General features: G+C 67.7%; 7 protein-coding genes across 7 annotated transcripts in view; 5 read left to right on the top strand and 2 right to left on the bottom strand.

The window, feature by feature from the left end:
* Positions 1–50, top strand: part of SLURP2 (secreted LY6/PLAUR domain containing 2) — a 2,027-nt gene extending 1,977 nt beyond the window's left edge. Inside the window, exon 3 of the mRNA XM_062185297.1 lies at positions 1–50. This exon is cut by the window's left edge and continues 285 nt beyond it. The gene's annotated coding sequence lies outside the window, so the exon portion shown is untranslated.
* Positions 51–6,949: 6,899 nt separating this feature from the next.
* Positions 6,950–8,818, top strand: LYPD2 (LY6/PLAUR domain containing 2). Its single transcript, XM_062185300.1, has 3 exons — positions 6,950–7,007; positions 8,185–8,304; positions 8,613–8,818. Exons 1-3 carry the CDS (start codon positions 6,950–6,952, stop codon positions 8,816–8,818), a joined length of 384 nt encoding a protein of 127 aa, XP_062041284.1.
* A 5,349-nt stretch (positions 8,819–14,167) lies between these two features.
* On the top strand, positions 14,168–16,801 carry SLURP1 (secreted LY6/PLAUR domain containing 1). The gene is made up of 4 exons (XM_062185295.1): positions 14,168–14,225; positions 14,356–14,475; positions 14,811–14,935; positions 16,781–16,801. Exons 1-4 carry the CDS (start codon positions 14,168–14,170, stop codon positions 16,799–16,801), a joined length of 324 nt encoding a protein of 107 aa, XP_062041279.1.
* Positions 16,802–17,069: 268 nt separating this feature from the next.
* THEM6 (thioesterase superfamily member 6) lies at positions 17,070–19,358 on the bottom strand. Its single transcript, XM_062185294.1, has 2 exons — positions 18,787–19,358; positions 17,070–17,705 (listed from the first exon to the last, which is right to left on the bottom strand). Exons 1-2 carry the CDS (start codon positions 19,294–19,296, stop codon positions 17,592–17,594), a joined length of 624 nt encoding a protein of 207 aa, XP_062041278.1. The 5' UTR covers positions 19,297–19,358; the 3' UTR covers positions 17,070–17,591.
* Positions 19,359–22,718: 3,360 nt separating this feature from the next.
* PSCA (prostate stem cell antigen) lies at positions 22,719–24,640 on the bottom strand. The gene is made up of 3 exons (XM_062185299.1): positions 24,587–24,640; positions 23,575–23,682; positions 22,719–23,363 (listed from the first exon to the last, which is right to left on the bottom strand). The coding sequence occupies exons 1-3, from the start codon at positions 24,636–24,638 to the stop codon at positions 23,152–23,154; spliced, it is 372 nt and encodes a 123-aa protein (XP_062041283.1). The 5' UTR covers positions 24,639–24,640; the 3' UTR covers positions 22,719–23,151.
* A 6,958-nt stretch (positions 24,641–31,598) lies between these two features.
* JRK (Jrk helix-turn-helix protein) lies at positions 31,599–34,208 on the top strand. Its single transcript, XM_062185293.1, has one exon. The coding sequence runs from the start codon at positions 31,650–31,652 to the stop codon at positions 33,285–33,287; it is 1,638 nt and encodes a 545-aa protein (XP_062041277.1). The 5' UTR covers positions 31,599–31,649; the 3' UTR covers positions 33,288–34,208.
* A 26,469-nt stretch (positions 34,209–60,677) lies between these two features.
* Positions 60,678–62,310, top strand: ARC (activity regulated cytoskeleton associated protein). Its single transcript, XM_062185298.1, has one exon. It carries the CDS (start codon positions 60,678–60,680, stop codon positions 61,866–61,868), a length of 1,191 nt encoding a protein of 396 aa, XP_062041282.1. The 3' UTR covers positions 61,869–62,310.
* The last annotated feature ends 2,515 nt before the right edge of the window (positions 62,311–64,825 follow it).

The raw sequence follows: 64,825 nt of genomic DNA, 5'->3' as shown, positions 1-64,825 counted from the left end.
TGTGGTTTCACCGCCTGCGGTTCTGACAGCCCGTAATAAAGTGTGTCCCGACCGGCCCTGAGCTGTCTGTCCAGGGAGAGGCGCCATGCTGGGAGCAGGAGTCCCCCCAGCCTCACTCCCAGCTGCTGCCCCACCTCCCCTCTGCCTCCAGCAAGGGGCGTGGGAACCCCAAACACACACTGCCCCAGGGCCAGCTGTGAGGGGGAGCCGCGGCAGGGCCCCCACAAGGAGGACCAAAGCCAGAGCAGGGGTCCAGGCGGCCCTGCAGAACGGGACCTAGATGCCGTACAGGCTGGGAGGGGTGCGGGGAGAACCAGGGGCTGCCGGGGTACGGAGGGCTTGGAGGGGCGGGGCAGGGGGTGGCTGGGCTGGAGGTCAGCTTGGCCGACCTCCCTGGCCTGGGGGTCTCATCCCCGCTGGCCCCTCCCGCCGTGTGCGCGCTGGGCTTGCGTTGCCCATCCCCCCAGGGGGCGGGGCTCTGCCGCTGCTACGGAGCTGCGCTGTGGCCTGGGTGGACACCCCCCCCCCCCGCTAAGCTCACAGGCCCCAGGGCGCCAGGCAGTGCGTTTCCCCCACGAGCGCCTTTAGCCGCCCACTCCCAGCCTGACGCCCGTCTGTTACGGCGGCTGCAGGTGCAAGAGACCCCACGCAACGCCACGCGCCTGGCTTGGGCGACACGAGGAGACTCAGCCTCTCCAGGACGGCGCCCAGCCGAGGCCGCAGCCGAAGCACACCGGGCGGGGGCGGGGGAGCGCGGGGAGGGGGTGGGGTGACGCCTGGGCCTCCCTCACCCTCGCCTTGGTTCCCATGGAGGCGGACGCCTGTCCCAGCAGGGAGCAGCCCTGGAAAGGTACAAGGTAGTGCTGCCACGCCCACGGGAGCCCAGGCTCGCACGAGAGGGCCAGGGAGGGAGAGAGGGAGGCGCCAGGCGGGTCTGCAGGCCAGCGGGGGACGCCAGGGTCCCCAGGGCCGGCCGCCCCAGGGGGAAAATTACTGGAGAAGAGTTGGCTCCCACTGCCGCCCTTCCGACTGGGTCACAGTTGGCTTCTCGGTGGGAAGCCCTCAGAGGCCCACGCGGGGCCCCCAGAGAAAACACGCAGCCCTGGCTGCTCCTCTCCAAACGACCCAGATGAACCGGGCCGGCCGCGTGGGGGCTGCGGGCCGCGCGAGGCTGAGCCCCAGGCAGGGGCGGGGCCCGAGCCGCCCCTAGGAGGCGCACACCCGGCTCTGGGCAGGGCTCTGGCGGGCTGGGGACGTGGACGTGCCGCAGGCAGGTGCGAGGCTGTAGGATTTTAGGGCTGGAAGCGGCGAGGAGCGGCCTTCGTTCCGGACAGGATGGGGGGGGGGGTGCCGGGCGGGGGCGGGGCCGTGCCGATTTCCCCGGGTTCAGGGGTTCGTGCCTCAGCGGCCTAACGGGGAAAATCCAGATGCTGCTTCCTGCTCACCCTGCACCAGTATCTCGGCCCCGTCCCTAAAACGCGCGTGGCTCCCTGAGCTCCGACTCAGTAACGGCCGGAGCGCAAGGGGCAGCAGCGCCAAGCCAGGCGCGCGGCTGCGGGGCCCCGCGGGCGGGGGGCGTCCACGGCGCGCTCCTGGGCCCGGAGCGCGAGCCGGAGCTGGAGCCGGCGTGCCGGCCCGTCTGCTCGGCCCGGAGCGCGAGCCGGAGCTGGGGCCGGCGTGCGGGCCCGTCTGCTCGGCCCGGAGCGCGAGCCGGAGCTGGGGCCGGCGTGCGGGCCCGTCTGCTCGGCCCGGAGCGCGAGCCGGAGCTGGGGCCGGCGTGCGGGCCCGTCTGCTCGGCCCGGAGCGCGAGCCGGAGCTGGGGCCGGCGTGCGGGCCCGTCTCCTAGCGCTGTCGCAGGAGCCGGCCCCGTGGCTGCAGCCCGCACTGCGCGCTTCCTTCCCGCGGGGCGCAGGTGTGCAAAGCCCAGGTCCTGGGGCGGAGGTCCTGGGCCTCCGTGCGGGATGTGGGGAGAGGAGGCGCTTTCTCCTGAAGCCACTTAGCGGCCACCGGGCGCCCCGTCAGCGGGAAGCGCCTCCTGGGCTCTGGGGCGGGGGCTGCCGGGGACCGCGGGACGGGGGCAGAGTTTGCAGGAAGGCAGCAGGGGGCCGAGCTCCGGCCCAGGAGGGTGAAAACGCTGAGACCCGGGATGGTGGCGGCCACGTGACCAGACTGAAAGACGCAGGGGGTGGGGGCGAGCCAGGCACCTCCCCCCCCCAGGCCCGCCGAGCAGGGGTCCAGGCGCGGGGAGGCAGAGTTGTCCGGCTAGAAGGACTGCCCGCTGGCTGAGCCGGACAGGAGCTGGGCCACACTCAGCGGCAGAGGGCCGGCGCCGGGCCCCGGGCGAGGGAGGGCAGACGCCAGGGCTGTGTCCAGAGGCCCGGAGCTCTGCCCGCTGCTGGTGCCCTAGGCGTCCCCAGGCCTAGGGAGGTGAGAGCCTGGCTCGAGGTGGGGGCCCCGAGGCTATGGCCTGGATTTTGAGGCCAGGGTTGGGGGACCTGGGGCGTCGTTTGGTGGCTTCTGGGGAGGCCCTTCGGGGAGCCTTGCTGAGTGACGGTTCCGGGGGCTCCCCAAATTCCCCACGGGCGACGCGACCAACAGAATCATAAATCTGGGGCCCCCGGAGAACCTCCGCTCCCCACCTAAACGTTTTCCGTGGACTTCACGTGCGTGGATGTAACGTTTTTGCACCCAAAAAAACCCCTTATATATTAATTCCATTTCTTGTGAGCTTTTAAAAAAATGCTTATTGATTTATTTTATTTAAAAGGGACAGAGAGAGAGAAAGGGGGAGGGGGGGAGAGAGAAAGAGAGAGAGCGCGCTATCTTTCCTATCCTGCTGAACTTCCCAAAAGCCCCAACAGCCAGGGCTGGGCCAGAGAGACTCGGGGAGCCCTGACCTCAGTCCGCGTCTCCTGGGGGGGGGGGGCAGGGGTCCAGACACTCGGGCCATCCTCCAGCGCTTCCCGGAGCCTTCGCAGGAAGCTGGATCAGAAGCAAAGGAGCCAGGTCTGGACCAACATGGACGCGGGATGCAGGGGCTCCGGCCCCTCCGCGCCCCCTGGCGTTTGCCTGCTTTATCCTCCTGTCGTCTGGGCGTTGGTGATGAGGCTAGGAGCGGAGCGCGCTCAGCGAGGGGGTTCCCAGTGTGACCGAGCGCCCCCCACGCCTGGCGCAGGTGCACACAGGTGCAGACAGGGGCCTTCTGCCCGGCGGCCCAGGGACGCAGCGGGAGCCGGCCCAGTGGCCTCCCCAAGGCAGAGTCTCCAGCCTGGGGCACTGGCTCCCGGGCCGAGGGTCACAGGTGGATCTCCTTGGTACCTCGTTTGTTCTCTGTTCCCACCTCCACTCAGGTTGGTTCCACAGAAAGTCTAAGTCGTGTAATGAAAACAAAAGGGGGGGGCCTCTCTGCAGGATGCCGCTGCTGGGGGCCAGAGAAGACTGGTCAGGGCCAGGGCCTGGGTGGCGAGGCGGGGGGGTGTCTCTACCTGTTGAGGCTGAGCACAGCCCACGCAGGCTCAGAGGGCCGGTGCAGGGGTCCAGGCCGCACAGCGCCAGCGCCCACTGACTGCGTAGAGCTGCTGCCGCGCCCTGACCTCCTCCGCCCGCTGGGAGTGCAGGGCTGTTCCGGAAGCCTCTCCTCTCCCATGGGATCCATCAAGAGGGCGGGGAGGGGGGAGGGCATCCAGCCACAGAACCGTCCCCAAGGCTTGGCTCTGGGGACTGGGCAGGGGCTGTACCTCCCCAGGGGGGAACCTGGTGGGAACACAGAAGTGAAAGCTAACCCCATTTCTTCGAAATGTGGACAAAATCCATGCAATTTTTTTTAATAATATAATTTTCTTTTTTTAAAATTTTATTTATTTATTTATTTGACAGTTAGTGAGAGAGAGAGACAGAGGGAAAGGTCTTCCTTCCGTTGGTTCACCCCCCAAATGGCCACCACGGCCGGCAGCTGTGCTGATCCGAAGCCATGATCCAGGAGCTTCCTCCCAGTCTCCCATGTGGATGCAGGGCCCAAACACTTGGGCCATCCTCTACTGCACTCCCAGGCCACAGCAGAGAGCTGGACTGGAAGAGGAGCAACCTGGACTAGAACCTGGCACCCATATGGGATGCCGGTGCCGCAGGCGGAGGATTAACCAAGTGAGCCACGGCGCCGGCCCCAATAATATAATTTTCATAAACGTTTTTGAAGCCATCATGCATTTATGGCTTTAAAATATTTTTGAAGATTTATTTTATTTATGTGAAAAGCAGACTGATGGGGCGGGGGGAGAGACACAGAGATCTTCCATCCGCTCCCCAAATGGCCGAAACAACCAGGGCTGGGCCAGGCCCAAGCCAGGAGCCTGGAGCTCCGCTGGGGTCTCCCGCGTGGGTGGCAGGGGCCCAAGCCAGGAGGACAGCACCACTGGGGACCAGGGCAGGGGACCAGGGCCATCAGTCCAGCACCCCAGGATCCTGGTTCCGTCAGCGCCTGCAGGAGCTGGACACCAATTCCTGCCCAGACTGGAGCCCAGCCCAGCCCACCGCTCGATCCCCGCCCAGCAGACCCTTCAAGGAGGGCGCAGCAGAGCCCAGGGGACCAGAAGGAGCCAGGCTGATGGTGCTGGCTGAAGCCACGGAGCGGGGGAGATTTGTTGAAACGCAGCGGCCGGCTCTGGTGGAGCAAGCACGGACCGAGGAGGCGGCGGTGGGGACTCCCAACCTCCTCCCCCAGCCACGGGTCTGGAGACTGAGTCCTCCCTGGTTGGGCCATGAGGGCCTCACAGCCGGCGGATCCCTGCGTGCAGCCTGGGCCTGAGCTGGGGCACAGTGGAGCCACTCCAGACGGGGACCCCAGAGACAGCGGGCTTGGGCGGCCACAGGCTGTAGACCAGGGGGCGGGGTGGGGGAGGGGGAGTCCGCCCCAGCCCCTACCAGGCAACTGAAGGCCGCACTCAGAAGTCAAGAAATCTGCAGCAGGCTGGGCGCCAGGCCAGCGCCGTGTGTGGCCCCCGCTGTAGCCCACGCCTGCTGCCTGCTGCCTGCCGCCTGCCTGGCCCGTCCCATCCGACCCCAGCTGCCGGCAGAAACTGCCTCTCCCTGCCCTGCCCTCCCTGCTTCTTGACCCGGATCTGTAGGGAGGGGTGTGGACAAGGACCCCTGGGGACAGAGACCCCCGGCCAGGCCCAGGAGCAGTGGGGGTGCGGGGCCAGGACAGCGTCTGATCCCTAGGTCACGTTCAAGGGTTCGTTGTTTTTTTTTGTTTTTTTGTTTTTTTTTTTTAAGATTTACTTATTTATTTGAAAGACAAAGTTGAGAGAGAGACAGAGAGAAAGTCTACCATCTACTGGTTCACTTCCCAAATGTCTGTAACAGCTGGAGCTGGGCCAGTCTGAAGCCAGGAGCCAGAAGCTTCTTCCAGGCCTCCCACATGGGCACAGGGACCTGAGTACTTGGGCCATCCTCTGCTGTTTTCCCAGGCACATTGGCAGGGAGCTGGATCGGAAGTGGACTGGAACTGGGGCCCACGTGGGATGCCAACCCCACATTAATTGCACATCATGGCGTATGTGCCCAGGGGTGGATTCTTGGGGTCAGCAGCACAACTCAGGGGTGACCCTTGGAGGGCCCCCTGCTCACTGCTGAGGCCACGTGTGGCCGCACCCTGACCCTGACCGTGGCCATGGGCCGGGAGGAAGTGAGGCGGGCAGGGTGGGGCCTCCCGGGCCACATTCCTCCACAGGAAGGGGCTCCCGGGCCTGGGGGCCGGGTGTGTGTTGGGATGGAGCGCCCGGCCGGGGGCCCCGGGCTGAGCTGGGCAGGGCTGTGGCAGAGGAACTGGGTTAGATCCGAGGAGGAGCCCAGGGCGTGTGTGGCCGGGCGTCTAATCCAGTTAGCCGGCACCATGGCCGATTGCAGCCTGGCTGCGTGGTTCCTGCAAGCTCCGACAGGTTCGGAGGTGCTGGCCTCCCCGGCTGACCCCGCCCGAGCCAATCAGCTCTCAGAGTCGCAGGTCCTCTACCCACACCGTGCACCTCTGGAGCTGGGGCAGGGAAGGCATGGCCCCGGAGGCTGTGGGACACAGGCTGGCCACCAGGCCTGCCCAGCGCACAGGGACCTGGGGGCTTCTCCCACCGCTGGGGTGCAGGCTCCCCAGAGACAAAGAATTTCAGCCCTTGGGCAGAAGACAGAGTGGTGGCTGGGGTTCCCAGGGGGTGTGGGACTCAGGACGGTGTGGACCAGGGGCACCCCGGGATGCGGGAAGGGGGGCTGCAGCTGGAGTCCCCCTGAGCCACTGGGCTCTGAGTTCTCTCCTGAGCCGCTTCCCTATCTGAGGGCAGTGCTAGGATGACCCCACAGCCGGGACACTGGGATTAGTGTCCCCATGGCAACCCCAGCCCCCTGTGGCCGGCCAGGGCATCTTCTGTTGAGCCAGCTGCGTCTGTCTCCAAGCAACACCGTGACACCCCAGCCAGGTCATCCCGGAAGACCCCGACCCCGGCCCCGGCCCCTGGAGCCTGGGTCTGCCTTGTACACAGGTGTGGGGCTGGAGCCGGGGGACATGGGAGGGGCAGGAGCGGCCAGGAGGGCTGCCCGGGGGACCTGCAGGTGAGCCAGCTGCCCTGGTGTGCGGGATGGGGAGGAAGAGCCCCCCGCCCAGGGGTGTGTGTGTCAGGCAGGGACCTGGGGACCCTGCGGGGGCTGGGGGGGGCCCAGACCACCAAGGGCAGTGGAACAGGCCAGCGGGGGCATAAGGAGTGCCTGTAGGGACAGGGCCTCTGCGTGGAGGCGGGAGGGGCCCAGGGCCTGGGGCGGGGTCTCCACACCTCCGCCCTGTGAAACCCGACCCTGCTAATCTGCCAAGCCGACCGGTTGGACCACCGCACCACCACACCACACGGCATCCGGCATCCGCAGTCCCGCTGGACAGCCCGCAGGCGAGAGGAGACAGCTGGCTGGGACCATGCTCGGGACACGGCTGGCACTCCTGGCCCTGGCGCTGGCCACCCATGGGGAGCTCGGTGAGGGGCGTGTGGGCGGGCAGGGGGCAGCACTCCCGCCCTGTGACCTTGGCCCGCGGTGCCCTCGGTGGGTGGGGGCGTCAGTGGTCCTGGAAGGAGGAGGGGTCCCCTCCAGGTGCTGGAGGAAGGAACGGGGAGACTGAGGGTGGGGTGGGAAGGGGCGTTCCAGGCACTGCGGCGTGTGGGTGAGGAGGGGGTGGCAGGTGGGCAGGGCCATGGGAGGCTGGGGCCTGGGGTGGCACTGCAGTGGGGGGGCCGGCACATCCCTGTAACTGCTGGACTTGGGTTCTGAGAACAGTGGGCACCACGACCTGCAGGCCCCAGCTCAACCAGGAAAGGAGCAAAACCGAGCGGGCCCAAGCTGGTGATTCCGCCCATTTCCCAGAGAGAGAAACTGAGGCCGGCCAGTGTGGGCAGAGACTGGGGAAGGAGAGGCCGAGGCCTGGAGGTGTGCCTGGGCTGCTTGGGCAGTCGGAGTTGTTAGCGGGGGCAGCCGCATCGGAGTTCTGTCTTCCTGTAAGAAAAGACTTGGACGTGGCACAGAGAGGAGCCGTAGGCGGGGCAGCAGGGCGTCCATCAGAATGATGGGTGCTTTCCGCTGGGTCCGTCGCCCAGACTGCCGGAGCAAGGTGGCACCTGCCAGGCAGAGCTCACCATCTGTATTCAGACGGGGAAGAGGGCGGGGGAGGGTCCAGGTCTTCCCGATCACCGCCCCCCCCCCCCCCCCAGAGCAGAGGGTTTGCTGGGTGTGAGGCAGATGAGCCCCCCCCCTCCCCCGAGGTCTGGGCAGCCAACCTGGTGCCGGGCAGGGAGGGAATGCTGGGGCTTGGTTTTCCTCGGGCCCCGGTCACGGGCCTGGGCTGATTTCTATCCTACATGACACGGCCACACACACCCTCTGGGCTTCCAGAGCGGCCACCCGCATCCTTCCCCCACCTCCACGCCCTATCCCTTAGGTCCCAAGGCAACCTGCCCCTGCCCAGGCGGCTGAGGCCTCTGTCTTCCGGGACTCACTGTGAAGATGCCAGGGCGGAGCTCCCCTCACCCCCCAGCCTGTCTCCCCAGGAACACGCTACACCTCTGGGACTCGGCCCTTCCGAGCCCGGCCTGACCCCAGCTCTCTGTGGCTCCTGGGGTTGTGGCCTGTCTGACCCACCCCCCGTCGCTTGTCTCCCAGGGGCGGCCCTGCAATGCTACACCTGTCCTGAGCCTGTGACTGTGTCCAGCTGTGTCACCATCGCCAACTGCAGTGCCAGTGAGACCATGTGCAAGACCACGCTCTACTCCCGGGAGATCGGTCAGTGGGTGTTGGGGGGCCAGGCCTTCCCCCCACCCTCCTCCCTCCTCCCTCTGTCAGGAATGCGTCTGCAGCCAAGTCTGGAGGGCTCTGGGAAACACCAGCTCCCCTGCAGGCTATGGTCTCACTGCCTGCACCGGGCAGCACCCCAGTGCGGGACACCACCTGTGTCCCCGGCACATAGCAGGTGGACGGGACAGGGTGGGGGACTGGGACCAGCAGGGTGGCGGCCCCAGAGTGGGTCCTGGGCTCGGACTTGCACGTGGCCGAGGGCCAGCTCTGAAGCTGCCCCTTCCCGTGCCCTGCAGTGTACCCCTTCCTCGGGGACTCCACGGTGACCAAGTCCTGTGCCAGCAAGTGTGAACCCTCGGATGTGGACGGGATCGGCGAGACCCGGCCAGTGTCCTGCTGCAACAACGAGCTGTGCAACACGGACAGCGCAGTGCCCACGGGCGGCCCCCACCACCTGGCCTTGGCCCTGGCCCTCGCCCCACTGCTGGGCCTCCACCTCTAGCCGCCCTCCTGACCCCACTGCCCGCCCCGCCCAGCCCCTGTGCAGCCCAGCCTCGCGTGCCTTAAAGAAGCAGCGCCCCACCTGCCTGCGCCTCCTTTCTTGGCTCTGCGCTGCCCTCCCAGGACGGGTGGGGCTCTCCTCCCCCACGGGCAGCCCTCTGTCCCTCAGGCACTCGGAGCTGGACAAGGGGGCTGCCCAGGGGAGGGGGCGCGCAAGCTGCCTTCGGGAGCCTCCTGATGGTAGCCAGGCGACCCAGGCTCTGAGATTGCTCTGTGGAGCTCCACATGGCCCCGGGGGCAGCCCTGAGCCAGGCCTAGAGCGGGCGGGGGCCCCAGCACAGGTGCCCAGGACAGGAAAGGGTCAGCCTTTCACGGCGGCCTTGGGCTGCCCACGTCCTCCAGCCAGGTGCACGAGGGCCATCTGCCCACCAGCATCCGTGTAGCCAGCGGCACTGTCACACACACAGAGACAGGGCACGAGCTGGCCCCGGCGTGTCCAATGGATCACTTGGGAGGCCCCCTCCTTGCTCTGGGACTCCACCCCTCTGACCCCATGCCCCAGACAGGGCACGAGCTGGCCCTGGCCTGTCCAAAGGATCCCTTGGGAAGCCCCTGCCTCGCTCTGGGACTCCACCCCTCTGACCCCATGTCAGGGGTTCCAGCAGCTGCTCTGGGCCTCCTGGGCCTGCATTTCCAGCCAAGCCCCCCAGCCCACTGCCCTGAGTCCAGGGAGCCCCCACCCTGAAGGGCATTCCTGCTTGTGGAAGGAAGGAGGCGGCAGCCAGGACCTGAAGTGGGCTCTGCCCAGGGTGGGGGTCCCACGGCACCCCTGAGGAGGCAGACCGCTCTTGTCCCTGGGACCTGGGGGCTGCAGCTGCGAGCCCCAGGGACGGCCGTCTCCCCGAGCAGGGCTGACCGGCCAGGAGTGCCCAGTGCCGTGTGGGGCTGTGCTTCTGAGCTCTGACTTCTGGGGCGGGAGACATGGTCCCAGGTCACACCTGCCGGTGGCTTCCCCCATGTCTCACACACACCCTTGCCACCCGTGTGGCCACAGGCTCCCACCGACGGGGCCGGATTGGATCAGGGCTCGGCCCGGCAGGGGCACAGGTCAACCACGGGCTACACCTGGGGCCCGGTCCGAGCCTGAGCCCCGCCCTGGGCTTCAGCCGCACTGCCTGGAATCTCCCTCCCTGAGTCACCCATGGGACAGGGAGGCAGACAGTGAGGTGCAGCCCGGGAGGAGGCGGTGGCCCCAGGTTTCGGCTGCAAGAGGAGCCGGGAGCAGGCCAGGAAGGGGGGGAACAGAACACGGCGTCCCCTGATGCTGGCCCCCGCCCTGGACTGGCAACAGGGCGGGCTCTGCTCCTCCCTGGGAGTGGCAGCCCCAGCACCCCTCGGCCTGGCCCTGGAATCAGACGGAGGAGGATGAGAGGTAGCGCACGCGCGCGCACACACACACGCGCGCACACACACGCACATACACACACACGCACGCGCACACACACGCACACCGGCTCTCTCACCCCCACGGCGGAGGGAGCAGCCTTGCCTTGGGTGCAGGGCGGGCTCCTGCCCTTCCTACCCAGGGTTGGCTGTCGGTGTAGACACACAGCCTGCTCGAGCCCCCAAGGGGAGCCAGAGCCCACCGCACGGCCCTGAGCTGGCACTGCCCGCTGCTTGCCTTGGGCCCAGCGTTCCCCCACTCTGCGGGAGGGTGACAGGAAGGGAGCTAGGACGGCTTCCTCTGCTTCGTCCCCATGGCTGCTGCCCTGCCTGTCCCACCACCGCCATCTCGTTCCCCCAGGCAGCCATGGCTGCCCCTACCCAGGTCCTTGTCCATCAGCACCTAGACCTGAGAGTCACCCATTAGCTGTCCAGGCAAAGACCCCACAGTCCCCAGAGTCACGCCCTGGAGGGAGCTGGTTAGGTGTCGGCACACCTGTGGGGTGGGGCTGCCTGCAGGCTGCACACAGACCGGGGAGGGCTGGGATGTCGTGCTGCCAAGCCCGGCTCCTGGGGAACAGGGCCTGAGACAGATCTGTCCCTGAGCTAGAGTAGCCCCCCACCTCCCAGGGGTGCCCAAGCCTGTGCTGACTGTGCCCTGTCGGGGGGTTACAAGGACGTCTGTGTCCTGGGAGGGGTCAGCCTCGTCCTGGGTCTCCTCAGCAAAAATGACTTCAACTATCCACCCACACATCCATCCATCACCTCCCCACCCATCCATCCACCCATCACCTGCCCATCGTCACTCCACCCCTGTGTCACCCATCCATCCCTCCATTCATCCTCTCTGTCCATCCACCCATCCCTCCATTCACCCCTCCCTCCCTCCCTCCCTCCATCCATTCATAACCTACCCGTCCATCCATCACCTATCCATCCAAATCTCCATACATCCCTCCATCCATTCACGCACCCACCGTCACTGCACCCATATGTCACCCATCGTCCTCTCTGTCCACCCCACCCACCCCTCCATCAACCATACATCCCTCCCTCCATCCACCCATCCATCACCCACCCACCGTCACTGTACCCATGTGTCACCCATCGTCCTCTCTGTCCACCCCACCCACCCCTCCATCAACCATACATCCCTCCCTCCATCCCTCCATCCATTCACGCACCCACCGTCACTGCACCCATGTGTCACCCATCGTCCTCTCTGTCCACCCCACCCACCCCTCCATCAACCATACATCCCTCCCTCCATCCACCCATCCATCACCCACCCACCGTCACTGCACCCATGTGTCACCCATCGTCCTCTCTGTCCACCCCACCCACCCCTCCATCCCCCCATTCTCCTGACCCTCCACCTTCTAGAAAATGTTGCCCACAGTTGGCAGGGCTCAGGCTGGTGTGGGAGGACTCTCAGAGGAACGGCACGTGTACCGCCCCTCAAGAAGCGGGCAGCCCAGCAGGCCAGGCCGGGGGGACACGCACCGAGCACCAGGGTGGGGTGGGGCTCTGACTTCGGCTTGGAGACAGTGGACAGTGTGTGCAGTGGCAGGCGGGGGGTGTGGCCAGGCCCTCGTCGATGGTGACAGGCTGACCTGACAGCTGTCGGGAGCCAACTGCGGACTGGGCGGTAGCCAGCTGGGTGGGAGGGGCCCTAATTCCATCTTGGGTAATGGGTCACAGCTGTCTCGAGTGACCTGGCCAGGCCTGGAGCGGGTGCCTGGAGGCTCCCGCCTGTGCCTCTGTCGGTTTCTGCCGTCCATCTTGCACGGCCTGCACAGCTGTCCCTCATTTCAGCCTCCCAGCTACCCCGAAGACTGGGAGCGATCATCACCCCGACTCACAGGCTCAGAAAGGGGGTGGGTCTACCCACAGCCACGCCCCCAGTAACCGGCAGGCTGGTGCTCGCCTGGCCTGCGAGAGTCCGGCCCTGGGCTTTGGGGCCAGGGCCCCTGCAAACCGGAACTTCCCGTCTCTGGGCAGTCAGTGGCCCCCAGGTCAGCAGGGCTCGAACCTGGTCTCCCGGTCCCGCACCTGGGGCCACTGGGAAGGGCGTGGATTCGCAAAGACGCAGGAGGTGGGAGTACAGCCATCTCCCTGGAACCCAATTCTGCTAGGTCTGTTGCCACTTTTCCACCTGCTCGCAGGACCAGCTGGTGCCTGCCCTGCCCTGCCCGCAGGGAGGGGTGTGTGTGCTTCCTCCAGCTGAAACCCCCACCCAAGCAGCGTCCCTGCCACCTCGCCCCCCAGGTCCTGCTCGCCTTGTGGCCTGCCATGCCTGCTGCCCTGTCGGCCTCACCTGTGTTCCAAGCCCACCTGCTCTGATTGGCAGAGAGCTGTCGGCCCTGGGGACCGAGCCGATCTGGGTCATGCGGGAGGCTGGGTGGAGCCAGGACACAGCTCCTGAAGCAGCCATCCTGGGCCTCCTTGGCAGGTGTGTCTGCACGGGGGCCAGGGCCAGGCCACCACGACTGCCCGCTGTGCCGCCCACGGTTGCCCTCTGCGGGCCACATCCTCTCTGCTTCCATGGGTACATGCCTCAGCCTGGGGCCTGATCACTAGCAGTCAGGGAACCAAGGTCTCCAGGGACAAGGGGGGCCACCCCAGGGCCACACAGGGAGCCAGCAACAAGGATAAGACCAGATCCCTGGCCTCCCTGGTGCCAGCCCAGAGCTCCTTCCACCACCTGCTCTGCCTCTGACGGCAGAGTCCACCCCCAGCCCTCCACCTGCCACTTACCCTCCTCTCCATGAACTCGCCCATCCATCCATTCCTCTCTCCACTCATCCATGCCCTCAAATACCATCCATCCACCCACCCACCCAACCTCTGACCTACCCATCCATCCGTCCATGTGTCCATCCAAACATCCACCCACCTATCTAGCCATCACTCACCCATCCATTCACCTGTCCACAATCCATCTACCCATCCATCTACCTACCCCTCCATCCACTTACCCATCCAAATACCACTCATCTGTCTCTCCACCCACCCATCTACCTATCCATCCATCCATCCACGCACCCCCGGCCCATCCACACAACACCATTAGGTCCACCTTGGAGGACAGGGAAACCCGAGAGTGGGATGTTGGGAGGGGCCGTGGAGGAGGAGCGCCTGGCTGGGTCTTACAGCGTTGAGATCTGAGCATGGGAGGGGAGTGCAGCCCGTGTGCCCACTGAGAGGCGCAGCACAGGCACCGCCACAGGCAGGGGACAGTGCACAGCGCCGGTCAGAGGCTGGAGGGGCTTCAACAGCAGGCTCTGCTTAGTCTGAAGGCTGCTGGTGGGAAGGGGCTGGAAATGCAGAGACCAGCCCCGTGTCCTCACCAGAGCAGGACCTGCCCGCCACACCCGTGTCACCAGGCACTCACCCTGCTCCACACTGGCCCAGGGTCCCACCTCCAGTCCCTACTGTGGGTATCCAAGGGACAACCGGGGGAGGGAGCCTGGGTGTGCAGGTAACCCCAACTTGGCCCCTGACTGGCTGAATGGGGGTTTGGGGTTTGGTGTGGCTCCTGCCAGGGCCAGGCAGGTGGGCAGAGGGAGTGCTGAGCAGGGCCATGTACCTGGGTCTGAGAGTCCCCAAGACTGGGGCCGCGTGACCTAAGTGAACCCGAAGACAGGGCCAGGACACAGCGGGGGGGGGGGGGGACCTCGGGGGGGTCTGAGCCTAGTCACAGCATCCGGGGATAAGTCCGCTGGTGCTGGAGGTGCCCCACAGGGAGCAGGGCTAGGGCCGTCCCGCTGGGCTCCCTCGGCTCCCGCCCATGGTCCTTTGTCACCCGGCTGACTCACGGCTGGCTCTGCCACCGCCCAGGAGCCAGTGCCCGAGGGCCGGCTATAAATCCTCTCCTGGAACCTCTCGCGGCTCCGGAGCATCCGCCATGGCCTCTCCCTGGGCCGTGCGGCTGCTGCTGGTGGCAGCCTGGAGCACCAGCTGTGGTGAGTGGCCAGGGACCCTGCCTCGGGGTCTGTTTGCCTGCTCCTTGGGGGAGGGCTGCTGGGGAGCTTGTGGCTGGGGGGCTCCTGGCCTCGGCCAGGTGATGAGGTTCAGCCCCCGCTCCTCGCCCAGGTGAGGCCTTCCGGTGCTACTCCTGCGAGCGGCCCATGGCTATGTCTTCCTGCAAGAACATTACCCTGTGCAAACAGGAGGACACGGCCTGCAAGACCACACTGGAGACCGTGGAGTCAGGTGAGGCCGGGCCCGCAGGTGTAGCCACCTCCCCCAGATGCCGTGCCCGCCCTGTGCCAGCCTGGAGGACGTGGGGCCAGGCAGGGCCCCCACCCTAGGGACCTGGCGCTGGGGTTTTGCATTGCGGTGCTCAGCGGGAGCCGGCGTTCACGTCTACCGATCTGTCCCTGTGTTGGGGGGGGGGGGGGGAGGGCATGGGCGGGCACCTTCCAGATCTCGGAGGCGGGGCAGGGGCGGGGCTGGGGGCTGGAAGGACGCAGGTCAGGTGCGGTGGGGCGGGCATGCTGCCCCGGGTGCCGGCTCTGACACCACCACCACCCCCCCGCCCACCACAGAGTACCCCTTCGACCAAAGCCCCATGGTGACCCGATCCTGCTCCAGCTCCTGCCTGGCCACCGACCCCGACAGCATGGGGGCTTCCCGCCCTGTCTTCTGCTGCTTCCGCGACCTGTGCAACTCGGTGGGGGTGGCCAGGCCGGGCCTGGGGGGCCTGGCCACGCTGGGGGCTGCCCTCCTCCTGCCTCTCCTCTCCTGACGGCCGGCACCGCCTGCAGCTCCCCACACCCCGCTTCCCACGCCCCGGGCCACGAGCTCTGCAGGACACCGGGCACAGGGGTTGACACCGCTGCTGGCATCCCGTCGGAGTGCCTGGGTTCGAGCCCTGCCTCCGCTCGAGTCCAGATCCCTGCTCATGTGCAACCTGGAAGGGAGCAGGTGCTGGCTCAAGTCCTTGGGTCCCCGCCACCCACCTGGGAGACCTGGGTCGTGCTCCTGGCCGCTGGCCTCGGCCTGGCCCAACCCCACCTGTTCCAGGTGTTTGGGGAGCGAACCAGCAGATGGGAAACCTCCATCTCTCTCCCTCCTGCCTTTCAAATAGATACAAATTTTAAAAGAAAATAAATGAGCCAAGGGTGGCCACACCTCTGTCCCCCAGGGCTGGCCTCAGGGCTGATCTGGCTTGCTCTGGGCACCTGATCTTTGCTCTGGTCTTTCTGCCCCATTTACCTTCGTGGGGGAAAACGCCTCCTGGGCCGCCCTTCCTGCAAACTAGCCCCACGCCTCAGTCCTGACCTCTGTCCCAGCCCAAGGTGCAAAGGCAGCTGGGAGTCTGGTTCTGCCAGCCCAGCCTGCTGGGCATCTCTGTGGCAAGGGGAGGGCGGGGCCGAGGGTCTGCCAAGGCTCAGCCCCTGTCCAGGTCGTCCGGGGTGTGCACTTGTCTGCTGCCCCCAGGACGGCTGGGGAGGCCAGGTGAGGGCGTGGTCAGTGCCAGCCGACCTGCGTCCCTCCCAGGGGGCAGCTGGCCAGGGCTGTCCCCCAGGGCTCCGTCATGGAGCCTGAGGACAGAGGCAGCAGTGTGCACACAGGTGACCCCCAGGGTCCTTAGGAGCTGGGACACCTGGCGTTCAGGCTCCCGCCTCTTCTTCCTGGTGTGGCCCCCAGCTGGGCCGGCCCGCATGCTCTGCCCCACCATGGGGAGGGTGGGCCTGGCTGTGACGCGCCTGCCAGGCCATGGGTCCCAAGGCCCCACAGGTCACCAGGCACACCCCTGGGCCCTGCTGGCAGCTCCGCTGGGGAGGGAGTGACGGACAGAAGCCAGGAGCCCGGAGAGGGCACTCAGGCTGGTGACGAGGGTCCCTTGGGAGCAGCCCCCAACCAGGGCAGGTGCAGGCCAGCCTTGGCTAGGTTACTCCCCGCTGTGCCCCAACCCCCCCCCCCGTGTACCTGGAGCCCTGAGGCCAGCGCCACGGCCTCCTCCTGGGTGAGCGTGATTCGCTCACCAGCCGAGCAACAGGGGACACGCCCTGCACTCTGGGGAACCACATGGGAGCCACAGGGAGCTGGGAAGACCCTTGCACCACGGATGGGCCTCAGGGTGCCCCCAGTCCCATGTGTCCACTCTGACGCCAGCGTCCTGAGTAAAGCCCCACATACAAGCTCCAGCCAGCAGCTCGGGACTCCCTGCTCACCCATGTCCCCTCCATCCGGCCACTGAGCTCAGACACCAGCCAGCACCCGCACCCTGCTCAGCCATGTCCCCTCCATCCGGCCACTGAGCTCAGACACCGGCCAGCACCCGCACTCCCTGCTGTCCTCGACCCCACCGCGTCCTGTGGTGGGCTCCTGAGGAGCCCCAGGGCCACCCCCCTCACCAGACCACCTCTGTGTCAGGCTGCCCCTCACCAGGTCCTTGGGGTTCCTGGGCTCCCCCAAGCAGGCAGACGCGGACCTGCCACTGACCCACTGCCCCACCCCCACCTGCCAGACACGCTGACCTCTGACCTCTGTGCTACTCTCCACCCTGCAGCTGCAGGAGCCTGGGGGTTGACACCCAGTATGGGACGCGCCGTACCAGGAGCCCCATGGAAGGAACCAGAAACCTGGGCAGAGCTGGGCGTCCGTGGGCGGGGCAGGGCGGGACATTTGTGGGCAGCGCCCCAGGCTGTAGGGCTGGGTTGAGGACAGGCCAGCCAGGGGACCGTGGGCAAGCCCAGCCCCATGTCCCATGGGACAGGGATGAGTCCAAGGGAGCCTGACAGGCTTCGGGCAGCCGCCCCTCGAGGCTCAGAGACGGAGCTCCCCCGGACACGTGCTGTGCAACCCTTTAATCTGGTGCCCTGAGGGACAGCAGCCAAGGCTCGGCCGCAAGGCAGGCACGGTAGCTCGGGGGTGGGGGTGTGAGTGAGCTCCAGGGGCCACGGGGGATCCCTGAGGGGCAGCAAGGAGGCAGCTCCAGGCTTCCAGCTGCTCTGTGGGCCCTGGGCGGGCACGGGCAGGGGTGATGGGACACGGACAGGGGCGGGCACGGGCAGGCGGGCAGCGACCTCCTCCGAGCCACGGGGAGCTGCTGTCCAGGCCTGGGCACCCAGCAGCTTGGCTTTGTCCCCGACACCTGGCTGCCCCTGCGCCAGCCTCCACCCTGGGCCCGCAGAGGCCCAGCCTCCCAGTGCATCCCGCCCAGGGACAGGGCTGCGTCGGGGTGCCCAGGACGGGGCCCAGTACAGAGGGGCATCAGGGACTGGGGAGCCGAGTGGGCCCCGGGGGCAGGGTAGGCCTTGAGGCCACTCCAGCTCCGTGCGAGCCCGGCCCAGCCCTCCCCCAGGGCAGGGGCACCGGGGTCACTGGTCCTTGGTGACGCTGCTGAGCCCACCCTCGGCGCGGAGCAGCTGGCTGCTGGCCTCGTTGTAGGTGATCCAGTGCCGCAGGTCTTCCGGCAGCTCAGGGGGCTCCACCTGCAGGGGACAGGAGGGCGAGGATGGCCTGGCTGCCCGGGGCCGCAGCAGCAGGGGTGGGCAGGGCCTCCACCCAGTGACCATGCAGGAGGAACCTGCCCACACCCATACTGGCTGCGCCCAGTGCCTCCTGGGTCCTCTGAGCTGGGACTTCACAGTCTTGAGAGGGCCACCCTCCGGCCCGCGGGCTCCCTGGCTGCGGGGCGGGGGCAGGGGCGGAGGCGACACGGGCACGGGCGCCCCTCTCCCAGGGGAGGATCCGGACAGCGGCATCCTGAGGGCACGTCTGTCTCCTACCTGCTCCAAGAGGCCCGGACTCGGCCAGCAGCCAGCTCGGGGCCTGACGGCTCTGTACCCAGCCCTCCCAGCTAGGCCGCACTGGCCGCCTCCTCCTGGGACACGCAGCCACCACGCTGTGATGGGAATGGACTCCAGGGCCGGGCCCAAGGGACAGCGCTGGGGAACAGGCGCTCAGAGCGAGAGCCCTGGCCTGCCTGCCCTGTGCCCACCGCCAGGCCAAGCTCCCCCTGCCCCAAACCACATCCACAACCCTGCCTGGGGTCACCCCTCCCCCTGCTGCAGGGCGGGCCACTTGCACCTCACCAACGCGATCCCGGGCCGCTCCACTCACAGGGACCCCACCAACCAGCCCACGGCTGACCTCCAGCACACCGAGGGTGGTGTTGTGGCCACCCCTCCGGGAGGGCTGTGAGACCCAGGCCCTGAGGGGCTTCTGCGACCTCTGACCTGAGGCCAGACTGTGCCCCCTCCCCCAGCCCCGGGGTAACCAGGGCAGGGCCCACGGGCACTGGCTTCTCCCACAGGGGCCCCAGGCACCTGCTCAGGAGCCTCCCTGGCAACCAAGGGCCCTGGCCTCCCCAGGCCCTGGCTGCCAGGCTGCAGTGCGCCCTGGGGGAGGGCCGGGAGCCCCAGGCAGCCGCGGGCCCCACCTCTCCCCAAGGGCCAGGTTCAGGAGGGGGCACGCGGCGCCCCGCCGGGAGGAGCAGACGCAGGGGCCCTGGGGCGCCCCAGGAAGGGGATCAGTGAGGGCAGGCCCTCCCCGGGGCCGGGGGCCGCTCACCCTGCGCTTGCACAGGTGCTGCACGACGCGATCCGGCGAGGTCCCCAGCACGTGCTGCCGGAAGCGCAGCAGCGCGCACACGAAGCCGTCGCGCCGGCTGACGAAGCGCGCCTCCAGGTAGAAGGCGCGGTCGTCCCAGCCCAGCAGGCGGGTGCGCACCTCGAAGGGCTCGAGCAGGCGCAGCGAGCGGCGGTAGCGCGCGCACGAGGCGGCCAGCACCGCGTGCGCCCCCGTCTCCCGCAGCGCCCCCAGCACGCCGCAGCGGGTCAGGTGCACGGCGCGCGCCACGTCGGCCTCGCGCAGGTAGCGCGCGTTGTTCATGTGCAGCAGCAGGTCCAGGTCGGAGGGCAGAACGCGGCCCGCGTAGCGCTGCTCGGCCAGCAGGTCGCGGACGCGCGGCAGCAGCAGGCGCGCGCGCAGCACGGCTAGCGGCACGCGCACCAGGTACCAGCCGTCCAGCAGCGCGAAGAAGGCGAGCGCCCCCAGCGCCCCCGCCAGCAGCCCCAGCATTGCGGCGGCGACGACGCGCGAGGACCCGGCTCCCGCTCGGCCGGCGGCCCGCACGCCTGGGAGCCGGCAGCCGACGCGCGGCGCGTCCGGAGCCAACCACCGCGCGGCCGGCGCAGGGGCAGCGCGCGGGCGCCGCGGGCCGCGGCCCCGCCCAGGGCTCCCGGACACCCCCGCCCCAGGCGCCGCGTGGGCCGGCCCGCCGCGCTCCCCCCTCGCCGCTTTCGCTTTTCCGGAGCGCAGCAGCGGCATCTCGCGGCCGCGGCGGGCGCCGGGGACCCGGGCCTGCAGGCCGGCCCGCAGCCCCGGGCTGTCACCGTGACTGGCCGCACCCCCACGGGCCACGCAGGCCACGGCCCCGGATGACGGCCAGGACGGAGCGGGAGGAGCCGGCGGCCGCTCGGCTGACCCGCTGCGCAGCCCGCGCCCGCGCCCCCGGCCTGGGTCCGCTCGGATGCCCGCAGGCCTGAGCCGGCGAAGCCGTTCGACCCAGAGGAGGGGCCCGGGGGCCCTGCGCCGGGACCGCACCCTCCGTTACCAGACGCCGAGGGCACAGACCGCGCAGGAGCCAGCCTGGCGACCCGCGCGCTCGCCGCAGGAGGGGCCTCTTCTGTGCTCCCGCCCCGTCCCGGGTCCCGGGCGCGCCCCCGGCCCCGGCCCCGGCGGTGAACACCTTGGCCAATCGCTGCTCGGGGATGCGTTTGCTCCAGGGGTCTTTGCCCGGGGCAGGACTGGGGACAGGTGCCCTTCCCCGGGGCCACCCGGGGCTCTGCGGGAGGCAGGCTGTGTGCCCCACTCCCGGGCACGTGATGACCTTCAGGCAGCGGGTCAGGTGCGCAGCCTGGGCACAGGGCGGTCCCTTCCCGGGAGTGAGTGGGTGGCGCCCCGTGGGCCCGTGTGTGGCTGGGCTCCTTCCTGCCTGTGCACTCCTTCCCGGAGCACCTGGGCCCACTGGCTTGGCTGAGGAGAGGGAGGGGGCTGGGGGGCTCTGAGCCTGGGGAGGGCTGGGGGGTGGGGTGGGGCGGGACAAGGGCCCTGGGGGCATAGTGGAGGAAAGAGGCCAACCCGCCGCACCCTCCGCCCACCAGAACAGGGCCCAGCACCACTCTGGCTGGCCCTGGGCAGGGGCCTCTGGGGGTGGCCAGCTGGGGACAGTCCAGGCAGCAGCCCTGGAAGGGCCACAGAGGCGTGGGGGCAGAATGCGCAGGGGCGGCTTGGGCGTGGGGCCGGGGAAGGTTCGGGGTGCCCGGGTCTGCAGGGGAGACCCCGGAGCCTGTGTCCACCTGGCTGGGGCTCCGCAGCCCCTCCCCCGGCGGCGAGACCCTGGACAAATTCGTTCACCGCTCTGCGGATCTGCGCGTGGAACGCTGTGAGGGTCACAGCAGTGGCGCCACCCGAGCAAAGACGGCAAGAGAAACAGCAGCTCAGCAAACCAGGCCCAGGCCCAGACGCAGGTGCCGTCGGTGCTGGGCCTTCTAGATTTAGTGGGACGTGGAATTCTAGGAAGAGTTTATTTGGGTGCAAACGCGTGTGTCCGAGGGCTTTGGAAGGGTCGTGACAAAAATGCGTGTGATGCAGAGAAAGCAGGACGTGTCTGGGCCAGAGCGGCCTTGGCTTTGAGCTTGGTTCTGCCAGCACTCCCAGGTCCCTGTCAGCAGCAGGTGTCAACGGGGGGACGGCACTGAGGCTGTGGCTTCCTGTACCTCCCAGAGAGCTGGGGCGCACAGGCCGCAGGCCAGACCCTGCCTCGGGCCGGCTGAGGGGCCCTGGGAGCCTGTCGGAGCAGGGCTGCTCGGAGACAGGCTCGTCCTGCAGGGCCCGGCCAGGCCCTGCTCTGTGCATCCCATCCTGCAGGGCCCCGCGGAAAAGCAGCCCAGGGAGAAGGGACCCTCTCCCCTGGGGCGGGCTCTGAGTCCCACCGTCACTCGGGCTTCCCTGCCTGGCTGGGTCCTCTCTGTCGAGGCTGTGAGCTCGCGTTTCTGTTCTCTTCCTCTGACTCCACGGTCCTGTGTGCCCTGTGACCCGGCCACGCCTGCCGTGCCGGAACAGCCCCTGGAGCCTAGCAGGTGCTGGACAGGCGTGGGCTGAGTGGACAGGGCAGGGCAGGGCAGCTATGGCCACACCCAGGACTCACCAGGACAGCTTTGGGAGCCGCAGTGTTGCCCCAGCACCGTCTGAGTGCCCACCATCCCAGGGCCGCTGTGAGCATGCCCAAGGCCAAGCCAGGCCGTGCGCTGAGTGTGCTGTGGCCCCGGAGCAGGTGGACGTGGGCAGGCGAGGCCAGCGCTGGAGGAGCAGCCAGCACTCAGGGTCATTCGGAGCTGGTGTTCAGGTCGGCCTCCCTCCCGAGGTCACAGGCAGGGTCAAGTTCACTGGGGCCGGGGCTGACGTTGTGGCTCAGCGGGTGAAGCCGCCACCTGCGATGCCGGCATCCTAAGGAAGCCGGTTCGAGTCCCAGCTGCTCTACTTCTGATCCAACTTCCTGCTAATGCTCCCAGGTAAGCAGCAGCTGAAGATGGCCCAGGTCCTTGGGCCCCTGCACCCGCATGGGAGACCCGGATGGGGTTCCAGGCTCCTGGCGTCTGCCTGGTGCAGCCTAGGCTGTTGTGGCCATTGGGGCGTGGAACCAGCAGATAGAAGACCTGTGAGTGTGTGTGTGTGGGGGGGGGTGTGGGTGTGGCTGCCTTTCAAGTCAATATCTTACAATCGCTGGGACCTCAGGCCAGGCTCACCCTCGGCATGACCGCTGCTCCCAGGTGCGGCTTCTAGCCTGGCAGAGTGTTGTCTATGAGTGGCGGCCCCTTCCCTCCTGAACCTTGGAGCCCCTGAAGCCGCCCCCCTCCCCCGGGCCCAGGACGCCCAAAGGGAGGACGGGTGGGGCCCAGAATATCCCGGCGAGGGAGCCCGGGGGCGCGAGGGGAGTGGAGGCTGCCAGGGGACGGTTAAGGGCCCTTCTGGATCAAAGGAAGAGCAGCGTGGCCTGACCGGCACCTGTGTCCCCCGTGTAACCTTGTCGCGACCCTGTGGCTGGCAGCACCAGGCGGGATGCCTGCCACCATCAGGGAGGCCAGGGACTCGTCGTAGGGGGACAATTCCTGCTTTGCTCGGGGCTCAGGCTTTCTGATGTGAATCCACGAGGCCTTGTGCCGGCATGAAGAACCTGCTTCCTACCCAAGCTGTGGGGCCGCGTTCTCCGCCCGCCCGTCTTAAGCGTTTCAGCACCAGGACCAGGGAGGGCTTGGCGCTCAGAGGTCTGGCACAGCAGGCGCCCACCCCTCCTCCGGGAAGCCCTCCTACCTGGGGCCAAACCTGCGCTCCTGGTGAGGCCAACGCGCCCTCCTGCCGTGGGCCAAGGCAGACCCTCCAAATCCAGCTGGGACCCCGTTGGGGGCGTGGAAGCACGGGGTCTCCTGTGTACCCACAGCTGTTTATTGAGGGCCTCCTGTGTGCTGGGCGGCCTTCCCATGACTCCCCAGTCTCCTGACCCTCCCAGTCCCCGACCCCACTCAGTCCGTCTCATCTCAGCCTTGGCTGGGCCCTCCTGCCTCAGCTCAGGAGGGGTGGGCAGGGAAGGCTTCCTGGAGGAAGAGGTACTTGAGTGAGGGGTTACAGGGCTGTGGAGACCATGGCTGCCAGGGGCAGGCGTGGGAAGAGCCCTCTGCGGGCCCACAGCCCAGTCTGCCCAGTGGGTAGGAGCTGGGCAGGACTCCTAGAAGGAGCCACAGGAGGGCCGAGGGGCAGGGGGCACAGGCAGACCCATGTTGGGAACTGGGCCTGGGTCCCTGGGCCTTCAGGGGCAGGAGGGTCCTGGGCTGGGGCAGGTGTGTGGCAGTTCAGGGCCCTGGGCCTTCCCGCAGGCTAGAGCTGGCTGGACCCCCCAAGCAGCAGGCTGCCAAGCACGGCCAGCAGCCCCAGGGCGGCGGCCGGCCGCAGGCCGTGGGCCCCGCTGGCGTTGCACAGGTCTGTGGAGCAGCAGGTGACGTTCTTCCTGCCCACGTAGTAGTTTTCCGCGTCGTCCACGCAGTGGGAGGTGCAGCCCTTGCTGATCAGCCTCAGGAGCCCCACAGCACCTGCGGGCCACACTCCAGCTGGAGTCCACGGCCACCCTGGACCCTCGGCCTCGGGCAGCAGGAGGGCAGGGGCCGGGCTGCCCTGTGGGCTGGCAGGGGCAGCGGAACGAGGCTGCATGGGCGGGAGGGCTGAGGACAGCCCGCACCAGAGCCCGGGTCGCTCTGGCCCCTGCCAGGGGCGTGGGGGGCCGCGGGGCAGCGGGGCACTCACGGATGCGCGAGGTCCAGCACTGGGTCTCTGCCTCGGTGCAGTTCTTCACCGTCTGGCAGTCCTGGTTGCTCACCTGCGCCTCGCAGGAGTAGCACTGCAGGGCGGTGCCTGCGGGAGACGGGGCGGGGCTCAGCCACAGACCCCCTGCCCGCCCACTGGCCTCCCTGGGGAGACATGAGCCCCCGGGGCCTGGCCACGGCTTCCCCGGGGAGGGCTCCTCCGCACACCTCCGGCGCCGTGCACGCCCCAGCCCACCACTTAAGGTTCTGAAGCTTTGCGGAGACGCCCTGGTGGAAGCGAGGGGAAGACCAGGAGCCCAGAGCCGGGTCTGGCTGACCCATGGGGCAGAGGCCCAGGTGGGCACGGGGACGGGGTGGACAGTGGGCGGCTGCTCTCCTGGCTTCCCCACACACTGCATCGAGGCACATCCTCCCATCCCCCAGCGCCGTCCACGCTCTGCTGGGCCCCCAGGCCTCCGATCGCCTGGGACCAGGAGTGGGCTCCGGGCAGCTTTGCTCTGTCCCTGGGGTGGGGTGGCCCCCGACTGCCAGGTTGTCACGGCAACAGAGTCTCCTCCCTCAACACTGGGGTCTGCATTGTTCACCCCTGAAACCTACTCAGGGCCCAGACTCCACCTCCACAGCCTCGGGGGGCTTCTGTGTGAATCCCCACTTTCCGGAAGGTCAGCTAGTGACTTACCCACTAGGCCCTGGGCCTGGGCGTGCGGCCCAGCTGCAGGGAGCAGAGGCCAGAGCTGGACCAGGGGAGCCCCCTGGGGACCCCGCAGCACCCTCCCCTTGTGGCCTCTCAACCTCCCTCGGGGGACTTCCTGCAGCTTTGTCGCCAGCTTTTCTCAGGCTGACCATCTGTTTCCCTGGCTGCCCCCTGGTGGTGAGGACGGTGTCGCCTGCTGTCCCCGCCCCCGCAGGACCCCTGCTGGGGCTGGAGCCCCTCCAGCCTCCCCCTCCCCCGCCTCTCTGTCCCCCGAGTCCCCGCCTGGTGGAGCCCTTACCTGGCTGCAGGGCCAGGCTGGTGGCCAGCAGGACAAGGAGGAGCACCTTCATGGTCAGCGGGGCCAGTGGGGGAGCCAACCTCAGGGCGCCTTTATATGACTGCAGCGCCAGGTGCCCTGCAGCCAGTGAGGGCCCAGGGCTGGGCAGATCCCACCCAGGGCCCGGCCAGCGCACCTCCCATTCCCTTTGTCCTTCTTCCTGCCCCTAGAGGGCAGCGCCTCCAGGGCGGGGCCTGGCTCAGGCCCCAGGACCAGGCTGGGAAGTCTTCAGGTCTCCTTGGCCCACCCCATCCCAAGGCCAAGGCCAGGCCAGGCTGGGACCACCGCCTCTCAGGCTCGGCTGCTCCCCGGGTGGGGCCCAGTCTCCAGGGGGACAGACCTTGGTCCCCGGGAGGGTCAGCAGCCTGAGCTGCCGGGGAGCAGGTGCCATCAGGAGGGACTGTGCTGGGGCCTTTGGGGGCGTTGGTGGGCGGGGCCTGCACTCAGCCCTTTGCCTCCAGACCTGTGCAGCCCCCACAGCTCCGGGCGCTGGCTGCAGGGGTGTCAGGCAGACCGTGCAGGGTGAAGCAGAGGTGGGAGCAGCCAGGCCCTGCTGGCTGTGCTCTGTTCACCCCAGGCCCGCCCCTACCCTGCTCTGGGTCCGGGGAGACTGGAGGTGGGGGGCAGGCCAGGGTCCACTCATCTCCTGTGCCAGCACCCAGGCTACCCAGGTCTGCTCTGTCAGCCTCTGGCCAGCCTCCCTCCCTCCCACCTGGGGGCCAGTGGCTTCCTGCGGCCATGGGCGCGGGGGCCAATTGCGGTCCCTGGGGTCCCTCTAAGCCTCGCCCCGCCGTTCCTGCTGGCCCCTGTGTCCCTCTGGGCATGGCATCGCTCTGGCTGCACGCTGATGGGTAAAAGCTCCGGCCACGGCCACTGCCGGCCTGCCGAGTGTGGTCAGGGGCGGGTGTAGCAGGCCCCACTGCTGAGTGGGCGCCCCTGTGCCCCATCCCTCCCCACTCCTTCCTGGTTGTCCTATCCTGCCAGGCCCTGGGGACCTGCTGGGAGTGGCAGATGTCAGCGAGGCTGCCCTCTCACCTGGAATCAAGCGAGGGGAGGGGCCGTGTGAGGCAGGCCCCCCTCCCCCGCCTCGGGCGTCTCAGCCCCAGAGCCATCCAGAATCTCCCTTGTGGGACCCCCAGCAGCCCCCGGCCGGGCTCTTGTGCTTGGGAATGGTCTGCTGTGCCTGTGGGGAGCCTGGGCACACACAGGGGCAGGGACTTGCCCAGGTCACCAGGGCGTGTGGCCCCCACCCCGGGGCTGCCCTTGCCCAGTGCCCCCGCCAGCCTGTGGTCCTGAGAGTGTCTCACACACTGGCCAGGGAGCTGGTGACTTCTGGTGTGTGTGGCCGCCTGCCCGTCTCGGCACCCCTTCGGCCGGTCCCGCCTGGAGACTCCCACTGCCCCTGGCCAGGGACTATTCTTATCGGCCTCGGCGTCAAGGCACCCAGCACCCAGCACCCGCCTGGGACACTCATTCCTCAAATATTTGCAGGTGTGTGTGTGTGTTTGCAGACCTGGTTCCCAGACGTGACCGATCTGTCCCCACCCTGACACTTGGGTTGTCCCAGCTGCACCCAGGGGGTGCAGGCCAGGGACAGCCCAGCAGCCCACGGCCCCCAGGGCAGCCCGGTGCATGCTGTCCACTGGTGGTACTGGGGGGAGCCTCCGGGCCAGGACTGCCTGATGAGCCAGGTTCCAGTGTCCAAGGTGACTGGGCCCCACCCTTGGGCACCAGTTGACCTCTAACCTGAGCCCCAACTATAGTCCGTTTCAACTCTGACCCTGGTCCCGCCCCGGAGCCCTGCCTTAGTCCCGGGGTGGCCTCTGCCTCCATAAGGGCTGCTGTGGGCACTGCACCCAGCCTGGGTCCCAAGGTCCCGCTCTCTGGGGCACGACCTTGCCGGGGCGGGGTGTGGCAAGGCTGTGACTGTTCCCCTCTGCAGCTCCCCTCCCAGGACTCCTGCTTTTCCTGTTCTCTCGGCCCTCCACTCACCCTCCCAATGCCACAGCCCAAACCAGTCGGGTTCCCTGAGCACCCGCCTGTTCACAGGCTGGCTGGGCAGCCCGCTGACCCCTGTGGGGCCACCAGCCCTCTGCATGGAATGTGGGCACTCCTGGTCTTTAGTGCACGCAGAGTTAATTCCTAAACACTTATTTGACAGGCAGAGAGGCAGAGATCTGCTACCCGCTGGTTCACTTCCCAGATCCTACAACGGCCAGGGCTGGGCCGGCCCAGAGCCAGGACCCACACACTCCATCTGGGTCTCCCATGCGGGTGGCAGGGACCCAAGCACTCGGGCCATCGCCGCTGCCTCCAGTGAAGCCGGAGAGATGGGACCAGAACGCAGGCGTCCCAGGCAGTGTCTTAGCCTTTTTTTTTTTTTTTTTTTAGATTTATTTATTTATTTGAAAAGTAGAGGCAGAGAGAGAGAGAGAGAGAGAGAGAGAGGTTTTTCATCCGCTGGTTCACTCCCCATATGGCTTCAATGGCTGGAGCTGCGCAGATCCGAAGCCAGGAACCAGGAGCTTCTTCTGGGTCTCCCACGAGGGCACAGGGGCCCAAGCACTTGGCTGTCTTCTACTGCTTTCCCAGGCCATTGGCAGGGAGCAGGATCAGAAGTGCAGCAGCCGGGACTCAAACCAGCACCTATATAGCATGGTGGTGCTGCAGGTGGTGGCTTTACCTGCTATGCCACGGCACCAGCCCCAACCTTTTTTGAAAAATAAAAATAGCTGGGGGCCAGCTCTATGGTGCAGCAGCTTAACCGGCCACCTGATGCCAGCGTCCCCTGAGTGAGTGGCAGTCCGAGTCCCAGCTGCTCCACTTCCAATGCGGTTCCCTGCTGTGCCCTGGGAAAAAGCAGCAGAAGATGGCCTAGTGCTTGGGTCCCTGTACCCACGTGGGAGACCCAGATGGAGCTATGGCCATTGTGGCCAACTGGGGAGTGAACAGGTAGACGGAAGAGCTCTCTCTCTGTCTCTCCCTCTCTCTGTAACTCTGCCTTTCAAGTAAAATAAGCAAATCACTAAAAAATAAAAACCAAAGATCGCATGTTAATTGCAAAGACCAGCTGACACCATTGAGAATCTTTCCCTTTGGGGACAGGGGAATCAGCTGCAGGCCCACAGCACAGCCCCGAGGGCTTGGACGTGGGGGCCTGGGGGCCATGAGGGCTTGGATGAGGGGGCCAGGGGGCTGGGGCCGGGCTCCTTGGGTCCTGGAAGTTTAGGCCATGTCTTATAAGCTGTGTGTGAACTGTATGTGTGCATGGGTGTGCATACGTGTGTGTCTCGTGAGGCCAGCGGGATGCTGTGTGCGTGTACGCATGTGCAGCCGGAGCCCCTCCCGGCCTGCTTCTGTCCCAGACCTCTGTTGGCTGTGTGCAATGGGCCAAGCCCCCTCCCGGGACCCCTGGGAGTCTCTGCTTTCCTCTGGAGGGTCTTCCCCCCAGTTCTCACGAGGGGGCCACCGGTGGGCCTGCCCCAACCCTCTCCCCGTCTGAGCAGCCCCAGCCCCACTGCCGGCCCCTCTGCCTCCAGTGCCTCTCAGGGCCACCCCTGCCTCCCCACAGCCCCTGCTTGTGCCCGCTCTTCCTTCCTGGAGGGAGGTCAGCGAGCCTGGGAGACCCCTGTCGGCCGCACAGCCCTGGCTAGACCATGCCCGGAGCCTGCCGGGAGCCAAGGCCCCGCCTGGTGATGAGGAACTCACCAGGAGATCCCCTCCTGGAGCCTGAGAGAGGGGACAGCAGGGGCATGGGGACGGCCATGGGCCCGGAAGAGGAAGTGCGAGGCCAGCTCTGGTGTGGCCTGCGGCCGGCCTAGTGGACCTGGGCTCCGCCTGGGGCGGGGGATGGGCCCGGACTGAAGCCCTGAGGCGGCTCTGGCTGTGAGCACACTGGAGGCAGGCTGCTGTGTGGCTCAGGCCCGGCCGCAGGAGGGGAGCCCCAGTGCCAGGCCCGGGAGACACCGGCGCTTCCTCCCCTTCCTTTCTGAGCCCCTCCACGCCAGGGTGGACCCAGTCCCAGAGCGCCCCTGCCCCTTAGTGGGGGGGACCTGGTTCCAAGCCTGGGACCCCAAGTTCCAAGCCTCCCTGACCACAAACCTGGGAGGCATGGGCCGTTCCTCGTCCAGAGGTGGCAGCCCAGGCCCACGCAGGGACACAGGCGGTGGGGGCTTCGCTGTCCAGGGAGCGAAAATAAATGAATGAATGAATGAATGAATGAATAAATAGGGATCTGGCATCATGGTCAGCGCTGGGAGTTGAACTCGCATCCCAACCAGCAGCTTGAACCGCGTGGGATGCGGGCAGAGCCACCCAGTGCCCCTGGCTGATGGCAGCATGGAGTGCTAGGGAGTCGGGGCCAAGAGCAAGTGCAGGGCACTGGGGCGGGCACGGCTGGGGCGGGGGTGCCTGCTCTGCTCTGCAGAGACGCTGGGTGGGGGACAGAGCTGGATTGGGGGAGATCCTGACCGGAGACCGGCATCTTGGGAGACTTGGGATCCAAAGCCAAGATCCTGGCGGTCTCCCGGGAAGAGGCTGGGCAGCCTGGAGCCAGCCAGGGCCCGGAGGAAGGAGGAGAGCCTGGGGTGGGGGGGTGTCCTGGGGAGACCAGGGATGAGGAGCTGAGCCCCCTGCTGCAAATCCCAGCCTGGACGGCTGAACCCCACGGACAGTCCCCGCCGCACAGGTCAGAGGTCAGAGCCAAAGCGCCGGGGTCCGCAGGGCTGGGGTCCCGCTGGCCCCCTGCCTCCCCCAGCTCCCCGAGGCTGCCCGGTGCGCGCACCCGGCTCGCCCCGCCGCCGCCCACATCAGAGCCCCCCAGATCTCCCCCGCCGGCCTCAGGGACCCCGGCCCCTGCAGTGTCTCCCCGCCTGGTGTTTACTGGGAAGGGAGCAGGCCGGGTGCAGGGGCACGACCGCGGAGTGGCCGCACGGCAGCCGCTCGGAGGCCGGGCGGCGCGGGCGAGGGTCTCGGGGCGCGGCCCCTTCCAGGCCAGGCTCTGCCCGCTTCCCGGAGGGGCCGCTTCGTCACGGTCCGCGGCCGGGTCACGCGCCGAGCGCGGGCTGAGGCGGGAGGCCGCCGGCCCTGGGCCTGGGCCGCCCCTCGAACGCGCCAGGCGCCGCCGCAGCGCCCCGCGCCCGCCCGCCCGCCGGGCCGCCACCGAGGCGCGGTCCTCCAGCCGCCCAGAGCGTCCCGGAAGGGGCTGGGGAGGCGGCGACGCGCGGAGAGCGGAGCGGCGGGCACTTCCGGCCCGTGGCGGCTGGGGTCCGGCGGGTGAGTGGGGTCCTGCCGAGGCGCGGGCGGGCGGGCGGGCAGCGGCTCTCGGGGTTTGCGGGGCGCGGGCCGGGCCGGGCCGAGCAGCGCCCAGCAGCGCCCCCTCGCGGCGGCCGCGCGCACCCGCCTGGCGCCGTTCCCGCCGCGGCCGGGTCCGCAGCCCCGGCCCCTGTCCGCCGTGGCTGGCGCACCCCGGGCCTGGGTTTGTGCACCCGAAGCCCTTCGCTGGGGCTGCCCAAGCTCGAGGTCAGCCCCACGGCGCCGGCTCGGGGAGGCTTGGTCCGCGCGCCCCGGCCCCCCAGGAGTGGGAGCGAGGCTTGACCTGCGTGGTCCTTGTCGGGTTTGCCCACGCCCCAGGCCGAGTTTATGCCCCCCAAACACGGCCCCTCCATTGGGTCGCCCCACAGCCCACGGCGCCCCGTGGTGCACCCGTGTCCAGATGTGCACCCGGGGGCCTGCTGGTGCTGCCCGCGGGGTCCTGGGACGGCCTGGAGCCCCCGGCGCGGTGTCGGCGGGAACCAGAGGGAAGCCCTGCAAGGGTGAGGGGAGAGAGCAGGCTGTGGAGCTGGGGGGCCCTGCCTGTACTGGGGGCTGGGGCTCCGTGACCCCGGGGTGCGAGGTCAGCTTCCCTGGACCATCCTGAGAGCCGAGTTCGGGACAGGAAGCCACGCCCCCGTTCCCTGCTTGGTTCCATCGAGGGTGTTGAGGGGCCATGGGGGAGGGGACGGGTGCAGCCACCCAGTTCCTAGGGCCGGGGCACTGCCCAGCTGGGTGGGGTCCCAGAAGGCAGGTCCCTGAGCGACCTGGGTGGGGCTGGGGTTTACCTGGCCACGTGCCCTGGGTTATCTTACTGAGGCGTAAACTTTAGGATCCACAGCCACTCCCCTAAGTTAGCACGGACTTACTGAGCCCGTGCTGTGGCCAGGCCCTGCACTGCGACCCCGGAGCAGTGTGTGTGTGTGTGCGTGTGCATGCGTGTGGGCGCCGGCGTTGGTGGGCGAGCCCGGGGAGCTGGGAGGGCCCTGGGGGGCCCCAGACACCAGCACGTTCAGGGTTGGGGGTGGGGGCGGGTGTGGAGAAACCTCAGCGGGAGTTCGAGGCCCGGGGTCCTGGGAGCTTCCCTGGCCCGTCGGGACCTCCCTGTTGAAGACGGGGTTTCAGGAGAGGCTCCACCTGGGGTTTGAGGGGCTTCGGCCCAGACCCCGGGAGCCTGAGGGAGTTCCCTGCACCGCTGCGCCCCTGAACCGGAGAGGATTGGAGCTGGGGGCCGGCGCGGGCAGCCCAGGGAGCAGCTGCGGCCGACAGCTGGGGACGGGCGGGCTGGGGGCGACTGGGCTCCCCGGCCAGCGCCGGCCCTGGCTCCCAGCTCCAGGAGTTTCCCCAGGAAAGGCCGGGCCCCCAGGCCTCGCCCCGTGGCGCCGTCCTGGGCCTGGCTCTGATTTCCAGGGCAGCTTCTGGGGCCTGAAGGAGGCCGTGAGCCCAGGAGCCGCCCGGCGCTCGGTAACGTCCTCCCTTCTGCTTTTGCAGCCGCTGGAGCGCGAGGTGTGAGCCGCCACTGCAGACCGCGGAGACGCCTGAGCCTGGCCAGGGAATGCCGGTGTTTCAGCTCCGCGCGGCCACCCAGGCCGGGCCGGCGCTGCACGGGACCGCCAGGGCCGGGGCCTGAGCGCCCTGCAGCCGGGGCCCGGGGCCAGGGAAGGAGGCGGCAGGCCGGCCGGCGCGGCCTCCGGGCCGGCCAGCGCCCCTCCCCATGGCCTCCAAGCAGGCTGCTGCCAAGGGCCGGGGCGGGAAGCGGAAGCGCGTGGTGCTGACGCTGCGGGAGAAGATGGACATCTGCTGGCGCCTGGAGCGCGGCGAGAGCCGCAAGGCGCTGATGCAGGAGTACAACGTGGGCATGTCCACGCTCTACGACATCAAGGCCCACAAGGCCCAGCTGCTGCGCTTCGTGGCCAACTCCGACTCCAGCCAGGCGCTGGAGCAGCGCCGCACGCTGCACACGCCCAAGCTGGAGCACCTGGACCGCGTGCTCTACCAGTGGTTCCTGGCGCGGCGGGCCGAGGGCGTGCCCGTGTCGGGCCCCATGCTCATCGAGAAGGCCAAGGACCTGTACGGGCAGATGCGGCTCAGTGAGCCCTGCGTGTTCTCCGGGGGCTGGCTCTGGCGCTTCAAGGCCAGGCACGGCATCAAGAAGCTGGACGCGTCCAGCGAGAAGCAGGCGGCCGACCGGCGCGCGGCCGAGCAGTTCTGCGGCTTCTTCAGGAGCCTGGCGGCCGAGCACGGGCTGTCGCCCGAGCAGGTGTACAGCGCCGACGAGACCGGCCTCTTCTGGCGCGGCCCGCCGAGCCCCGGCCCGGAGGCCAAGCAGGCCAGGGACCGGCTGAGCGTCCTCGTGTGCGCCAACGCCACGGGCTCGCACCGGATCAAACCCTTGGCCATCGGCAGGTGTGGCGGCGCCAGGGCCCGCCGGGGCGTCCAGCAGCTGCCACTGGCCTACAGGGCCCACGGCAGTGCCTGGGCGGACTGGTTCCATCACATCTTCGCGCCGGCCGTGAGGGAACACTTCAGGGCCTCGGGCCTGCCGGCCGACAGCAAGGCCGTCCTCCTGCTGGACAGCTGCCGGGCGCCCCCGCAGGAGCCGCAGCTGCTGTCCGACAACATCCTCACCATCTTCCTGCCGCCCGGCGCGGCCGCGCTGCTGCAGCCCATGGAGCAGGGCATCCGCAGGGACTTCCTGGAGCGCTGCCTGCGCGCGCCCACGCGCCCCGGGCCCGGTGCAGGCGACGCCATGGGCCACGTGGCCTGCGCCTGGAACGCCGTGCCGGGCCCGGTGTTCCGGCGCGCCTGGAGGAAGCTGTGGCCCGCCGTGGCCTTCGGCGAAGGCTCCTCCTCCTCCTCCTCCTCCTCCGAGGAGGCGGAGCCAGAGGGGGAGGCGGAGGCGGAGCCCGAGCGGGAGGGGGCGGGCCGGCACTTCTGCGGGGCCAAGCCGCACAACCAGACTTTGGCGCGCATCCTGGAGCTGGTGAGAGCGGGCCCGGCCTGCCCCGACGGCCCACTGCAGGGGAGGGAGGCCCAGGAGTGGGGCGGGGCCGAGAGGGAGGCGGCGGAGGCGCGCGTCCCCGCGGGCGCGGAGAGGGCGGAGCGAGGGGGCGACGAGGAGGCGGCCTGGGAGCGCGCGGCCCTGGCCTTCGCCGCGCTGCTGGGCTTCGCCGAGGGCCAGCCCTGCTTCACGGCGCAGGAGCTGGGGCAGCTGTGCGCGCTGCACTCGGCGTTCCGGAGGCAGCGGCAGCTGCGGCGGCGCCCCGGGGCGCCCAGGGCCGCGGTCAAGGCGGAGGCCGTGCAGGAGCGCCCCGGTGCCCGCTCGCCGCCGCCCGCCGCCCAGGAGGACTGAGGCCAGGGCGCCCTAGCACTCGGTCCCTGTCGCTCAGAGCGGCCGGCCAGCGTCCCCGGCAGCACGCGTCACATTACGTGGCCACGTGTGGTGCCTGAGACGGGCCTGGCGGGAGCCCCCGGGGCTCGCGCTGCGGACCAGAGTTCTGTGCCGGAGGAGAGCTCTCGGACCCGTGGTGTGGCCCTCGCACCCCCGGGCGGGCTGTCTGCGAGGGCCCGGGACACTGGCAGCCACTCCCAGGGCTGGTGCCAAGGGCTGGGCGGGGTCCTGGCTGCCGCCCTGGCACGAGGCCTCCCTGCCAGCGTGGCGACGAGACAGGTGCACTGGAGCGCGCCCTGCTGCCGGCCCTCGGCTCTCACCCCTCCCGTGGCTACGTGGGCCTGGCGTGGCCGGGCCAGCCTGGGTCACACGCGCTGCTTTCAGCACTGCGGCTCAGCGTGCACTGTTCAGCCCCCAGGACCACGGTCCCCGGCTTCCACGTGAGTCAGGATTGGGCATGTCGCAGGAGGACGTGTGACCCCTGTCCACGTCGGCCTGGGAGCTGGCTCCTGGCCCCGCCCCTGGTGACCGTGTTGGGAAGGCGGGATGCGCGAGAAGCTCCTTCCGCGAGAACTTGGATGGCGCCCTGGCCGCTGAGGCCGCGCGGTTGTCTCCGCGGCGTTGCCGTGTGTGCCAGGGGACTGGGAGCGGCGTGGGGCGGCTCCCCCGTGTCCCGCCTCCCGACGCAGGGCGCTGGCCGCACTGGGACTGCCGAGACTGCGCAGACAGTGGGGCGCAGGGGAGGGGACGCGGCCTGGCGGCGTTTGTGGGCTGCGGGGGCGGCGGCCGTGCCCCAGCCACCCTCCCAGGTCCCCTGGGATGGTTTGTCCCGCGCACTCTGCAGCCCTCACGGCCGTGTTGTGGCCAGGAATAAACAGTTTTGCCGGGACTGGCTGGGCTCCTGTCTGTCCTGGGCCTCTGCTTCTGCCTCACTGGCCGCGCTGGCCCCTGCAGTGCGGGGCAGGAACTGGCCTCCGTGTCTCCCTGGCAGGTCTAAGGAGCTGGGGTGTCCGTGGCCCCCTGTCCTGTGATCTGGTTGGACGTTGCCTCTTGGGGGTGTCTGCAGGGCTCCCTGCGGGCTGAGCCGTCCAGCCTGCACTACAGCAGCTGCAGCTGGGCAGGACAACCGGGAACAGAAGGTCCCACCTGCCGCGGGGCCGGCCAGCCCAGGGCAGGCACCGGGCGGGGCTGGGGTACCCTGTACTTCACTGTCACCTGTGTGTCATGGGAGGTGGGGGTCCTGGATCCTGGGCTTCCCACCCTTGCCCACCTGGTGGCACGTGGACGAGGGTGGCCTGGGCTGGGGAAGCAGCCCCAGGGTCCTGCAGAGCCCCGCCCTCTGCCACGCCTGTCTCCTGATGGTCACCACAGCTCTCCGCAGCTGCCCTGGCTTGTAGGGGGCACAGCGCCCCCTGTGGGCAGCCCCTGGGCCTGCACACCTGGCCTCTGCTGCGATCCATTGGGCTGGGTCCCGGTCACTGGGGGCTGGAGAGGATGGGTGCAGACCTGCAGGACACGGTGACAGCGAAGGCCGGCCCGGGGTCTCCCGTCTCCACCCCCTCTGCAGGTTGGTGGGGGGCCGGGCGTGGACGTGTTGGCCGGCAGCAGGCTGCAGTGGATCCGGGCCCCTGGGGCAGGGGCCGGGGAGCTGGGGTTGCTGCCCTCCCCACACCTGGTTCCCGAGGCCGGGTCACTCAGACACGAGGTTGGCCCAGAGGCAGGCCTAGGGCCCGGGGCCCCGGCCCCTCCCTGCTGCTGTGAGGAGTCACGTTCACGGTGCTGTCAGGATGGGCGTGGGGGCAGTGCACGGACCTGGGGAAGAGAGGGCTGGCCGGGGCGGGGATTCCGAAGCAGACCTCAGGAGCTGCCCGCATTGGTTGGAGTCTGTGAAGCAGGCTGGGCCCAGGGTGTTGTCAGCCACACAGCCAGGGGGCTAACAGCAGGCGTGGGCTGCGTATGTCCAGGGAGGCCAGGTGTGCCCAGGGCTGCAGCCCGAGGAGCCGCAGAGGTCGCGAGAGGGGGACACAGACGCCCAGGGATCCAGGCAGGAAAGTCACAGGAGCCCAGGCTTGTGGCAGCGCCGGCAGGAGCTCTCGGGCCATGCAGAGGAGCAGGGGTGTGGCCACAGCCTGGGGACAGGACGCGGGTGGTGGAGACGGCCCCCCAGCGGCCGCTGCAGCCACGGGGACATGAGCAAGTTCACGGGGAAGTGGAGTTAGAGCGTAAGCTTGTGTGGGGGCCACGTGTGGAAGTCCGGACCCAGCTTTCTCATGATGCGCGTTCCTGTGAGCTCGCAGAAGCCCTGTGCTGTGCACGGCTGTGCCGCCTGTGCCGGAGAATTCGGGGAGACGCCACTCAGAGGGCAGGGGAGAGGCAAGCGAGGGCGTGGTGGGGCATGGGGAGAATCCGTGCAGACAGTGTGAGGATGGGAGCGGGTTTGTTGAAAGAGAGTGCGTTGTCCCTGGTGAAGGCGGGCACCCTTTCTCAGGGGTGCAAATGGGGTGGAGTTTGGGAGGGGCCCGGGAAGGCTTCGTGCTGGTCCACGAGCAGCTGGACACCCGGTGGTCATTGCAGGTACTGTTCGCACGTAGTAGAGGCACAGGTGCGACAGGGTGTGGGTGGAGGCCGTGAGACCGCAGACGGCCTGCAGGTCCTCGGAGCACTGGCCAGCTGCTGCCTGGCCCACGTCACCAAGACCCCAGCGGAGCTGAGCAACCCATGGGAACTGGCAGAAGAGCAGGTGTGTGAGCTTGAAGACAGACGGGCAGAAACCACGCTCACCACGAGCAGAGGGCAGGGGGTGCGGGGAAGAGAAACCCGTGGCAGAGAGCAGGGCACTGCACACGCACACGGGGACACCACAGGAACATAGCACATGCACACGGACACAGGGATGGGGACCCCACCTGGAACACGGCACACAGACACAGGGATGGGGACCCCACCAGGAACATGGCACACGGACACAGGGATGGGGCCCCCACCAGGAACACGGCACACGGACACGCACATGGGGACCCCACCACGAACACGGCACACGCACACGGGGACTTCCTAGAGGGCAGGAAGGAGCGGGGCAGGGGACAGAAGAGCTCTGAGAAGCCGGAGCCCACGGGGACCGAGGGCCACGCCTCCACACACCCGGAAGACTCCGCGAGACCCAAGCAGGAGAGACAGCGCCCGCTGTGGCAAGGCGGTTGGAAGGGGGGGGGGGGGATCCTGCAAACGGAGGAACCCGGGGCTCAGGAGTGGGCTTCCTGGCAGAGGCGGCGGTGGGGAGGAATCCGCAGCCGAACCCTGCACCGGCAGAGCCAGCTCTCAGCACTGGAGGTGGGCTGGGCGCCGTGAGCGGGGAGGCTCCACTGGTGGCAGGACCATGCTGGGGGCTGTGGCTACAGGCCACGCAGCAGTCCAAGGGGGATGCAAGGCTGTGGGGATGGCGTCTCCTGGGGCCAGCTCCTCTGGGCACTCTCTGCAGCCAGGGGCCAGGCAGGGTCCACCGTTGTCCTGGCTCCCCCGCGTCCCTCCCCTCTGCTGTCCCCTCCCCGGGAGCTCCTGTGGTCTTCCTCTCCCTACACACCCTGCTCATCTTTGGGGCCCAGAGCCAGAGGCGCTGCGGCCGTACAGCTCAGGGGAGAGACACGGATGGCCGCGGGGGCCTCCTGGTCCAGGCCTGCCCTCCCCGGGGAGGGACAGCCACGGCATTCCCCCAGGGCTGCCCTTGGTGGCGGCCGCTTCCAGATGGGGACGCGTGAGTGGGGCTGTCCTCTCTCCTGGGGGTGCCAGACACAGCCTGGGTCTTGCAGGAGCAGTGGCTCCATGGCCGAGACCCTGGGCCTGGACACAGCCACCTGAGGGGCAGGGAGGCCCGGGAGAGGGAGAGACCAGGTCTGGGTTGTGGGGGGGCTGTGATGACCACTGTCACCTCCCCGTAGTGAGTGGGACCCGGAGCTGGGGGCCGGCCAACTTCTACCTGAGCAGGGGCCGTGCAAGGGACCTCCCGGGCCCTTGTGGGTGCTGACCCTCTGGTCTGCTCTGGCTCGGCCAGCACCTCAGGCTGGGTCCTCTTTCCGCCAGGGAGCCCAGCAGCCCGGCCAGCCGCACCTCAGTGTATTTCCAAGAGCTGCGTCCACCCCTCACTGACCTGCAGCCCACCCTGTCCATCCGTCTTTCCCGGGGCCCAGGAAGCCCCGCCCCTCACAGAGGATCCTGCCCACTGCCTGCGCCCGGGAGGAGGGAGGGCTGCGTCCACAGCTTGCCAAGGATGGAGCTGGACTAAGCATAGTCGCCCCACTGCAGCTCACTCCGTGAATGCCAGGGGCTCTGCGTGCAGCACGCTCAAAGCGTCAGTCTGTGGAGCCGCCCTCGGCCATGGCCAATCCCCGGGGCCCGACAGCCCTGGGGCTCCCCTGAGTCGCCCGAGAGGACCAGCGCGGAGTCAGGCTCTCTGCTGGCAGCCTGTGTCCCCCTCAGCCTGGGGAGCCTGGGGAGCCTGGTGCGCGCCCCAGGCTGCTGGCCTCTCCCTGAAGCTGGGGCCAGTAGCGGTGCGGGGGGCCCCTCTGCTCCCCGGGCGCCAGGACTTCCTTGGCTGTGGGGTGAGGGGGCCCACAATCTGAACATCTGGGGGCACGCATGTGTCCATGAGGGCCTCTCTCTGTGGGTCCCTGTATGTGCGCCAGTGCACACGTGTGTGTGTGTATGGATGCACACATGTGTGGTGATGCCCGTGTGTTGATGCACACTCCTGAAGTGCTGCCAGAGTCCTTGTGGCCCAGGTCTCCGAGTGCCAAAGCTGTGCCCACTCCCCCGTCCCCGTTCCTGACTGCAATTGTACCAGCAAACCTCGGGATCCCGGAAAGTCCCTCCCACATCCGGGGCCGTCTGACCCCCAGGCGTGGCCCCGTTACCCTGGGGCTCCTCCGCCTGGGCTGTCCTTGGCTTAGGGGCACCGCCGTGGCTGGACGCCAGTCCCACCCAGCCCCTCCTGGCCACTGGGCACCTGCTGCCCGGGAGCGGTGGGCTGGGCTCAGCCGCTGGCTCCCGGGTGTTAGCACCTCCCATCGTGATGGGGCAGCCGCCGCAGTGCAGTCAAGGGGGCTGGGGCTTCCTTGTCGATTGGCTATGGATCGAGCTTCATGGGCCGACATGAAGTGGTGCTGTGCGCTGGGGGAGCTGGCTTCCCCACTGTGACTCGGACAAAGGCCATCGGGGCTCCTTTAAGCAGTTTCAAAAGGACAGTCCTCTCTGTCCCCCAGGCCTGGTTCGCCACCAGCAGCTGCCGCCGTGAGCCTGTGGGGCCATGTCTTCTGCTCCCTCTGGTCCACACCTGCTGCCCCCTTCTCCCCCCGCCCAGGCCTCCCCGCCCCAGCATGAGCCCTGGGCCCCGCCTGTGCTGGACGCTGCAGACCAAGCAGGTGCTAGGGACAAGGGTACGGGGTCACGTGGGTGAAGTCTCAGCGGGCAAAGCCGCGGAGATAGCGCTGCAGCAGGGGCTGGGAGCCGGGCCGGTGGGGGGAGGGCAGGGGGCGGCGTCGGGAGCAGCGGGGCCTCCCGCACCTCGGCTGGCTCCTGTCGGGGGAAACGGCAGAGCCATGGGTGCACCCCAGGGCCCTCGGTGCTCCGTGACTGTGACAGAGGGGAACCAGGAGGGAGCTCTTGGCCCTGGAGTGAGGCCGGCGGTGGGGCCTGGCCTCGAAGCCTCCACCCACTGCGCCCCCTGCTCTGGGCCCAGACCTGCTCCCCGCTGCGGTCTGAGCCCCCAGCCCTGCCTGGCGCGTCCTGTGGATTGGGCATCAGAATTTGGCTGTGTCCGGCCCCAGGCACCCAGCCCTCCGTGGCGCCCCGTTCTCTCGTCCCTGCTGCTGCCCGGCCCAGTGTCTCCTCCGGGGCTCCCCATCCTCACCCCAGATACTCACTGAACTTCAGGTTTGGTTTTTGTAAAGCGGCTTTTTACTGAGATACACATACCCCAGACAGCGCATGTCAGCCACTGCAGCTGGGCCGCGCGGGCCTCACTTACCAGGGCCAAGAGCCCCTTCCTCTGTCCCTCTTGTCACGTCCACTGAGCACCTACTGTGCCTAGGCCTGGGGACACCCCGTGAGTGAGAACTCAGGGCCCCCAGGCTGGGGAGGCTTGGACAGGCACATGGTGCCTGCATAAATGGGCTCGGGGTCTGTGGGCTCAGGGGCAGGGGCGGCTTCATGGCAGCCCTGGGGTGCAGGACCACAGCGCCCTGCAGCTGGCTGGACAGAGGTGGCATTGGTCTCACGTCTGCCTGCACGTGCGTGAGAACTCAGCTGGGAGCATCTCCCTGTGCAGGGTTCACTCATCTGATAACATAGCCACTACCACCCACCTCTCTCTGCACCCTGTACCCACTCACCCAGCTGCTCATCCATCCATCCACCCATCCATCCATCCATCCACCCACCCATCCCTCCATCCATCCATCCACCCACCCATCCACCCATCCCTCCCTCCCTCCATCCATCCATCCATCCACCCACCCACCCACCCACCCATCCACCCATCCACCCACCCGTCCATCCAACCCTCCCTCCAACCCTCCATCCATCCACCCATCCATCCATCCACCCATCCACCCACCCGTCCACCCACCCATCCACCCACCCATCCATCCAACCCTCCATCCAACCCTCCACCCATCCACCCATCCACCCACCTGTCCACCCACCCATCCACCCACCCATCCATCCAACCCTCCATCCATCCACCCATCCATCCACCCATCCATCCATCCACCCATCCCTCCCTCCCTCCACCCACCCACCCATCCACCCATCCACCCACCCGTCCATCCATCCCTCCCTCCATCCCTCCATCCATCCATCACTCATCCATCCACCCATCCACCCACCCACCCACCCATCCACCCATCCACCCACCCATCCATCCATCCACCCATCCATCCAACTCTTCATCCATACACCCATCCATCCACCCATCCCTCCCTCCCTCCCTCCATCCCTCCATCCATCCATCACTCATCCATCCACCCATCCACCCACCCATCCATCCATCCACCCATCCATCCAACTCTCCATCCATACACCCATCCATCCACCCATCCCTCCCTCCCTCCCTCCACCCATCCACCCACCCACCCATCCATCCATCCACCCACCCATCCATCCATCCTTCCCTCCATCCATCCATCCATACACCCACCCGTCCATCCATCCCTCCATCCATCCATCACTCATCCATCCACCCATCCACCCACCCATCCATCCATCCATCCACCCATCCATCCATCCACCCACCCATCCATCCAACTCTCCATCCATACACCCAACCTTCCATGCACCCATGCACCTGTCCACCCGTCCACCCATTTGTTGCAGTTGATTTCTCAACAATGTTGCCGTGGATTTGTTTCTGAGAGGAGGAGCATGGTGGGGGCAAGAGGCGCAGAGTCACCACACAGACCCTGGGAGTCAGGTGAAAGTGGGCTTGAGGCAAGCAGCCCACAGACTCGTTTATTTCAGTTAGTACAACAGCTTATATAGCCAAGACCAGCCAATCTGGTCAAGGGACGGTCTATGCCCCCAACCAATCACAGCCTGTTGCCAGGCAGTTTCCAAAGCCATCCAGTCACAGCCTGTTGCCAGGCAGGCTCCATTTGCCATGTGGATTTCAAAGCCATTCCTGAGTAACTGACGCTTGCTTGCCAGCGGCCACCTTGGCATGGCCTTCTCATTCCACCACACCCGTCCATCCGTCCAACCCTCCATCCAACCCTCCATCCATCTACCCATCCATCCATCCATCCATCCCTCCCTCCCTCCCTCCATCCACCCACCCATCCATCCATCCAACCCTTCATCCATCCACCCACCCATCCATCCACCCACCCATCCATCCACCTATCCACCCATCCACCCATCCATCCATCCATCCATCCACCCATCCACCCATCCATCCATCCAAACACTCACCCACTCACCCACCCACCCATCCATCCACCCATCCATCCAACCGTTCATTCATCCACCTCTCCACCACCCATCTATACACTTCCTACTCACTCACACACTTGCTCATCCATCCATCCGTCTGTCCATCCAATCATCCGTCCATCTGTCCATCCATCCGACCATATACCCATCCATCCATCTGTGCACCCACCCACCCACCCACTTATCCTCCTACCCAGACTCCATGCATCCTTTGATCCCCTGTCTGTCTGTCCAGCACACACCCTCACTGATCCCCCGTCTGTCTGTCTGTCCATCTGGCACACACCCTCACTGATCCCCCGTCTGTCCATCTGTCTGTCTGGCACACACCCTCACTGATCCCCCATCTATCCATCTGTCCACTTGGCACACACCCTCACTGATCCCCTGTCTGTCCATCTGTAAGTCCAGTACACACCCTCACTGATCCCCCATCTGTCCATCTGTCTGTCTGGCACACACCCTCACTGATCCCCCATCTATCCATCTGTCCACTTGGCACACACCCTCACTGATCCCCTGTCTGTCCATCTGTAAGTCCAGTACACACCCTCACTGATCCCCTGTCTGTCCATCTGTCCGTCCAGCACACACCCTCACTGATGCCCCATCTGTCTGTCTGTCCATCTGGCACTCACCCTCACTGATGCCCCGTCTGACCATCTGTCCAGCACACACCCTCATGGAGCGGCTTGCTGCCCTGGGTCAGCCTCTCTTGCTCCCAGGGACAGTTACCAGGTGAAGAACCAGGGTCCACAGGTATTCCTGGCCAGTTGTCCTGAGCTCATTGATCCCCTCGCTGGGCCTTGCAGGTGACCGGCAAGGGCCCAGGGCGGGAAGGTGCGCTGCTGGAGGCTGTGGCTGAGTGGCCAGGAAAGACACGCACGCCTCCGAGCCTTGCTTTTGTCCCCTGGGTGCCAACTGCTCCCTGGGGCTTGCTGCGTCCTGGGGGTAGAAGTCTCCCCCTTGCCATGTCCCACAGGCGGGTCTGAGGCCTGGAGGAGCCGGTCCCCCTTGTCCACCAAGCCAGGCGCCCACAGGGGAGGTGGCCAGGCCCTCAGCCCCACAAGTCTGCCCACCGCCCCTCAAAAGGCAGCAGGGAGAGCTCCCATGAGGCTGCATGCCCGGGGGTCTTGCTTGGGTGTGGTAGCAGTGAGACCGCCAGGCCTCAGCCTCGCGGGATGTCCCTTCAATGGAGCAGGTCATCCTCCGCTGGCTAGAAGGTCCTGGGGTCGGCTTTCTCCCTGGCGGCCCCTGCGCTGCCCCAGCTCCCGGTGGGCCACCTGTGCTTTCCCTGGGGGATGCGACAGCAACCCTTGGGGCCTGTCGATCATGTCGGGGACGTTACCGCCAGCTGCTCCGCTTGCCTGGGCCCTGGCCTCTCCCGTCCCCTCTGGCCTGGCCGTCTGGCCACCTGTCTGCTGAGCACAGAGCAGGGCACAGCCCCCGGTGCTCCTTGGGGGCTTTGCGCCTCTCCTCTGTGCACCTGCCCTGCACCTCTGTCCGCTGGCATCTGCAGTGTGGATCGGGCGCCTGCTGTGTGCTCAGCCCTGGCCCCTCGAGGGGTCCAGGATCTGAAGGGGACATGGCCCTCGGGTGCTGTGTGCTCAGCCAGCGCCAACAGCATTCTCAAGGGCTGGCTCTCCCCCGAGAGCTGCGGATCCGCCCCCACCCCATGCAGGCCTGGGTGGGGCAAGGGCTGCTCCAGTCTTGGGGTGAGGGATGGAACAGGCACACGAGGCTTCCCAGGAACCCCCTTGCTCCCTGCTGTCTGCAGCCAGTGTGGCTCAGGGCCCTGTCCCCTGCCGCCCTGTGCCTGGGTGGGCTCCTTGCCAGCCATGCTCAGCCAGCCAACCTGGGGCGGCTCTCAGGGGAGGGCAGGCAGAGGGAGCTGGCAGCCCATGCCACACCCCCAGTGGCCGCCAACCACAACCTCTTGGCCTAATGAGGCCCAGCCCCTGCGAGAGCTATGGGGGCGGTTCTCCCACCCTGGACTGGAGGTGAAGATGGCCCACCCCCTACCCCTCATGCCCACCTCTGGGAGAAGGGAGCCTCCTTCAGGGACTGGCAGGGGCTTGCCCTGTGGAGGGGACCTCCTGAGAGTCCCCAGGGAGTGGCCAGAGGAGGCGGGGTCAGGCCAGGGGCACAGGAGGCCCCGGGCAGGGCTCTGTACTACTGTGCTTGCCTCTAGCCTGGATCCAGTCCCAGCCCCCAGCAGGTGCACAGGCCACGGCCCCGAGGACTCCTGCTCCCGCCCCTGTGGCCAGCATCCTGTGCTGGAGGAGGAAGCTGTGCCTAGGCTCCTGCCTGCCCCTGCCCGGCCCGAGCGCCCCCTGCTCTGGGTGAGTGAGACCAGGCCCCCCCCCCCCCCCCGGCACCATTGGTCAACGGTCACGGGAGTGGGCAGGGACAAGGACAGAGCTTCGCTCCCCTCAGAGGGAGCAGCCAGGATCGGGGTGACGGGCAGGTTTGCTGCAGTGGCGCGGCCGGGCCAGGAGAGGGGCTGGGAGCACACAGCTGGCCCTGCCCTCTTCCCTGGGGAGCAGCACAAAGCCCAGGGCTGCCCACCGTCCCTGGCCTGGACTGTGATGCCCTGCCCTTGGGTCACCTCCCAGGGCCCCCAGGCCTTTGTGCCTGCTGTGGGCGGGGTCCCAGGTCAGACCCCTGCCTGCCAGACAGCGACAGAGAAACCCAGACGGTGCCCGCAGGCCGGGCTGCGGAGGGAGCCCACGTGGGGATGGGCCGGGGCTTCGAGCCAGGCTGCTCGCCGGGGTCCTGGGACCCTGCCCCTTGCCTGCCTCCGTGGTGACGCTGTGGCACAGGCCCTGGGCTCTTAGGAGCTGAGCTCAGGGCCAGGTCCCAGGGGGCACTCTCCTGCTCTCTGTCCCTCCATCTATCTGTCCACCCGGGGTCGCTCTGACTCCAAGGAGGCGCCTGGCCCCGAGGTCACCCCAGGTGAGAGACGGCCAGTCTTGTCCAGGCCCAGAGGCTCTGTGAGCTCACCTAGAAGTTCTCCGGAGCCCTGTCGTGGCCTCTCTCCTGCTCAGCCGAGGCCTCCCTGTGCAGCCAGCCGGCTGCTGACAGTCTTTCCCCAGAGGAGGGCACGGCGACCCCCGGGCCCTGCAGGGGCTCAGGGGGCAGAGCCATGGCCTCTGGAACCTGGATCCTGGTGCTGGGGCTCCTGCAGCTGTCTGCCAGCATCAGGGGCAGCATCTGGGATGCCATGGCTCACGTGCGAGGTTCCTCGAGGGGGCGGCCGGGTACCTGGGAGGTGAGTCAGCCAGTGACGGGGAGAGTAGGGACCTGCGTCACAGCACACGTGGGGGGTGGGGGCCACGGGGAAGAGGGAGAGGGTGCGGGCGGGCTGGGCTCCGGGGTGGGCGCCTCCTCCAGCTCGCTCTCTCCGTCTCTCATGGCTCCCTGCTTTGCAGCCTGGGCGCACCCTCCTGGGGTCCTGCCTCGGGCCCACCATGTGGCCCCCACAGCCCACCCACCCTGGGTGCCAGATGTGGTCAGATGTGGCTTGCTGGGGGCCAGCCCTGGGCAGCCAGGAGGCCAGGGGGCCAGCAGAGACACTGTGGGGCTAGGGTGGTCACGCGGTGGCTCCTGGGGTCTGGGTGAACCTGCATGGCCAGGTGGGGCTGTCACCTCCTGCTGCGGCTGCACCCCCCCCTTCCCCCATGCTTGGACCTTCTGCTGGGACCGCACACTGCCCTCTGCTGGACTCCTGAGGAAGTGCTGGTGGCCGTGCCTCCTCAGGTCCTGCAGCAATGATGGGACTAAGGACCGAGGGCGGAACTGGTGGTGCCTGATGACGCCATTCTGACAGCACCCACAGCCCTGGCCACAGTGCTCCAACTCCAGACACACTGAGCCCTGGCCCCGCTCCTGTGTGGAGCTGTGACCTGGGTGACACGCTGAGCCCTGGCCCCAGTCGTGTGCTGAGCCCTGGCTCCATTCGTGTGCTGAGCCCTGGCCCTGGTCGTGTGCTGAGCCCTGGCTCCATTCGTGTGCTGAGCCCTGGCCCCACTCATGTGCTGAGCCACGGACCCAGTCATGTGCTGAGCCCTGGCTCCATTCGTGTGCTGAGCCCCGGCCCCACTCATGTGTGGAACTGTGACCTGGGTGACACACTGAACCCTGGTGCCGGTCGTGTGCTGAGCCCTGGCCCTGGTCGTGTGCTGAGCCCTGGCTCCATTCGTGTGCTGAGCTCTGGCCCTACTCGTGTGTGGAACTGTGACCTGGGTGACACACTGAACCCTGGTGCCGGTCGTGTGCTGAGCCCTGGCCCTGGTCGTGTGCTGAGCCCTGGACCCACTCATGTGCTGAGCCACGGACCCAGTCATGTGCTGAGCCCTGGCTCCATTCGTGTGCTGAGCCCTGGCCCCACTCATGTGTGGAACTGTGACCTGGGTGACACACTGAACCCTGGTGCCGGTCGTGTGCTGAGCCCTGGCCCTGGTCGTGTGCTGAGCCCTGGCTCCATTCGTGTGCTGAGCTCTGGCCCTACTCGTGTGTGGAACTGTGACCTGGGTGACACACTGAACCCTGGTGCCGGTCATGTGCTGAGCCCTGGCCCCACTGGTGTGCGGGGCTGTGACTGGGTGACACACTGAACCCTGGTCGTGTGCTGAGCCCTGGCCCTGGTCATGTGCTGAGCCCTGGACCCAGTTGTGTGCTGAGCTCTGGCCCTGGTCATGTGCTGAGCTCTGGCCCTGGTCATGTGCTGAGCTCTGGCCCCAGTCATGTGCTGGACCCTGGCTCCATTCATGTGCTGAGCTCTGGTGGCCCTACTTATGTGTGGAGCTATGACCTGGGTGACACACTGAACCCTGGTCATGTTCCGTGCCCTGGCCCTGGTCGAGTGCTGAGCCCTGGCCCCACTCATGTGCTGAGCCCTGGACCCACTCGTGTGCTGAGCCCTGGACCCAGTCATGTGCTGAGCCCTGGACCCAGTCATGTGCTGAGCCCTGGCCCCACTCGTGTGCTGAGCCCTGGACCCACTCGTGTGCTGAGCCCTGGACCCAGTCATGTGCTGAGCCCTGGACCCACTCGTGTGCTGAGCCCTGGACCCAGTCATGTGCTGAGCCCTGGACCCAGTCATGTGCTGAGCCCTGGCCCCACTCGTGTGCTGAGCCCTGGACCCAGTCATGTGCTGAGCCCTGGACCCAGTCATGTGCTGAGCCCTGGACCCAGTCATGTGCTGAGCCCTGGCCCCACTCGTGTGCTGAGCCCTGGACCCAGTCATGTGCTGAGCCCTGGCCCCACTCGTGTGCTGAGCCCTGGACCCACTCGTGTGCTGAGCCCTGGACCCAGTCATGTGCTGAGCCCTGGCCCCACTCGTGTGCTGAGCCCTGGACCCAGTCATGTGCTGAGCCCTGGCTCCATTCGTGTGCTGAGCTCCGGCCCTACTCGTGTGTGGAACTGTGACCTGGGTGACACACTGAACCCTGGTGCCGGTCATGTGCTGAGCCCTGGCCCCACTCGTGTGCTGAGCCCTGGCCCCACTCGTGTGCTGAGCCCTGGACCCACTCATGTGCTGAGCCCTGGACCCAGTTGTGTGCTGAGCTCTGGCCCTGGTCATGTGCTGAGCTCTGGCCCTGGTCATGTGCTGAGCTCTGGCACTGCTCATGTGCTGAGCTCTGGCCCTGGTCATGTGCTGAGCTCTGGCCCTGGTCATGTGCTAGGTTCTGGCTCTGGTCATGTGCTGAGCTCTGGCCCCGGTCATGTGCTGAGCTCTGGCCCTGGTCATGTGCTGAGCCCTGGACCCACTCGTGTGCTGAGCTCTGGCCCCGGTCATGTGCTGAGCTCTGGCTCTGGTCATGTGCTGAGCCCTGGCACTGCTCATGTGCTGAGCCCTGGACCCACTCGTGTGCTGAGCCCTGGACCCAGTTGTGTGCTGAGCTCTGGCCCTGGTCATGTGCTGAGCTCTGGCCCTGGTCATGTGCTAGGCTCTGGCTCTGGTCATGTGCTGAGCCCTGGCCCCACTCGTGTGCTGAGCCCTGGACCCACTCGTGTGCTGAGCTCTGGCCCTGGTCGTGTGCTGAGCCCTGGCCCTGGTCGTGAGCTGAGCCCTGACCCCGCTCATGTGCTGAGCCCTGATCCTGATCACACCCTAAACCCTGATGCTGGGGACAGGTGAGCCCCGATCCTGTTCGCCGACGGAGGCCTTAGCCGTGTCCTCTGGATTCTGCAGAGCTTGGCCTGCATGTGCATTTTGCTCTTAACCTAGAAAAGCCGGGAGCTGTCCTCCTACCTCTCTGACTCAGCGCCGTCCCTGGCCACACTCCCTCTCTATCCCCTCCACAGCTCCAGACCGAGTGAGGCTCCGGTCTCTGGGTGACAGTCGGCATCCCGGGGGTGGGTGGTGACTGGAGCTGACTCACTGCAGAGCTGGGGGCAGTGCAAGTGCTGCAGCCCGGGCCCCCACATTCACGCCCCCAGTCTGTCCAGGAGGCTCTTGGGAGAGCCCCTCCCAGTCACCACAAGGGGCCAGGAGGGTGGTGGAGGTCCTGGGACAGGGGTACCCAGTCAGTGCCACTGGAGCTGGCCCTGTGGACATAGTGCTCAGGGGAATGACTGTGGCCGGGTCCTCGTCCACGCGGAGCAGGGGCCCTGCTGCCCCCCACCCCCAGCTGCAGCCCCGGCCCACCACCTGGCTGCCCAGTGTCAGCTGCGGCTGCGCTGTCCAAGGTGCTGAACGCTGGCTCCCAGCCCGGGGTGGGAAGCTTGCAGCTCTGAGAGCTGTGCCTGGGCCAAGCTGGGAGCTGCTGTGTCCTGCGCGGGCAGGTCTGGGCATTTCCCAGGCGATGGAGAGGCAGGGCCCCGTCCCCCTCCCAGAGGTGCTGTCCTGGCCTGGCCCCATGGTAGCACTGTCACCTCAGAAGCACGCCCACCCCTCCCTCCAAGAACCTCAGTTCTCGCCTCTTCTCTGGATGGCTCTCAGGGCCTGGTCCTGCCCCTGGGTGCCCTGCTGCCCTGGGAGCTGGGAAGGGTGCAGGGGAGGGGTGCTGCGCTCCCACCTTGTGGGACCTGCCGGAGCCAGAACATGGGGTGCTGGGCTGTCCTCAGCTCCTCCCGGTCCCTTCTCTGCCCCTCAGCTCCCTCCTGGGGTGCACGGGACCTTCCAGGGGTGGAGGAGGGCGTGGCTTTTCTGTGGCACCCAGGAGGCCCCTGGGAGCGGGGGCTGGACCTTGTGCCAGCTTCCCAGGGCTTCTGCTCCCCGCCCCACCCCTGCCCTGCCTACTGGTCAGCAGGAGACCCCCAGGTGCTGAGGTTCAGAGAGGGGCGAGGCACAGCCCCAGCCATCAGCAGAGGGCACAGCTGTGGCCCCAGCCCAGGCCGTGGCCTCATCCCGGGACCTGCCTCACACGGTGTTCTTGCTCTGGGGGGCCGGTCCCAGCTCCCGGGGCCCTCCTGCGTCTGAGCTGCGGAGGGCTGGGGAGGGGCTATGCTCAGCTGGCTGGGGCATCTCCTGACCCCTGACCCAGCCAGGAGGGGCTGAGGGGAACCAACCTGCGTGTGGCCATGGCGGGGATGGGGTATGGGAGGGGGCTACAGTGGGAGGTGGCGCTGGGCTTCGGGGTGATGGCAGCAGTGCGCCGCCCTCTGTGGATGCTCTCGTGGTGGTCTTCAGATGTCCGTGGGGTCCTGGGTGCTTCCCGCTTGAGAGGAGGGGGTCTCTTCCCCTCCCACTGGGTGTGAGCTGGATACCTACTTGGCAGAGGACAGAGCCCCGGGGACAGGTCGCAAAGAAACTAGACTCCGGGGCTGACTGCCTGCCCCCTTTCTCTCGCTTTCCCCTCCCTCCCTCCTTCCCTCTTCTCTCCCTCCCCCTCCCTTCCCCTTCCCTCTTTCTCTCCCCCTGTCTGTCTCTTGACCCGCACAAGGTCAGGGGCCCCCTCAGTCTGCCGTAGGAGGACACAGCCTTCAGAGGGACCCTGAGCTGTGCCTGAGCCCCAGACCCAGTGGTTCGTGTGAGTCCAGGGCTCAGGTCCTTGGCAGTGGTCACTGAGTTGCATCCAGGCGCCCCGTGGGCTCTGTACTGCCAAGGCTTACTATCCCTCTCTAGGATCACCCTCCTGGATAAGGGGCACTGGCACCAGCAAGCACACAGCCAGCCCTCTGTCCACAAGGGACCAGAAGCCAGACCCAGCAGAGGCAAACCTGGCTGTTGCTTGTTCGGCCCAGTCCTGCTCCTGCTCAGAGCCCCCTGCCGGCCGGTGAGCTACCTGAAGCAAAGGCCTCCTATCTGCCTGGCTTCCAGGGAGCCTGACCTGGGATGGAGCCTATTCCCCGCTTCAAGGGTGGAGTGGCCCCTTCTGGGGTCTGCCCCGAAGTCCTGGGAGATGGTTCTTCACAGAGGAGAAACGTAGGCAAGACGCGTGGGTGGGAAAACTATCGTACTGTTGCTGGTGCCAGGTGTGGCCATGGGGGGTGCTATGGTGACTGTGCGGAGGGCGGTGACTGTGACAGTGACAATGGTGACAACAAAGATGTAAGTGGTGGCAATGAGGATGAGGAGGATGACAAATGTGGACATGCAAGATGACCAGGGTAGCAACGGTGGTGGTGGTGGTGGTAATCAGGGTGGGAGACGTGGAGGTGATGCTAACGGTAGTGATGGTGGTGGTGGTAACATTGTAGTGATGGTGATGGTGATGTTCAAAGTGAAGGTGGCGAGGATGGGGACGCTGCTTCTGGGGATAATGGTGATGGTGATGATGGTAGTGACTGTGGTGCTGATGGTGATGGTGATGATGGTGATGGTTATGTTGGTGGAGATGGTGATGGTAGCAGTTATGGTAGTGGTTATGGTGGTAGAGGTGGTGGTGGTGATGTTGGTGAAGATGGTGGTGGTGGTGGTGGTGGTGGTAACGGTGGTGGTGATGTTGGTGATGGTAGCAGTTATGGTAGTGGTTATGGTGGTAGAGGTGGTGGTGGTGATGTTGGTGAAGATGGTGGTGGTGGTAATGGTGGTGGTGATGTTGGTGATGGTAGCAGTTGTGGTGTTGGTGATGTTGGTGATGATGGTGGTGGTTATGGTGGTAGAGATGGTGATGGTAGTGGTTATGGTGATGGTGACACTGCTGCTGGTGGTGATGGTAACAGTTATGGTGATGGTGACACTGCTGGTGGTGGTGATGGTAACGGTTATGGTGATGGTGACACTGCTGGTGGTGATGCTGGCGATGGTGATGACGGTAGTGGTTGTGGTGCTGATGGTGATGGTGGTGGTAATGATGGTGATGGTGATGGTAGAGATGGTGGTGGTGGTGATGTTGGTGAAGATGGTGGTGGAGATGGTGGTGGTGGTAACGGTGGTGGTGATGCTGGTGGTGGTGATGGTAGCAGTTGTGGTGTTGGTGGTGTTGGTGATGATGGTGGTGGTGTTGGTAACAGTGGTGGTGATGTTGGTGATGGTGATGATGGTAGTGGTTATGGTGATGGTAGTGGTGATAGGACTGAAGAGGAAGTGAGTGTCATGTCAGAACTGGTGGTGGTGGCATTTGGCATTTGGGCATTTGGGTGGAGGCAATGTTGGCGTTGGCCAGGAGGTGTCCACAGTGGTGATGCTGGTGGTGATGGCGAGTGCAGGTGCCGAGGCCCTGAGCGGACTGAGGTAACTCCTCCCACAAGTGACTGCTTCTCCATCAGTTCAGGCCCCCCTCCCTCCAGCCCTGGCCCTTTGCCTCCGGCTGCTTGTGGGCTGTCTTCCTTGAGCCTGCGCGCAGCTCAGGCCTCTGTCCAGAAAGAGACAAAGTCGGGGGCCGGGGGACCCCAGGCTGCCTCTGCCTCCGACAGGCTGTGGCTGTCTCCTGGGGCCAGGTGTGGTGGAGGCTTCAGCCCCACTTGTCTGCCCCCCCCCATCCATCCCCCCCGCCACTCGTCCTCTCCCCCCCCACCCCGTCCCCCTCACGCAGCACCATGGCTTAGTGCCCCTGCAGTCCCTTGAGGAAAACTGAGCCCAAAGGGAGGAAGTGACCAGGCTGAGCCCCAGCTGGGTCCTCTCCTCTGGCTGGGAAGTTGCACTCCTGGGTCCTGGGCCCAGTAATGGGGCAGGGGAGGCACAGGGGCCTCTGCAGGTGGCGCATGAGAGAGGAGGCTGGGCAGGAGGGGGTGGGGGGACGGGGTGTCCTGAAGTCGCCGGGGCTCACTAGCTGTCACTCTGACACATGGGCTCTGAGGCCGCCCCCCCCCCCCCCCCCCCGTGAGTAAGGCTGGGCCCGGTGTCCCCCATGAACGTGTCACTGGCTGACTAATTCCCTCCCATTGGAAACGAGGACGGCTCAGCAGCGTGGGGCTCATGGAGCTGTGCTGCCGCCCACCCTGCCACTGCCCACCGGGAGGTGGGGGTGACCCGGGGCTGAGCCAACCAGCCTGGGGGGGGGCGGCTGCAGAAATAGACTGCCGGGTGTGGCGACACCCACTGCCCTGAGCAGGCCTGGGACCACCCATCCTGTTCCCTGTGTATCCCCCAGGGGTCTGTGGCGGGCGTGAGCAGGGCTCCAACTCCGCCCTGGCCCGGCTGTGCAGACAGCGGGCTAACAGCACAAGTGTTCAGGGAAGTGTTTCCTGGAGTCAGGGGTGCCTGGCACAAGGCACCTGAACCAGCCCCCAGTGGACACAGCTCCCTAGAAGTGGCCCTCCCTGCCCCCGCACTGCCGCGGCTCTGCCTGGCCAGGCACCGTACTGAGGCTGGGGGAGGCTTGGCGGCTGTGCCGGGCCCAGGACCAGCAGAGAGCCCCCCTCCAGAGGTCAGCACCATGGCCACAGCTGAGGCGGGGGACGCTCAGCCAGCAGGGCCTGAGCCCAGCACTGCCCAGCCCAATCCATCGGGGTGGTGGCTGGGGTGAGGGTGACAGTGGGGTGGTGGCTGGGGTGGGGGTGGGGACAGTGGAGTGGTGGCTGGGCTGGGGATGGGGACAGTGGGGTTGGGGCTGGGGTGGGGGTGACAGTGGGGTGGTGAGCAGGGTGGGGACAGTGGAGTTGGGGCTGGGGTGGAGGTGACAGTGGGGTGGTGACTGGGGTGGGGACAGTGGGGTCAGGGCTGGGTTGGGGGTGGGGACCGTGGGGTCGGGGCTGGGCTGGGGGTGGTGATGGCTGTGTCGTGGTCAGAGGAGGTGACAGTGGCTGTGGCGACCTGCACATGGGATACTCAGGATTCAGCTCAGGGCCTGAGCCCCTCCTGGGAGAGCCGCAGGTCCCAGCTGAGCAGCCCGCAGCTGGCCTCGGAGCCCCCCAGCCAGGCCTGGAGCCTGTGGCCTGCGGGGGAGGACCCTTGGGCCAGGTGTCCCCCCTTGCTCGGGCTCAGCCCCTCTCAGGCAGAATGGGAGAGCCACGCCCCCGCCCCCGCCCAGGACCCTCTTCACCTGCTCCTCCTCCCGTGCGGGTCCCCACGTCTGGGCCCAGACTCAGCTCCGGGTGCCCCTGGGGTGGAGCGGAGGCAAGGCCAGGCAGCAGTGGGCGCTGCAGCAGGCGGGGCCCAGCCTGGCGTCGTGGTCTCAGGCCCTGGGACAGCAGCTCGGGGCAGCCTGGGGAGAGCCAAGGAGTGCAGGGGGGATCTGGGCACACAGAGAGAGGCAGAGACACAGAGACCTGGAGAAAGAGGGGCGAGAGTGAGGCAGGGGACTTGGGCAGCAAGTACTGGCTGGGCCTTGTCCCCAGGCCGGACCAGGAGGGAAGTGGAGGGAGAATGGAGGGCAGGGCAGGGTGGGGCTGGGGTGTGGGGAGCCCACCCTGAGGGCGCCAGGGGTCTCCCACAGGAAGGCACCTGCCCACAGGCCGGCACAGGGAGGGCCAGGGTGGGTGTACTTCCCGGCCACCCGCGAGCAGCCCCTCCCCCACGCTGCACTGCCCTCCCCTCCCCCTTTGGGCCCTGAGCCCCAGTCCTGTGTGGTTCAGGAGTGCAAAGCTGGAGGGAGGTCGTGGAAAGCTGTGTACCCCTGCTCTGTGACCAAGGCAGTCCCTGGGTAAGAGAAAACCGGGGGACCCCGTGTGCCCTGCCCTGTCCCCCATCGGGCTCAGCACCCCCAGTGGAGGGCGGCTGAGGACAGAGATGGATGCTCCGCCAACCCTGCTCAGGGCTGCACAGGCCCCAGATGGGGAAGAGGGGTCGCGGGCAGGACTAGGAGCCTCAGCCACACTGGGCGAGCCCCAGTGTCCACTGAAGAAGTGGGCGCTCAGGGGTCCTGGGCAGCCGGCATGGAGCCCTTAGCACAGACAGCACAACACGGTTTCCAGTGGCGGAGGGCCCAGCATGGGAAGCCGACCCTCGCGCTCTGTGTGCCCCCCGTCCTCCTCTGTGAGGCTGCCCCGAGCTCCAGGAGGCCCTCCGCTCCCACCCGCTTCCCCAGGACCCTGGACCCCCTGGACGCCGCCCCCGCTGAAGACACGGCCGGTCGGGGCCACTGGAGGCCCAGGCCCGGGGCAAACAGCAGGAACGGCTCAGCGCAGGCAGGACCGTGGGCACCGGGCCGAGTGGTGGCGGCGGGGGGGGGGGGGGGGCCCGGACTCCAGGAACAGGTGCGCCCAACGCGAGTGGGAGGAGCCAGGTCAGGAGCGTGGGAGGGGCCGGGCCTAGGCCTGGCAATGGTGGGCTGTGGTCGTGGCCGCGGGGTCCCGCAGCCCCCGGCCGGCCGCCCCAGCTGGCTCAACCCTGCGAGGTTGAGCGGGTAGCGGCTGCCGGGCTGAGGAGGGGGAGTGGGCTGGGGGCGTGCGGGCCGCGAGACAAGCTCCAGCGCTTCCACTGCCCCGACCCAGCGGCTCCCCCTCCTGCGGGCAGCAGGGCAGGGCAGCGGGAGCCTCTGGCCTCCGTTTCCGGCGGGGCTGGGGAGGGGTCCCCGGGCGCGCGGCCCCGCGCCGGGCTGCGCTGCGCTGCGCTGGGTGGGCGGCTGGCGCAGGCCCGCGTGCGTGGGGAAGCTCCTGCCGCGTCAGGCCCCGCTATTCTCAGCCTCTCTCCTTTTATGGGGCCGGAAGTGACGCGGCAGAGGCTGGCGCCCGGCGGGCGCGGTGGAAATGGAGCCGCAGGAGGGCAGGAGGCTGCCTGCGCGGGGGCGGGGCGCCGGCCTGGGCCCTCAGGGGCACCAGCGGACCCCAGCCTCCTTAAGGGAGGGGTCGGCCGCCCTCGCGGATCAGTGGGGCTCGGGGGAGGGGGCAGCCGCTCGCCTCCCAGCCGCCGCTGAGAACACCCCAGCTTAGCGCTGGCCACCTGCGCCCCCACCCCAGCTGCCCTCTTACCCCCACCCTTCGCAGGTCCCCCTCTGGGGCGCTGCCCCTGAGCAGCGCCCCACCCACCACCGCCTACCGTCCTCTCCCAGTCCTGGTGGCCCTGGACCACCCCAGCCTGCCCAGTCCCTGGTCCCTGCTCACCTGCCGCTGGCCGCAGCACACTTGGGGTTGTGCACCTGCACACCCCCACACAGCCCGGGAGGCTTCGGTGGGATGGGGCGCACAGAAGGCAGGGACGCTTGGCCGGCAACAGTCACACTTGCAGAGGCTCCTCCCCGGCCCCGCCAAGAGCCAGGAACAGCCTGGTTAGTGCTCAGCGAGGGATGCCTCCCAGGGCTGCTCCCTGGCCAGTGCTCTGTGGACACTGGCACCAGGCTGGAGACACCGCTGTGCCGAGGGCACGTGTCCTGGGCTCCGGCCTGTGCCCGGCGTCCCTGCCCTCACCCCTGCCTTCTGCCCTGGGTGCTCCAAGAGCTGAGCCCCCAGAGCTCAGATGAGCCCCTCCTCCCTTGTCCCAGCGTGGGCGGTGCCAGGCAGTGGACAGCCCATGCCCCCTCGCCTGGCTCGGCGCTCTGGGGCTCTAGGCAGGGGGCTCTGGGCGGGGACCCCTGCCGGCGCCCATGGGCCCAGAGAGCAGTGGCCCAGCTAATAACACAGGCGAGGGCCCCACGCAGCCAGGCCACCAGGGCCTGTCTCCTGGGCTCCTCCCTGCTCCCCGCCCTCCCAGGCCTGGCTCAGGACCCCTTGTTGATAATGACTGACCCGGGGCTGAGCGGGGTGAGTGGCTGCCTGCGAGCAGTCTGGGTGGGAGGAAGCCGAGGCCAGGGAAGGGGTGGGGCCTCAGGGGATTCACTAGGTCACGTGGGATATGAGGGTGTCCAGGAGCCAAGGGCTGGAGCCCCACCCCTGCCACACATGCGCGCACACACGTGTGTGCACACACAGGCACACGTACTGGCTCTGGCCTTTCTTGCTGAGTGACCCCTCTCGCCTCGGTCTCCTCTCCTGTGCAATGGCTACAGGTGGGGGGCCAGGAACCCTCGTCCCTGGGGCCGGGCTCTCGCACCCCCTGGTCCTCCGTCCCCTCCCGGGCTCCCATGAGCCTCCTGTCCCTGCACAGTGGTGCTGGGATCATTGGAAAAATACAGAACTTTCCTTGGAGGCTGGACCAAAGGCACTGAGGCAGGAAGGAGGAGGGAGAGGGGAGGAGGGGGAGGGGGAGGAGAGGGGGATGAGGAGAGGGAGGAGGGAAGGGGAGGAGGGGTGAGAAGGGAGGGGGAGGAGAAATGGGGTGAGGAAGGGGGAGAGAGGATGGAGAGGGGAGGAGGGAGCAGGGAGGAGGGAAGGGGAGGAGAGGCAGGAGAGGGGAGGGGGAGGAGGGAGCAGGAGGAGGGAGGAGGGAGGGGGAAGGGGAAGGGAGGGGGTCGGAGGTCAGGGGGAGAGGGGAGGAGGGAGGGGGCGGGGGAGGGGACTGTGCCACGTGGGGGCCCAGGAAGGAGCTGCCTGTTCCGGGGACGGGGAGGCAGCAGCACAGAGCCTGCCAGACGGGGGAACAGGAAGGAAGGAAGGAAGGGCCCGGGAGAAAATGTTCCTGCAGCTCCCAAGAGGCCTGGGGGGGGGGGGGGGCTGAGTCCCTCCCAGGGGCCTAGGTCCCCTGCGCCTGCGCCTTGGGCCCACCCCGCGCCCCAGGGTGTCTCCTGCCTCTCCCGGCCCTCGCGCCACCCCGGGAGCTGGGCCCAGCACTCAGGGGGTCACCTGGGACCCTTGGTCCTGCCGTGGCTGTGGCTCGCCAGGCAGGGATCAGCGGGGTCATAAGTGGCTCAGGGGCCCCGTGGGGGGGCTGGGTGGGCAGGGCTCCCCTCCCCCACTCCTTGTGAAGAGCAGGGAGAGGGGTCCACCCTGAGAGGTGAGTGCGAGTGACCAGTCGGTCCTGCTCTCTCCTCTCACTGGCCAATCTCCACGCCCCAGCACCAGCACCCACCCACAGTGCGCCCCCCAGGGACCCTCACCCCCAGCTGCTGGGCCCTCAAGGGAGGGGTGCAGGTGTGGGCAGTGTGGGGTGGCGGGGGCCAGGTCACCCACACATTACGGGAACCCCCAGCACAGTACCAGGAGGGTTTCCTGGGTGGTGGCCTTGGGGGCAGGGGGGGTGGACAGGGCGAGGAAGCTTGCCCCCCCCAGGCGTCCCGGCCATGGGGCTGACCAACAGGCTGGTGGGGGTGGGGTGCAGGGATGGGTTTGTGGGTCCCCAGGAGTTCTCTGACATCACTCAGCCCCGGGGGACGCCCAGACCCTGGCACTACCATCCCACTTCACAGATGGAAAGTCGAGGCTCGGGTGGTGGTGGCCAATGGCGTTGCGCTGGAAAGGGTGGGGAGAGGCCCCCCCCATCTCCGGGTCAGACCCTGTGCCAGGCTCGGGCACCGTGGCCGCGAGCACACAGGTGCGATGCCTTCCCCCGGACAGGCACCCTCAGGTGGACCTCAGCCTGGGTGCCCGGTACGGCTTTGAGGCCCTGGGACCGCCGTGTGCACACTGTATAAAGGGCATGAGCCGGAGGCCGTCCACGGGATGTTATCCACGGGACACTGTCGACCGGGACACTGCCCGCTGGGACACTAGTGGTCCCATCCTCTCTGGGCTGTGCAGAGCGATGGAACGAGGCCTCATGGGTGGGGGACGATCAAGTGTGGAGGACCAGGGAGTGGACAGGAAGTCGAACACTTCAGCTGGAGCAGGGGCAGGGAGCTGCGTCCCCCCCACCCCCACCCCCAGAGGCCTCAGCCACACCTGCTCCCTGCTGTCCCTGCAAGGCCGGGCCCACGGCCAGCGCCGCAGGAGCCCTGGAACATGACAAGAGTGTGTGGACAGCTGTGTGTGTGTGCACACGTGTGGGTGTGTAACACATGTGTGCGTGCCAGCCTGGGCCCTGCCCTCAGCGGCCACGTGGTGCCAAGTCCGAGGCAGCAGGGTCAGCTGGGAGAGGGCGCCGGCTGGAGGGAGAGCCCCTGCCCACACGGAGTCCGGTGCAGCCAGGCGCCCCGGGAGGGGGCCGTTCAGGAGCCTGGGGGTGTGAGGAGCAGGGAGGGCTGCTCAAGGGACAAGGTAGCCCCTGCCTCACTAAGAACCCACGCACGGGGGCTCAGAGCCAGCATTAGGGGGCCCCAGAGGCAGGTGCGGAGGGCGTGGTCACGGGGCTGTCCCAAGGCAGGAGGGGAGCTCTGTCTCCAGGGCTGGGCTGGGGTTAGAGAGCTGTGGCTGGGGGGGGCTTTAGGAGGGAAACCTCATCTCAGCATCACGTGATCCAAACCCAGGGCCTGGGAGCCAGGAGCCCTGCGGCTGAAGCAGCCAGAACTGGGGAGAACTGGGGGACCTGGGGGGGCTTCCCGTGGGTCACCTCCGCTGCTCGCCCCTCCCCCCGCAGAGCCTGGTCCCACTCAGGCAGCTGTCAGCCCAGCTTCGTTCTGGGGGGGGGGGGTGTCCTGGGGCCTCCCCTGCTCCTTGCACAGGCCAAAGCCCCCGTCTCTCCCCCTCTGACTCTCCCCCCTCCCCATCACCCCGGCCCCCTCCACCGCATCCCGGGGCGGTCGGCGTCCTCTGGGTGAGGCTGGGTGCCGGGATGGGCGCTCAGCTCTGCTGTCCCTGTTGGCAGAGGATGATGGGCAGTAGGGGCTGGGTGGGGGCTGGCCCTGTTATTAGCGTCCCCCTCCCTGCCCAGGCGGTGGGGAGCAAGCCTGGCCTCTTTTCTGGGGGTGGAGGAAGCGAGCCGAGGGCTCCAGTGCGGGGGTTGTTGCGGGCTCCTGGGGCGATAATTGGGCAGCGATTAAGTGTTCCCAGAGCAGCGGCTGCCGCCTGTCACCTGTCACCACGGGGCCTGCATTCGCGGCTCTGCAGACCTCGCCTGGGCGGGGGCGGAGAGGACAGGGAGGGCAGGGGTGCGGGGCGGGGACCTCTGCTCCCCACCCAGCCCCACCGCCTCTACCCAGGCCTGTCCCCGGGCTCTGTCTCCTGGCCACGGGGTCTGGGTTGGGCCACCCACGTCCTCCCTTTAGAAGGTGGGAGAGAGGGTGGTGAGCGGGCCGCGACGCTCTGGACTCCTCACCAAGTGCTCCCTGGGAGCCGCCTCCTCCAGCTGGCCTCCCAGATGCCCTGTGCCCACCTCATGCCGACAGCCCCCGGCTACACTCTTCAGGCATGGCTCACTGTCTGCCTCTCTAGCACCTTCTCTCCCCTCCCCCACTCCAGAAAGCCTTGAGGCCTTGGGGGGTGGGGGTGTCAGGGGTGGGGGGTAGGGTGGTGGTGGGAACCCAGAGGCCACTGCAGACCCAGGCCCTGGCCAAGCTGATCGGGGACCTCAGTGCCACACAGGCTTGTGGGCTGGGGGGTGGTGGCCTGGCCACTGCCGGCTCACACTCTGGACCCGCAGGCGTGGTCAGTGGCCAGCTGGGTCCGGCCTGCCCGCAGACGCTCCGTGGGAAGGCCCGGGAGGTTCTCGCAGCTTCTCCGCCCCGCTCCCTTCTCCGTGGTGCCGTCCGCCCACTGGCCTTTAATTAGAAATACCAGGGGAGTTTTTTCGAGAAAGACTTTCCCCTGAGGGGCGGAAGCCCAGGGAGGGAAGGAGGAGACAGACAGGCTTGGGGGGCTCCCCGGGAAAGCAGAGGGGGCGGGGCGAGGGGGAGGGATTCCGCTGGGCCTGGACACCTGCCTGTCCCGGGAGTCCCGACCAGAGGGGGCGGGGCTGGGGGCGATGAGTGAGTGGGGGGATCGGACTGGGGGGTGTGGGTGTGGGGCGGGTATGAGTGGGGGGTATGAGTGTTCATATAGGTATGAGTAGGGGGTGCGATGGGGGTAGCAGTGCTCATATAGGTACAAGTGGGGGGTGCGAGTGTTCATATAGCTATGAGTAGGGGGTGCGAGTGGGGGGTTTGAGTTCGTATAGGTACAAGTGGGGGGTGCGAGTGGGGGGCTTGAGTGTTCACATAGGTACAAGTGGGGGGTGTGAGTGGGGGATATGAGTACTCATATGGGTAAGAGTGGGGGGTGAGAGTAGGGGGTATGAGTGGGGGGTATGAGTGTTCATATAAGTATGAGGGGGGGTGTGAGTGTTCATATAGGAACAAGTGGGGGGGTGCGAGTGAGGGGTACGAGTGGGGGGTGCGAGTGAGGGGTACGAGTGGGGGGTGTGAGTGTGCACCGGGGCTGTGTGTGGCTCTGTGTGCCCGGCAGGTGGCTGTCACTGTTCCCATGTGTCCCTGTGCCTCTGCTGTGGGCAGGGGGTGGTGTGACCTGAGCCAGGTACCATCACCAAGGCAAGACCCGTGCCCATCCAGCGGGCGCCGGCCGCGGCAGTGGGGCTGCGGGGCGGCGGCAGGGCCTCCCCCGGGGGGGAGGCGCAGCTTCCGGAACCCCACTCCTTATATGGCCTCCTGCTTTGCCTGCCTGGGGCTGCACGCGCTGCAGCTCCCGCCTCCTCCTCCTCCCTCCTCCCCGCGCAGCTGCCAACCCTTCTGGATGTCTGCAGGTTCTGGCCCGACGCCCACGGGCCCGAGGGCCCGGTGACCGCCCCCCCCCACGCCAGCTTCCCCCGCCCAGCTGCCCTGGAGGCGCTAGGACGCAGGTGTGGGGCCTGGGGCAGCCCCCAGGCAGGTGTCACCTAGGCCCTTGGGCAAGGCGGGCAGTGTCGGCGCGGCACACCCTGAGCCCCTCAGCCCCGGGCGAGGGACTCTGTCCTGCCAAACCCGACTGGACAGGGGACGGTAGCGTCCAGGGCCCGCACGGGGAGCGCGGAGCCCGCCCGGAGAGCCGCGAGCCGGGGGCGGGCGAGCGCGGCAGCCCGGGGTGGGCGGGCGGGGAGGGGGATTCGTCAGCCGCGAGTGCAGGGGGCGGGTCCTCGCGCGGCGCGGGCGGGGCGCGGGCGGGGGCCGGGCTGCGCCAATGGGAGCCGGGCCCGGCGAGGGTGCCGCCCCCGGCCGTGTGCGCGCGGCATAAAAGGCGGGCGCCGCGGCTGCAGCGGGCAGAGCTGTGCGCAGCCTTCTCCCAGCCGCGGAGAGCTCCCAGCGCTCGCCGCCCAGGCCCCCCGCGCCCCGCAGAGCCGCTGCCTAGAGGAGTCCGCGGCGCGTCCGAACCGCCACCTGCGCGCAGATGGAGCTGGACCGCATGACGAGCGGCGGCCTGCACGCCTACCCCGGGCCGCGGGGCGCACCGGCCGCCAAGCCCAACGTGATCCTGCAGATCGGTAAGTGCCGCGCGGAGATGCTGGAGCACGTGCGAAGGACCCACCGGCACCTGCTCACCGAGGTGTCCAGGCAGGTGGAGCGCGAGCTCAAGGGGCTGCACCGCTCGGTGGGCAGGCTGGAGAGCAACCTGGAGGGCTACGCGCCCACCGGCGACTCGCAGCGCTGGAAGAAGTCCATCAAGGCCTGCCTGTGCCGCTGCCAGGAGACCATCGCCAACCTGGAGCGCTGGGTCAAGCGCGAGCTGCACGTGTGGCGGGAAGTCTTCTACCGGCTGGAGAGGTGGGCCGACCGCCTCGAGTCCTCGGGCGGCAAGTACCCGGTGGGCAGCGAGCCGGCCCGCCACACCGTGTCCGTGGGCGTGGGCGGCCCCGAGGGCTGCTGCCAGGAGGCCGACGGCTACGACTACACCGTCAGCCCCTACGCCATCACCCCGCCCCCCGCGGCCGGCGAGCTGCCGGGACAGGAGCCCGCCGAGGCCCAGCCGTACCAGCCATGGGGGCCCGGCGAGGACGGGCAGCCGAGCCCGGGCGTGGACACGCAGATCTTCGAAGACCCGCGGGAGTTCCTGGCCCACCTGGAGGAGTACCTGCGGCAGGTGGGCGGCTCCGAGGAGTACTGGCTGTCGCAGATCCAGAACCACATGAACGGGCCGGCCAAGAAGTGGTGGGAGTTCAAGCAGGGCTCGGTGAAGAACTGGGTGGAGTTCAAGAAGGAGTTCCTGCAGTACAGCGAGGGCACCGTGTCCCGCGAGGCCATCCAGCGCGAGCTGGACCTGCCGCAGAAGCAGGGCGAGCCGCTGGACCAGTTCTTGTGGCGCAAGCGGGACCTGTACCAGACGCTGCACGTGGACGCCGACGAGGAAGAGATCATCCAGTACGTGGTGGGCACGCTGCAGCCCAAGCTCAAGCGCTTCCTGCGACACCCGCTGCCCAAGACGCTGGAGCAGCTCATCCAGAGGGGGCTCGAGGTGCAGGGCGGCCTGGAGCAGGCGGCCCAGCCGGCCAGCCCCCAGCCGCCCGCCGAGGAGGAGGCCGAGGCCCTCACGCCCGCCCTGACCAGCGAGTCTGTAGCCAGCGACCGGACCCAGCCCGAGTAGAGGGCAGCCCGGAGCTCCCCCCAGCCTGCCCGCCATGCCCGGCCCGGGCCTTTGCCAACCAGGACTCTTGAGCTGGGGCTGACTCCAGCTGGGCGCCCCTTGGCCTGGGGCCCGACCTGCACCCACAGACACACGCCTTCCAGATAAAGGAGCCCCTCTCGCCCGCCCAGCTCCTGCCCTTCAAGTCTTCGCTGGCCCTGCGCCCGCCTGGGCCGGCAGCGTCCACCCTCCACCCTCTCCGACCATCGCAGGGCATCATTCGGCCGCTCCCTCGCTCTGCTCCAGTGCCCGGGGTACTCACAAGACGCACCCACCGTCCATCCGGCTGGCCCCGGGCCAGGGGGCCCCAAGCTCTCGGCCCCCCTCCCGCCCCCCGGAGCAGAAGCTAAGGCAGAACCGGTGCCGAGGGAACCTCCACTTCTGGGATTCCGCCGCTCCCGCAGCAGCCACCGTGGAACCAGCTGGCACCCTCCGTGCCTCCCAGGGCAGCTGGCCAGCCTCAGGCAGTGTGGCTCCCTCCCCCTGGGGGAGAGCTGAAGCCACACACAGGCAGCAGCAGCAGACCTGACCCCCTGGTGTCTCCTGGACCCTCCCAGGTGAGCCCCTGTCCCAACCCCGGAGCTGGGAGACCCTGGGTCCATTTGGGCTTGGAGGTGTCCCCAGCAAGTTAGCTGCAGGGAGGGGGTGGGGGGCAGGAGCAGAGACCCCGGGGTGGGGGGGCGGGAGTGGGCGGCAGCGCGGGGCGCGGAGCCAGCTCACCGGGACCCGTGCGTCTCGCCCCAGCAGCAGTGAATCACGGCAGCCGGGAGCGGGATCAGCGCTCGGGCGATGACTCAGCTGCAGCCGGAGGGTCCCACAGGGGCTGAGACAGCAGCCGGTGCCCTGGGAGCCAGGAGCGTAGCAACAGGTAACAGAGCCCACCCCTCCCACCTGGGCTGTCCTCCCTGGGTCTCTGGTCCCGCCCCGGGAGAGCAGCCGCGCCCGTCCTTGCCCAGACCCTGTGAGTCCCGGCTGCTGACCCAGCCCTGCCCTGACCACCTGTTTCTTCCTCCTCCAGGTCTCCCGGCATCCACAAAGTCTTTGCTGCTGAGCCTGGCGCCGTCGCCTCCCCTCCTCTCCCAAGCTACCTGTGTGGGCAGAGAAGTCCCAGGACAGCCGAGAGAGAGGGGGGCTGCAGAGAGGTGGCCACGGCAGAGAACAGCGTCCCCAGCGCCCGGCCGAGAGCCGCTGGAGGAAGGCGGCTGGCGCGAGGACCAGGGCCTGCTGCTCAGCCCGCCCCGCCGGCCGCACGCTGCCTGCCCCAGAGCCCCTGCAGCTGGAGCCGCCCTGGGCCGTGCGCCCCTCCGCACGGAGCCCCCTGGCTCGCTGCAGGGCCTTCCACAAGCCCTAGGCTGCCCTCACCAGAAGCCCCGAGCCCAGCCCCGGAGACACCCAGGTCTCTGCTCCTGGGGCTGGGGTGGTCACCCTGCCCTGCGCTGCTGCCGTCCAGGCCCAGACTCCACTCCGGGGCCCCGCACCCGCGCCTGGTGCTGGCAGCCACTTGAATCTGCAGGCCAAGCAGGCGCCAAGGGCCAGCTCTGCGGACCGTCTGACCGGCCCTGCACCCTGCACCCCTGCCAGCCGCCCTGGGTTTTATTTTTGCACAGAAGCCATAACCCATGCTTAGGCAGGCACAGGCGGCAGGGAGCCCTCCGGGGCCTCAGAGGGTGTGGCCCACTCCCCCACATGCCCACACACACACACATGCACACACATACACACACACACGGATCAGGCCACCAATGCCCAGCCAGGAGTGCGCCCCAGCTACCTTGCCCCCAAGACAGACTTTTTTTTGTAAGATTTTGTTAATAAAACGCTGAAACTTCTTGGAGAGTTTGTGTGGCTCTTTCTCTGTGGGTTGGGTTGGGTTGGGCTGCGGTGGGGGCCCTGCAGGCTCAGGGAGGGGTCGCTGGGGGCTGTGGGAGCCTCCGCCAGGGGCCTGGGTCCCAGCCTAGCTCAGCCCCGCTCCTGGCCACCGGGCAGCAGGCAGTGCGCAGTGGACAGGCTGCCAAGCGTAAGGAGCCTGTGTTCACGCCAGGCCAGGGCCTCTGTCTCTGAGTCGCCCCCCGCCAGGGCTGTGGAGTTCTGGGGCCCCCGGCTGTCCTGGCTGCAGGGCTGTGAAATCCGTCTCAGCCTCAGGAGTGGCCACCCGCCCCAGGCTGTCCACGTGTGGGCTCAGCCAGGGCCCCGCACCAGCCCATGCCCACGGGGAAGCCAGGAGTCAGGTGTTGCGAGCCTGAGTTCGAGCCGCTGTCTGGCTGCCTGAGCCAGCTGGAAATCCTCCCGGGAGCCGGGGCTCCTGCACGGACTGGAGCCGGCTGCAGGGCTGAGAGTTCTCTTCTGCAGGGGAGGAAATGAGCCGTGCCCTGACAGGTGCACCCAGAGTTTGCCGTGAGCGTCAGCCACACCCACACGTCCCCGCAGAGCAGCGCCTGGGCAGGGGCCGGCGTCGGCCATCTGCAGGAGCCGCTGCGTCGCCCACCGAGGCTGGGTCCCGGGGCCTGCCGCTCAGAAGGCATTGCTCTGGTCCAGGGCCCAGCCCGGGTGGAGCCGCACCTGCTGGGAGCCTGGCACAGGAAGGCGCTGCCCCCTCTTGCCAGGGCGGGCAGGCACCTGCTGTCAGGAAATGTCGTCACGGTGCGCACAGCGAGCACAGCGCGAGCTCCGGCTGGAGGGGCCGCCTCCGCCCCGCTCCTCCCTTTGCCTCTTTTACAAGACGCTGGCTTCCCACGGGGCCTCCCCTTTGAATGAGCAGTGACTGGGGGGCTGGCAGGAGGCGGCTCAGCGGCTCGTGCTGGAGAAAAGGCGGGAGAGGTGAGCAGAGCGGGGCGGGGGCAGCCCCCAGCCGCAGTGCCCCGGGACGGCATGCCCCCACGTGGCTCCCTCGCCAGTCCTCACCATCCGGCCAGGCACCA

This window comes from Lepus europaeus, unplaced genomic scaffold, assembly GCF_033115175.1.
Source record: "Lepus europaeus isolate LE1 unplaced genomic scaffold, mLepTim1.pri SCAFFOLD_351, whole genome shotgun sequence".
Lineage (NCBI taxonomy): Eukaryota > Metazoa > Chordata > Mammalia > Lagomorpha > Leporidae > Lepus > Lepus europaeus.
Note: the sequence above shows the minus strand (reverse complement) of the source record. Positions and strands in the feature narration are given on the sequence as shown.

What these genes read in the sequence shown, in the direction of transcription:
- LYPD2 (XM_062185300.1), top strand. Translation starts at nt 6,950, where the DNA reads ATGCTCGGGACACGGCTGGCACTCCTGGCCCTGGCGCTGGCCACCCAT. An exon ending in GGCCACCCATGGGGAGCTCG is followed by an intron (nt 7,008 to 8,184) that starts GTGAGGGGCGTG and finishes CTTGTCTCCCAG; the next exon opens with GGGCGGCCCTGCAATGCTAC. An exon ending in GCTCTACTCCCGGGAGATCG is followed by an intron (nt 8,305 to 8,612) that starts GTCAGTGGGTGT and finishes CGTGCCCTGCAG; the next exon opens with TGTACCCCTTCCTCGGGGAC.
- SLURP1 (XM_062185295.1), top strand. Translation starts at nt 14,168, where the DNA reads ATGGCCTCTCCCTGGGCCGTGCGGCTGCTGCTGGTGGCAGCCTGGAGC. An exon ending in AGCCTGGAGCACCAGCTGTG is followed by an intron (nt 14,226 to 14,355) that starts GTGAGTGGCCAG and finishes CTCCTCGCCCAG; the next exon opens with GTGAGGCCTTCCGGTGCTAC. An exon ending in ACTGGAGACCGTGGAGTCAG is followed by an intron (nt 14,476 to 14,810) that starts GTGAGGCCGGGC and finishes CGCCCACCACAG; the next exon opens with AGTACCCCTTCGACCAAAGC.
- THEM6 (XM_062185294.1), bottom strand. Translation starts at nt 19,296, where the DNA reads ATGCTGGGGCTGCTGGCGGGGGCGCTGGGGGCGCTCGCCTTCTTCGCG. An exon ending in AGCACCTGTGCAAGCGCAGG is followed by an intron (nt 17,706 to 18,786) that starts GTGAGCGGCCCC and finishes TGTCCCCTGCAG; the next exon opens with GTGGAGCCCCCTGAGCTGCC.
- PSCA (XM_062185299.1), bottom strand. Translation starts at nt 24,638, where the DNA reads ATGAAGGTGCTCCTCCTTGTCCTGCTGGCCACCAGCCTGGCCCTGCAG. An exon ending in CAGCCTGGCCCTGCAGCCAG is followed by an intron (nt 23,683 to 24,586) that starts GTAAGGGCTCCA and finishes CGTCTCCCGCAG; the next exon opens with GCACCGCCCTGCAGTGCTAC. An exon ending in GTGCTGGACCTCGCGCATCC is followed by an intron (nt 23,364 to 23,574) that starts GTGAGTGCCCCG and finishes TGTGGCCCGCAG; the next exon opens with GTGCTGTGGGGCTCCTGAGG.
- JRK (XM_062185293.1), top strand. Translation starts at nt 31,650, where the DNA reads ATGGCCTCCAAGCAGGCTGCTGCCAAGGGCCGGGGCGGGAAGCGGAAG.
- ARC (XM_062185298.1), top strand. Translation starts at nt 60,678, where the DNA reads ATGGAGCTGGACCGCATGACGAGCGGCGGCCTGCACGCCTACCCCGGG.